General features: G+C 40.6%; 3 protein-coding genes across 7 annotated transcripts; 1 reads left to right on the top strand and 2 right to left on the bottom strand.

Moving 5' to 3' along the window:
- Nucleotides 1–34,174: 34,174 nt before the first annotated feature.
- Nucleotides 34,175–46,125, top strand: LOC127344013 (uncharacterized protein At1g27050). Of its 5 annotated transcripts, none has more exons than XR_011756017.1 (4): nucleotides 34,176–34,579; nucleotides 35,763–35,954; nucleotides 37,561–37,653; nucleotides 45,895–46,125. XR_011756017.1 is itself a non-coding variant. In XM_051370234.2 (3 exons), exons 1-2 carry the CDS (start codon nucleotides 34,235–34,237, stop codon nucleotides 35,934–35,936), a joined length of 519 nt encoding a protein of 172 aa, XP_051226194.1. In that variant the 5' UTR covers nucleotides 34,175–34,234; the 3' UTR covers nucleotides 35,937–35,954; nucleotides 45,895–46,125. The 5 variants fall into 5 exon arrangements, 2 of the variants coding, with proteins under 2 accessions (XP_051226194.1, XP_051226195.1); XR_011756018.1 differs by having other exon boundaries at nucleotides 45,786–46,125; XR_011756019.1 differs by lacking the exon at nucleotides 45,895–46,125 and adding an exon at nucleotides 42,404–42,715.
- Nucleotides 36,129–58,218, bottom strand: LOC127344011 (inositol hexakisphosphate and diphosphoinositol-pentakisphosphate kinase VIP1). Its single transcript, XM_051370232.2, has 31 exons — nucleotides 58,034–58,218; nucleotides 57,851–57,910; nucleotides 57,186–57,232; nucleotides 56,666–56,749; nucleotides 55,907–55,970; nucleotides 55,298–55,451; nucleotides 54,545–54,615; nucleotides 53,811–53,915; nucleotides 47,522–47,614; nucleotides 47,293–47,367; nucleotides 46,152–46,246; nucleotides 45,849–46,055; nucleotides 45,670–45,769; nucleotides 45,510–45,580; nucleotides 44,976–45,054; nucleotides 44,277–44,435; nucleotides 43,895–43,937; nucleotides 43,693–43,775; nucleotides 42,701–42,763; nucleotides 42,550–42,624; nucleotides 42,061–42,183; nucleotides 41,331–41,566; nucleotides 41,178–41,222; nucleotides 40,257–40,323; nucleotides 39,288–39,359; nucleotides 38,828–39,066; nucleotides 38,697–38,754; nucleotides 38,316–38,483; nucleotides 37,825–37,899; nucleotides 37,527–37,745; nucleotides 36,129–36,818 (listed from the first exon to the last, which is right to left on the bottom strand). Exons 1-31 carry the CDS (start codon nucleotides 58,088–58,090, stop codon nucleotides 36,810–36,812), a joined length of 3,096 nt encoding a protein of 1,031 aa, XP_051226192.1. The 5' UTR covers nucleotides 58,091–58,218; the 3' UTR covers nucleotides 36,129–36,809.
- Nucleotides 58,219–60,036: 1,818 nt separating this feature from the next.
- LOC127344014 (ultraviolet-B receptor UVR8) lies at nucleotides 60,037–63,804 on the bottom strand. The gene is made up of 8 exons (XM_051370237.2): nucleotides 63,528–63,804; nucleotides 62,745–62,900; nucleotides 62,321–62,479; nucleotides 61,712–61,873; nucleotides 61,499–61,630; nucleotides 61,310–61,423; nucleotides 60,612–60,710; nucleotides 60,037–60,523 (listed from the first exon to the last, which is right to left on the bottom strand). The coding sequence occupies exons 1-8, from the start codon at nucleotides 63,727–63,729 to the stop codon at nucleotides 60,345–60,347; spliced, it is 1,203 nt and encodes a 400-aa protein (XP_051226197.1). The 5' UTR covers nucleotides 63,730–63,804; the 3' UTR covers nucleotides 60,037–60,344.
- Between the last annotated feature and the right edge of the window lie 8,285 nt (nucleotides 63,805–72,089).

Raw genomic sequence — 72,089 nt, 5'->3', positions numbered from 1 at the left:
AACTCACATATGAACATATTGTAAGCATTATAAGACTTTACATCGTCTTTCTTGTTGTTCAAACACCTTAACCAGAAAATATCTAGACTCTAGAGACCAATCATGCAAACCAAAATTTAACAAGCTCTATGTAGTTCTTCATTAATAGGTGCAAAGTACATGATGCAAGAGCTTAAACATGATCTATATGAGCACAACAATTGCCAAGTATCAAATTATTCAAGACATTATACCAATTACCACATACAACATTTCCTGTTTCCAACCATATAACAATGAACGAAGCAGTTTCAACCTTCGCCATGAACATTAAGAGTGAAGCTAAGAACACATGTGTTCATATGCAACAGCGGAGCGTGTCTCTCTCCCACACAAGCATGAATTTATTCAAACAAAACAAAAACAAACAGACGCTCCAAGTAAAGTACATAAGATGTGACCGAATAAAAATATAGTTTCAAGAGAAGAAACCTGATAAATTGTTGATGAAGAAGAGGATGCCTTGGGCATCCCCAAGCTTAGATGCTTGAGTCTTCTTGAAATATGCAGGGATGAACCACCGGGGCATCCCCAAGCTTAGACTCTTCACTCTTCTTGATCATAGTATATCATCCTCCTCTCTTGACCCTTGAAAACTTCCTCCACACCAAACTCGAAACAAACTCATTAGAGGGTTAATGCATAATAAAAAATTCACATGTTCAGAGGTAACACAATCATTCTTAACACTTCTGGACATTGCCCAAAGCTACTGAAAGTTAATGGAACAAAGGAATCCATCCAACATAGCAAAAGAGGCAATGCGAAATAAAAGGCAGAATCTGTCAAAACAGAACAGTCCGTAAAGACGAATTTTAAAGTGGCACCATACTTGCTCAGATGAAAAAGCTCAAATTGAATGAAAGTTGCGTACATATCTGAGGATCACACACGTAAATTGGCAGATTTTTCTGAGTTACCTACAGAAAACCCTGCCCAAATTCGTGACAGACAGAAATCTGTTTCTGCGCAGTAATCCAAATCTATTATTAACCTTGCTATCAAAGACATTACTTGGCACAACAATGCAATAAAACAAGATAAGGAGAGGTTGCTACAGTAGTAACAACTTCCAAGACACAAATATAAAATAAAAGTACTGTAGTAAAATAAACACATGGGTTATCTCCCAAGAAGTTCTTTCTTTATAGCCATTAAGATGGGCTCAGCAATTTTAATGATGCACTCGCAAGAAATAAGAGTTGAAGCAAAAGAGAGCATCAAGAAGTAAATTCAAAACACATTTAAGCCTAACATGCTTCCTATGCATATGAATCTTGTAAATAAACAAGTTCATGAAGAGCAAAGTAACAAGCATAGGAAGATAAAACAAGTGTAACTTCAAAAATTTCAGCATATAGAGAGGTGTTTTAGTAACATGAAAATTTCTACAACCATATTTTCCTCTCTCATAATAACTTTCAGAGGCATCATGAACAAACTCAACAATATAAGTATCACATAAAGCATTCTTATTCACATGCATAAAAGTATCATTACTCTCCACATAAGCATAATCAATTTTATTAGTTGTAGTGGGAGCAAATTCAACAAAGTAGCTATCATTATTATTCTCATCAAGTGTAGGAGGCATAGTATAATCATAATAAACTTTATCCTCCATAGTAGGCGGCACCAAGACCACTATCATTATAATCATCATATATGGGAGGCATATCATAATCAACATAAACTTTCTCCTCAATACCCGGAGGACTAAAGAGATCATTTTCATCAAAACCGACCTCCCCAAGCTTAGAATTTTCTATATCATTATCAACAATGGTGTTCAAAGCGTTCATACTAATATTACTACTAGCATGCAAATAAGGTTCCATAGGTTTTTTAATTTTCGCATTAAACCATTCATGTCTTGACTCAGGAAATAGTTTAAAAAGCTCACAGATGTTTTCCATTATGCCTTACTAGTGTAAAACAAGAAACAAAAAGATGCAATTGCAGGATCTAAAGGAAATAGCTTCGAGCACACACACAACGGCAACAGAAAAGTACTTAGTTACCTGGGACCGAAGTATGAGTGCCTTTTACCTTTCCTCCCCGGCAACGGCGCCAGAAAAGTGCTTGATGTCTACGGGTGCTTCTATTCTTGTAGACAGTGTTGGGCCTCCAAGAGCAGAGGTTTGTAGAACAGCAACAAGTTTCCCTTAAGTGGATCACCCAAGGTTTATCGAACTCAGGGAGGAAGAGGTCAAAGATATCCCTCTCAAGCAACCCTGCAATCACGATACAAGAAGTCTCTTGTGTCCCCAACACACCTAATACACTTGTCACATGTAAAGGTGCAATAGTTCGGCGAAGAGATAGTGAAATACAAGTAGTATGGATGAATATGAGCGGTAGTAACGGCGCCAGAAAAGTGCTTGCTGGCGTGCAGTTGATGGTAGTAATATTGCAGGAAGTAAATATGCAGTAACACAGTAAACAAGCGATGATTGCAGTATTTGGAAACAAGGCCTAGGGATCATACTTTCACTAGTGGACACTCTCAACATTGATCACATAAATAAATAAGTTCTCTTCCTTTGTGCTACATATACTCTCGTTTGATAATGAACACCATTTGTTGTGTAGGGCTACAAGAGCACCTCAATGCCGGAGTTAACAAGCTCCACAACATTCGACATTCATATTTAAGTAACCTTAGAGCATAATAGATCTTTGCAATTAAAACCGAGTACTAACATAGCATACACACTGTCACCTTTACACTATGAAGGGGGAATAAATCACATCAATACTATCATAGTAATAATTAACTCCATAACCTACAAGAGATTATGATCATAACCTACGCCAAGTACTACACGATGCACACACTGTCACCATTACACCGTGAAGGAGGAATAGAATACTTTAATAACATCACAAGAGTAGCACATAGACTAATAGTGATACAATGCTCATCATATGGATCTCAATTATGCAAGGCAATTCATGAGATCATTGTATTGGGGTACAGAGAGAGAGATTAACCACATAGCTACCGGTACAGCCCTTAGCCTCGATGGAGAACTACTCCCTCCTCATGGGAGACAGCAGCGTTGATGAAGATGGCGGTGGTGTCGATGGAGGAGCCTTCCGGGGGCACTTCCCCGTCCCGGCGGCGTGCCGGAACAGAGACTCCTGTCCCCCAGATCTTGGCTTCGCGATGGCGGCGGCTCTGGAAGATTTCTCGTACCGTGGCTTTTCCGTATCGAGGTTTTAGGTCAGGGACCTTTAAATAGGCGAAGAGGCGGAGTCAGAGGGCTGACGAGGCGACGACACAGTAGGGGGGCGCGGCCCACCCCTGGCCGCGCCAGCCTATCATCTGGGGCCCACAGGGCCCTCCTCTGGCGGCTCTCGGGTGTTCTGGAAGCTTCGTGGAATTCTAAGATGCTGGGCGTTGATTTCGTCCAATTCCGAGAATATTTCCTTTGTAGGATTTCTGAAACCAAAAACAGCAGAAAACAGCAACTGCCCTTCGGCATCTCGTCAATAGGTTAGTTCCGGAAAACGCATAAAAACGATATAAAGTGTGAACAAAACATGTAGGTATTGTCATAAAACAAGCATAGAACATCAGAAATTATAGATACGTCGGAGACGTATCAATAAGCTTGGGGCGAGTTGATACGTCCAAAACGTATCTACTTTCCCAAACAATTTTGTTGTTGTTTGCCCTCTATCTTGTGTGTTTTGAATACAACTAACACGGACTAACGTTGTTTTCAGCAGAATTTCTCTGGTGTCTCGCTTTTGTGCAGAAATCCAACTTTCGGGAAAATTCCCGAAAAATATAGAAAAACCAATATTTCACCTGAAGACTCACAAAGCCAGAAGACGAGACGGAGGGGGGCCACGAGGGGCCCACACCCACCCTTGGCGCGGGCCAGGCCTTGGTCGCGCCAAGGGGTGGTTTGGCCGCGTCGACCACCCCTTCGACCTCTCCTTCGCACTATAAGAAGCCCCTGACCTGAAAACCGAGGGGGGTTCGATATTTTTCCAGAAAGAGTTCCGCTGCTCCACCACCACCAGAAACCCCAATTCAGGGACCAACAACTTTTGATGGATGGTTGATGTTTTGCTCCACAAAAAAGGGCAAACAAGATACTACTTTATCATATCATCTTATGAACATTGCAATCATGCAGACACTTATGTTTCATGTTGCTTATTATTGTGTTGGCATCTTTTCATAGCTTGCATAACTATTGAGTAGATTTAGTTGCATGCTTCTTATTATGAACTAGACCATAGTGGCGCGCGTTGCTGCGCCCATCCTGTTTGATATAAACAAATGAAATTTTCGCAAATATATGGGTAAATGATATTACTATTCCCAATTTTGAATAATATACTCACAAATGTGATGATTGTTTAAGTCCCGTTGTACTTGCTATTAGATTTTTTTGTTTGTTCCGTAATATAAGATGCTATTACATCGATTTTTTTTCTCATAGGTGTAGATACACTCTCTCCATAAAAATGTCTAAAAATTTTAAAATAAAATCTGTGTGTACGTCAAGACATACTATGTTCGCACACAAAGAAAAATTTCAGTGTTTCAAAATTGCTGTACAATTTTTTTTTGTCTTTTCAACATGGTCCGTTTAAATGTCTTTTTTCCCGTGCATTTTTGTGAGCAAAGATAGAGTGTCTGGATGCAGGCCCAGGTGATTTTTTTTTGGAATTTTTGACATTTTGAAATAGAATTAAAAATAATTCACATTATTACATCCAATATACGCATATATTGTTGAATGTAATAATATCTTATATTATAGTAGTAGGAGGGAGGAAGTACATGATAGTATCAAGAAAAAAGGCCTGTCAAGCTAGCATTTGAGACAGCCGAGAACGGACGAATTCATCATTCCATACCCAAGGGACTTTCTTTTCATCAAGAACACACGCATTTATCTTTAGAAAAAGGGATCAACACGAATTATGATTATTCAAGAAAAGGAATAGCTAGAGAAGAAATAAGAAGAGAAATTGTCCCATGGAACACTTTTTTTTTTGACAGAAGAACACATATTTTTTGTAAAAGAAACAGAACACATTCAAAGATGAGAAATAGTTTAGCTTCACTTAGGAACTTACCACTGCATTTAGCAGCAAACTGTGGACATAACTATGTGAGGAAGAGGGTGCGTTAATGAAACAGGACTGGATTTTTAAACTGAGAGTTCTCCGCTTTTTTTTTTTAAATCAAAATTATGTGAGAAATAGTTTAGCTTCACTTAGGAACTTACCACTGCATTTAGCAGCAAACTGTGGACATAACTATGTGAGGAAGAGGGTGCGTTAATGAAACAGGACTGGATTTTTAAACTGAGAGTTCTCCGCTTTTTTAAAAATCAAAATTATGTACGTAGTTCCGACTCAATTTATCCCAGGATGGAAATGATAAAAAGAAAATCATAAGCCTCTTATTCTCAAAATAGCCAACACTTCCCTATAAGCAACAAGAGCTTCAGCCCTTAAATTTGTACATCAACTAAATACAGAACCGAGAATTAACTTGATGCCTCACTTTAAATCCACTCTACATGCACACTACGAGTTCTATTGCAGAGCTAAAAGGGTGCAGCCACCAAAATGTTAGTTAAATCCAGCCAACTGGAATTAGGTCGGCTAGAAAATAAGCATATTCAAAGTTATAATTGGCAAACTGAGCTTACACAGTGGATGTGATTGGGATAGGTGCTTCATGTGACTTGAAGAATAAGTGTTCTGACCTGCAAACTGTTTGACTTGAAGAATCATTAAACCGGCACCACAACTTGTGGGTATCTAGGGCAGACCATCATTTGCAATTCTAGATCCATGTCTTTTTAGATGGAGAACATTGTGCTTTCACATGAAAGAAATTATCTGTACATATTGAATTTGGAGTTAGCATTTTCTGATAAACCTTCTAGTAACCAAGTGATATAAGTGGTTGTTGATAAAATCTTCAGGAAATCATTCTGCACCTGGCAATCATAAACAGTTCCAATGATATAATCTTAGCCCCTGAAATGGAAAACAATATAGAAATGCGAGATCACATCAGAAAATTTTAGTACTAATATTAACACAACAATACCGATTGAAAAGAACCTTTTGTAGTGGACACGAAATAACTGTTCTTGGACTAATGTTCATCGAATATCTTAACCGTAGTGGTAGGTTAATAGCTCACATGCATGAGAACAAGCACCTCTATATAAGAATTAGATATATTTAATTTTTCAAAAAATGCATGTGGTAAGCAACATTCTGCACAGGTGTCACTGAAGAAGAAAACCATTCATCGTTCTTGATAGACATGCCAGGAGCCCAACAAGCTTATAAGATAGTCAGATCTTTGAAAGTAGCCATACAAAAGATGTCATAGAATTATCCAAGGAACTTTTGGAACCAGCAATAGATAGAGCAAAAATTTATTCGCATAATATGAATAAGAATAAGCCTGGTGCCTTCCTTGGAATATTCTTTGAACTGAAAGCTTGGGACATTCTTATAGTTGGCCTTCTGAAGGTGAGAAGGGAAAAAGAAACAAATCAGCTCCACGGTAACTTGATGGTCTCAGTCTGTTATACTCCTGCGAAAAAACAAACCATTACAATTTGCTAGCAGAAAAAAACCATGCAGTAGGACAATTTTGTAACCATAAGAGAGGCAAATTATCGAGAGCACCAGGGCACCTGGATAAAGAAAGGTGGCATCGTGTTCACTTGCATCGGCAAGCTGCAGCTACAACTTTTCCCCCATTCCTCCTTTGCGCCTGCTGCCCGCTGCCGAAAATAAGATCAAGAGCCAGCAAGCTTCTGTACCAACGCCAGTGACTTCAGCACGGAGAGGGCCTCCCCAGGGTTAGCCTTGCCTCACCAGACTCATCATTAACAGGTGATTCTTTCATTCTTATGAGTAGTCTCTGCAATCTCTGCTTACTAAATTATAGTAAACACAATGCTCTTTAAGAAAAATATGCTTTAAATAATTTTGCCCCTATTAGCTTGTCTCTTATATCTGTCAATAATACATGAGTATCATTAACATTTTGTCGAATACTTGAAACTTAAAACTCAAGATCAAATCATAGGGAGGGAGCAAGCCCAATGAACCAATCGGATCTGCACCAACTACCAAGGCATGAGGCCTGCTACCTTGGCAAAAAGCATGGTTGCTACAGAAAGGAGAAAATAAGGTGGGTGGGGATCAAAACTCAGAATCAAACCACTGGAAGATTCGTGTTACATAACTTCTTAGTCCTTACCGAGATAGAAGATCTCATGGCCGCACTCCAGCCTCACCATCATTTATTGATTCAACGAGTGGCACACATCACTGCTTCCTTCAATGGAGATTTCAATCGCCCGGAACACATAACTCTGCAATTGCAGCGATGCTTCACCCCTCCCTAACTCCCTGTTTGCACCAGGTGTGGATTCCACATGATTACATTGACCGGCAAGGCGCAAAGTGGATCGGATAGTGGGCCACTCGGCCTGTATGGAAGAATTTTCGGCCCGGTTAACCACAAAACTCCCAGGTTGGCTTCCAGAGTAGCGGCCCATATAACGTTGGGCTAGCCTTTCACGCGAATTAACGGGGGAATTGGTTCCAGTAACGACCCTGGGATGATCTGGTGCATTGAATACGTGCATCCAATGGTCCAGAACGTCCGAGCGTTGTGGAGAGCTCCTGCTGGTTACATTATACTATTAACGTTCGAGCGCTGTGGAGAGCTCCTGCTGGTTACATTATACTGTTAACTAATTGCCTAAGTACATGATCATGTAATGAGAATATATACATCATACAAAGCAAATAGGTTCGTGAAAGTTTCTTTTGTCGCACTCAGTTGTCACTGAATTGCTTGAGGACAAGCAATAAGTTAAGCTTGGGAGAGTTGATACATCCAAAACTTATCTAATTTCCCGACCACTTTTGCTGTTGTTTGCCCTCTATTGTGTGTGTTTTGAGTGTAACTAACACGGACTGACGCTTTTTTCAGCATAATTGCTCTAGTGTCTCGTTTTTATGCAGAGATCCAACTTTCAGGAAAATTCCCGAAAAATATCGCAAAATCCATATTTCACCCGAAGACTCACGGAGTCAGAAGACGAGACGGAGGGAGCCACGAGGGGCCCACACCAGCCCTAGGCGCGGGCTAGGCTTGGCCGCGCCTAGGGGTGGTCTGGCTGCCTCGGCCACCCCTTGACCTCTCCTTCGCACTATATAAAGTCCCTGACGTGAAAATACCGGGGGGTTCGACGTTTTTCTAGAAAGATTTTCGCTGCTGCGCCGGCACCAGAAACCCTAATCCGGGACCAGAAACTCCGTTCTGGCACCCTGCCGAGATGGGGAGTTGGAGGAGATCATCGCCATCGCCATCACCGACGCCTCTCCATCAACCATCCATGATTCCCCCATCCATGTGTGAGTAATTTCCCGCTGTAGGCTGTAGGCTGTAGGAGAGCATAGCTTTATTTACATGACCAATCTCATCCAATCCCTACCATCCCCTACAGCCTACAGCAGGGAATTACTTCATCTCGTCTTCTGGCTACGGGAGTCTTCAGGTGAAATATTGGTTTTTCTATATTTTCCGGGAATTTTCCCGAAAGTTGGATTTCTGCACAAAAACAAGACACCAGAGCAATTCTGTTGAAAACAACGTTAGTCCGCGTTAGTTGTATTCAAAATACACAAGATAGAGGGCAAACAACAGCAAAAGTGTTCGGGAAAGTAGATACGTTTTAGACGTATCAATACCTTCGATTCGGATTATGGATTGTAGTATGATAAGTTTTTTTCCTAGAAGACCTAGGTTTAATCGAACCTTGGGAAGCACTACTAAAATTGTGTAAAGGAAACGTCTACAACATTTGCTAGTTAATTTGATTTTATATTTACCGGACCTATCTAGTTTACTCTTAAAGGGGTTGTGTTCAATGATGGAAATATGCAAGGTTAAGGTTTCTCCTGTAGCTATGCATACATATATAAATGAAGCGCAAATGTCTAGTAAATAAAATAGAGATACGAGATTTGTGAGCAGCACATCCGTAAATACTCTTACCCCTAAAGCCAGAGGTGACAAGAGCCTCTTGGTCTAACCACTGTTCTCACAACCGCGAGTAACAACAGTTACTAAGCATATGAATACAGACCAAAACATTAAGCTAGATGATTCCTGGATCCCAAATGAATCACTAACATGTACCATTATACTTTCCCCTTTCTGTCACTGAGGTTTCGCGGTAGCACGCCGTTCTCCACTCATCCAACCTCTCCCCTTGATTGATTCGATAGAAATGGGTACCTGCAGATCATCGAATCGAGGCAAAGAGACAAGGATACAAGATTGCAAAACTCCTATTCAATCCTTCTAAGATTAGATGTACATAAACGATGCGAGTATTCACCCCAACCCGCAACCCATGAGGACTACTGACACATAATATCAAGATCAATAACAAAGATATAAATCATTGTAGCAAATACTTGGATTGGAATCACAATATTCTTACAATGGTCATAAATTCTCAAGAAGAGATCTCTATTATAATAGTGATGGCTATGGCTATGGAGGAGATTGAAGATGGAATGGATGAACTATAGTGGTGGATCTCCTTCGGTGTGGTGTAGATGGATCTGATGGATGGCAGCTCTGTTTGACGATGAATGGCTCTCTTTTTGGCGCCGGGTCCTTCACATAACTTATAGGGTTTAATCTTAGGAATACCGCGGCAAACTGTACGGGCGGGACTTGCCCGTATCGATGTCCGTTAAACCTTCTGGAACCGTCTCTTCGAGCCTAGCCAACTTTGCTGCACTTGTGACGCGATTTTCTACAGTAATTGCAGGTCCATTTGTCATTATGACGTGATTTCCTGCACACCATTCAAATATAGAAGAGATTGCACATCTTTGCATTAGTTAGTCATTAGTAACAAACTGAGAGGTAAACTTAGTCAATGTCTTGACTTAGCTAAAGGTTTAAATGCGAGAAAAAGTGGCGTATTTCACAACCATCAATCAACGAGAGGTATGTGGATATTAATCATTTGATTTATTTTATTCCATGAACAAATTGAAGTGTCAAGAGTGTTGAGCGAAATTTGTGTGTTGATTAGTGCGTTAGCCTAGCAGAGATAGGTAGTGCAGACTCTATATCGGTGTCGTTTTGCGCCTTCACGTCGACGTGCAACATCGGTGCTTAGTTAGACATGTATGATAGCATCCGATGGAATCATGCATATCGTCTTGTTCGGTTCGAGAGATATTAAGCATGTTTGACGTGTATTGAGGGGATAAAATCCCCCCAATTCTCTCCAAACCACTCCAATTCACTTGGGAGGGGGGCTAACCGAACAAGGACTACAAGAATTCAAACCGGATAGGGCAACAACTTCTTGATTGCCAATGCAATGATGGAGTGCTCCTGGTTTCCATGGTCTGCCACTCTTTGAAACAAAAGAATAAGAAAAACATAGGACTGTAATGTCGTCTCCACTCCAATCCTACAAGATTATTTCATATGCACATTTTTTGGCTCCATCACAAAAAATGGATTCTAAAAGAGTGGTTTGAGTTGGATATTAGATTCTCTATGAAACCTACTACAAAGGATTCCAAAGGAAAAAATCACATGGGATTCAAACAACCACCGCAGGAAAAAGTCCTTAGATATAAATCCTCCAGAATTCCTACGCAAATCCTTTGAATCAAATAGGTTCAAGTCCAAATTCATGTAGTTTTCTAATCATGTACTCCATCTGTTTTGATAAATAAGATTTATATATTTTTAGGAAAGTCAAGCTTAGTAAACTTTGACCAAAATTTTAGAAAAGAACTGTGAATGACTATAATATTACATAGATACCATATAAAAATGTATTTCATGATGTAGGTAATGGTATTAAATTTGCACTGTACATGTTAATGTTTTTTTTCTAAAAACTTAACCGAAGTTTATATAGTTTGACTTAAAAAAAAGCATTATTCATTAAAATGGATTCAAGATGACATGTTACTCTAATTATGTTGTTTTCCTGCTTGTACGCTTTGAGAATCTTTCAAATCAAAGATGCAATAATTAAAGGATCTTGGTCTTCCACACATCTTTAAAATGATGCATGGTGATCCCCTATCACATCTTTAAGTAAATAGATACCGTGAAGAAGCATCTTATGGTTTCAAGGACCATGAGATGGAATCATTGAGCTCGTCCCGTAAATACCTATCAATTGCCCTCAGCACTCAATAGACTCGGCTCCGTGATACCAAAAGTGCCGCCTAAATCGGAGTCGCCATCCACCTTGGTCCCGAGCCAGGTTGGTCGGGATAAAAGGACTTGTGCAAATGTTGAACTTGCAAGGATAACGCTCTCAAAGGGGCCCTCCCAAATAAACCTTAGAACCATAAAAAATCAAATAAACTATAGCAAAATGTTTCTTTGATAATCTGACGGTATGGACTATATATTACGTGTGTGGCTAGTTCTCAGTTGAGTGAGTATGAGTACTAGCTTAGTTCTTAGTCGGGTGATACCATTCCCGCAATTTGATACTATACGATTAAAATTTTATTTTGTAAATAATTTTTGGTTCAGAAATCTAGTTGTAACATAACTTATAACAACCTGCAAGCAGAAAATCCCAATAACAACTCAACTTACAACTAAAAAGTCCCATTTACAACCTAAGTTGCAACTGAGAAATTCTAGCTTCAACTTCACTTGCAACTCATAGAATGCACAAATAACGACACTGCTGATTTTTAACTTAACTAGGAACTATGCAGCTAGTTAAGTGCATCTGTGCTTAGTTAGACATGTATGATAGCATCCGATGGAATCATGCGTACCACCTTGTTCGGTTCGAGAGATATTAAGCGGGCTTGACATGTATTGAGGGGATAAAATCCCTCCCAATTCTCTCCAAACCACTCCAATTCACTTGGGAGGGGGGCTAGCCGAACAAGGACTACATGAATTCGAACCGGATAGGGCAACAACTTCTTGATTGACAATGCAATGATGGAGTGCTCCTGGTTTCCATGGTCTGGCACTGTTTGAAACACAAGAATAAGAAAAACACAGAACTATAATGTCGTCTCCACTTCAATCCTACAAGATTGTTTCATATGCACATTTTTTGGGGCTCCAACACAAAAAAAGGATTCTAAAAGGGTGGTTTGAGTTGGATAGTAGATTCTCTATGAAACCTAGTACAAAGGATTACAAAGAAAAAAATCACATGGGATTCAAACAACCACCGCATGAAAAAGTCCTTAGATATAAATCCTCTAGAATTCGTACGCAATTCCTTTGAATCAAATCGGTTCAAGTCCAAATTCATGTGGTTTTCTAATCATGTACTCCCTCTTTTTTAATAAATAAGACTTATATATTTTTAGGAAAGTCAAGCTTAGTAAACTTTGACCAAAATTTTAGAAAAGAACCGTGAATGACTATAATATTACATAGATACCATATAAAAATATATTTCATGATGTAGGTAATGGTATTAAATTTGCACAGTACATGTTAATGATTTTTTTCTAAAAACTTAATCGAAGTTTATATAGTTTGACTTAAAAAAAGCCTTGTTCATTAAAACGGATTCAAGATGACATGTTACTCTAATGATTTAAGTCCATTTTAAACCTTGAAGTTATGTACGAAAGCTAAATCGGACCTCAAACTCTCAATCCCGGTAATCTACACACTGATCTTTGCAATCCCAGTCTAAAGAGAACCTGACAGTCGTTAGAGGGGGATTAGCTGATGTGGCATATTACCTCTGCGGGGAGGGGTGGTTGACTCAGCCGACTCGCGTGAAGGTTAGTTCAGCTAGTCGACTGGGGAAATAAATTAGAGCCAGTGGTCTCGCAGAGGAGCATTGGCGGCGAAGCTAAATTAGGAGCGGCCGGTGACAGGATCGACGATGTCGTGGTCATCGGGAGCTTAGTCCTTTCCCGCCGGTGGACGGGGAGACCGGAGACCGACGGATTCGAGGCCGGCGAGAGCGATGGAATCAAGGTCCCGGTGGAGGCCGGCGAGAGCGACGGAATCAAGGCCGCTGTTACGTCTCCAACGTATCTATAATTTCTGATGTTCCATGCTAGTTTTATGACAATACCTACATGTTTTGCTCACACTTTATAATGTTTTTATGCATTTTCTGGGACTAACCTATTAACAAGATGCCGAGGTGCCAGTTCCTGTTTTCTGCTGTTTTTGGTTCCAGAAAAGCTGTTCGGGCAATATTCTCGGAATTTGACGAAACAAAAGCCAAACCTCCTATTTCTCCGAGGGACACACAGAGCCAGAAGGGCAAGCCAGGGGGAGGCCCACGGCCTCCAGACCATAGGCCGGCGCAGCCAAGGAGGGGGGCGCGCCGCCATATGGGATGGGCCCCCCGGGCACCCCCTCGCGCCGCCCTTTCGCCTATATATTCCCTCGCGACGCAAAAACCCTACATGAACAGATCATATTCCAGAAAGACTCCAGTAGCGCCGCCGCCATCGCGAAACCTAGTTTCGGGGGTCAGAAGTTCCTGTTTCGGCACCCTGCCGGGACGGGGATTGACCCCCGAAAGCCTTCTCCATCGACGCTGATGGCGTGTAACTCACACGTTCGTTGGGAACCCCAAGAGGAAGGTATGATGCGCACAGCAGCAAGTTTTCCCTCAGAAAGAAACCAAGGTTTATCGAACCAGGAGGAGCCAAGAAGCACGTTGAAGGTTGATGGCGGCGGGATGTAGTGCGGCGCAACACCAGGGATTCCGGCGCCAACGTGGAACCTGCACAACACAACCAAAGTACTTTGCCCCAACGAAACAGTGAGGTTGTCAATCTCACCGGCTTGCTGTAACAAAGGATTAACCGTATTGTGTGGAAGATGATTGTTTGCAGAAAAACAAGAGAACAAGTATTGCATGATTGTATTTCAAGAAAGAGAATTGGACCGGGGTCCACAGTTCACTAGAGGTGTCTCTCCCATAAGACAAACAGCATGTTGGGTGAACAAATTACAGTTGGGCAATTGACAAATAAAGAGAGCATGACAATGCACATACATATCATGATGAGTATAGTGAGATTTAATTGGGCATTACGACAAAGTACATAGACCGCCATCCAACTGCATCTATGCCTAAAAAGTCCACCTTCAGGTTATCATCCGAACCCCCTCCAGTATTAAGTTGCAAAGCAACAGACAATTGCATTAAGTATGGTGCGTAATGTAATCAACAACTACATCCTTAGACATAGCATCAATGTTTTATCCCTAGTGGCAACAGCACAACACAACCTTAGAACTTTCATCCTTTGTCCCGGTGTCAATGCGAGCATGAACCCACTATCGAGCATAAGTACTCCCTCTTGGAGTTACAAGCATCTACTTGGCCAGAGCATCTACTAGTAACGGAAAGCATGCAAGATCATAAACAACACATAAGTATAACTTTGATAATCAACATAACAAGTATTCTCTATTCATCGGATCCCAACAAACGCAACATATAGAATTACAGATAGATGATCTTGATCATGTTAGGCAGCTCACAAGATCCGACAATGATAGCACAATGGGGAGAAGACAACCATCTAGCGACGGCTATGGACCCACAGTCCAGGGCTAGACTACACACACATCACGCCGCAGGCGACCACGGCGGCGTAGACTCCACCGGGAGATGCTTCCCCGCTCCGGCAGGGTGCCGGAGGCGATCTCCGGGATCCCCCGAGATGGGATCGGCGTTGGCGGCGTCTCTGGAACTTTTCTCGTATCGTGGCTCTCGGTGCGGGGTTTCGTCACGGAGGCTATTTGTAGGCGGAAGGGCAGGTCAAGAGGCGGCACGGGGCCCCACACCACAGGCCGCGCGGCCAAGGGGGCCGCGCCGCCCTAGGGTGTGGCCCCTCGTCGCCCCTCTTCGTCTCTCCTTCGGACTTCGGAAGCTTCGTGGAAAAATAGGCCCCGGGCTTTGATTTCGTCCAATTCCGAGAATATTTCCTTACTAGGATTTCTGAAACCAAAAACAGCAGAAACAAAGAATCGCACTTCGACATCTTGTTAATAGGTTAGTTCCAGAAAATGCACGAATATGACATAAAGTGTGCATAAAACATGTAGATAACATCAATAATGTGGCATGGAACATAAGAAATTATCGATACGTCGGAGACGTATCAGCATCCCCAAGCTTAGTTCGCTCGTCCCGAGCGGGTAAAACGATAACACGGATAATTTCTGGAGTGACATGCCATCATAATCTTGATCATACTATTTGTAAAGCATATGTAGTGAATGCAGCGATCAAAACAATGTATATGACATGAGTAAACAAGTGAATCATAAAGCAAAGACTTTTCATGAATAGCACTTCAAGACAAGCATCAATAAGTCTTGCATAAGAGTTAACTCATAAAGCAATAATTCAAAGTAAAGGCATTGAAGCAACACAAAAGAAGATTAAGTTTCAGCGGTTGCTTTCAACTTGTAACATGTATATCTCATGGATATTGTCAACATAGAGTAATATAATAAGTGCAATAAGCAAGTATGTAGGAATCAATGCACAGTTCACACAAGTGTTTGCTTCTTGAGGTGGAGAGAAATAGGTGAACTGACTCAACATTGAAAGTAAAAGAATGGTCCTCATAGAGGAAAAGCATCGATTGCTATATTTGTGCTAGAGCTTTGATTTTGAAAACATGAAACAATTTTGTCAACGGTAGTAATAAAGCATATGCATCATGTAAATTATATCTTATAAGTTGCAAGCCTCATGCATAGTGTACTAATAGTGCCCGCACCTTGTCCTAATTAGCTTGGACTACCGGATCATCACAATGCATTGTTTTTACCAAGTGTCACAAAGGGTACCTCTATGTCGCCCGTACAAAGGTCTAAGGAGAAAGCTCGCATTGGATTTCTCGCTATTGATTATTCTTCAACTTAGACATCCATACCGGGACAACATAGACAACAGATAATGGACTCCTCTTTTATGCATAAGCATGTAACAACAATTAATAATTTTCTCATTTGAGATTGAGGATATATGTCCAAAACTGAAACTTCCACCATGGATCATGGCTTTAGTTAGCGGCCCAATGTTCTTCTCTAACATATGCATGCTTAACCATAAGGTGGTAGATCTCTCTTACTTCAGACAAGACGGACATGCATAGCAACTCACATGAAATTCAACAATGAATAGTTGATGGCGTCCCCAGTGAACATGGTTATCGCACAACAAGCAACTTAATAAGAGATAAAGTGCATAATTACATATTCAATACCACAATAGTTTTTAAGCTATTTGTCCCATGAGCTATATATTGCAAAGGTGAATGATGGAATTTTAAAGGTAGCACTCAAGCAATTTACTTTGGAATGGCGGAAAATACCATGTAGTAGGTAGGTATGGTGGACACAAATGGCATAGTGGTTGGCTCAAGTATTTTGGATGCATGAGAAGTATTCCCTCTCGATACAAGGTTTAGGCTAGCAAGGCTTATTTGAAACAAACACAAGGATGAACCGGTGCAGCAAAACTCACATAAAAGACATATTGAAAACATTATAAGACTCTACACCGTCTTCCTTGTTGTTCAAACTCAATACTAGAAATTATCTAGACCTTAGAGAAACCAAATATGCAAACCAAATTTTAGCATGCTCTATGTATTTCTTCATTAATGGGTGCAAAGCATATGATGCAAGAGCTTAATCATGAGCACAACAATTGGCAAGTATCACATTACCCAAGACATTTATAGCAATTACTACATGTATCATTTTCCAATTCCAACCATATAACAATTTAACGAAGGAGAAACTTCGCCATGAATACTATGAGTAGAAACCAAGGACATACTTGTCCATATGCTACAGCGGAGCGTGTCTCTCTCCCATAAAGTGAATGTTAGGATCCATTTTATTCAAACAAAACAAAAAACAAAAACAAACCGACGCTCCAAGAAAAAGCACATAAGATGTGATGGAATAAAAATATAGTTTCAGGGGAGGAACCTGATAATGTTGTCGATGAAGAAGGGGATGCCTTGGGCATCCCCAAGCTTAGACGCTTGAGTCTTCTTGATATATGCAGGGGTGAACCACCGGGGCATCCCCAAGCTTAGAGCTTTCACTCTCCTTGATCATGTTGCATCATACTCCTCTCTTGATCCTTGAAAACTTCCTCCACACCAAACTCGAAACAACTCATTAGAGGGTTAGTGCACAATATAAATTGACATATTCAGAGGTGACACAATCATTCTTAACACTTCTGGACATTGCATAATGCTACTGGACATTAGTGGATCAAAGAAATTCATCCAACATAGCAAAAGAGGCAATGCGAAATAAAAGGCAGAATCTGTCAAAACAGAACAGTTTGTATTGACGAATTTTAAAATGGCACCAGACTTGCTCAAATGAAAATGCCCAAATTGAATGAAAGTTGCGTACATATCTGAGGATCATGCACGTAAATTGGCTTGATTTTCTGAGCTACCTACAGGGAGGTGGACCCAGATTCGTGACAGCAAAGAAATCTGGAACTGTGCAGTAATCCAAATCTAGTACTTACTTTTCTATCAACGGCTTAACTTGGCACAACAAAACACAAAACTAAGATAAGGAGAGGTTGCTACAGTAGTAAACAACTTCCAAGACACAAAATAAAAACAAAGTACTGTAGGTAAAAACATGGGTTGTCTCCCATAAGCGCTTTTCTTTAACGCCTTTCAGCTAGGCGCAGAAAGTGTGTATCAAGTATTATCAAGAGACGAAGTGTCAACATCATAATTTGTTCTCATAATAGAATCAAAAGGTACCTTCATTCTCTTTCTAGGGAAGTGTTCCATACCTTTCTTGAGAGGAAATTGATATTTTATATTACCTTCCTTCATATCAATAATAGCACCAACAGTTCGAAGAAAAGGTCTTCCCAATATAATGGGACAAGATGCATTGCATTCAATATCTAAGACAACAAAATCAACGGGGACAAGGTTATTGTTAACGGTAATGCGAACATTATCAACTTTCCCCAAAGGTTTCTTTGTAGAATGATCAGCAAGGTTAACATCCAAATAACAATTTTTCAGCGGTGGCAAGTCAAGCATATTATATATTTTCTTAGGCATAACAGAAATACTTGCACCAAGATCACATAAAGCATTACAATCAAAATCTTTAACCTTCATCTTAATGATGGGCTCCCAACCATCCTCTAGCTTTTTAGGAATAGAGGCTTCGCGCTCTAATTTCTCTTCTCTAGCTTTTATGAGAGCATTTGTAATATGATGCGTGAAAGCCAAATTTATAGCACTAGCATTAGGACTTTTAGCAAGTTTTTGCAAGAACTTTATAACTTCAGAGATGTGGCAATCATCAAAATTCAAACCATTATAATCTAAAGCAATGGGATCATCATCCCCAATGTTGGAAAAAATTTCAGCAGCTTTATCACAGCGCTTCAGCGATTTAGCTTGTGCAGTTTTTCGCGCTTTGCATTAGAAGTGGAAACATTGCTAACACCAATTCTTTTATTAGTAATGGTAGGAGGTGCAGCAACATGTGTAGCATTAGCATTACTAGTGGTGGTAATAGTCCAAACTTTAGCTATATTCTTCTCTTTAGCTAGTTTTTCATTTTCTTCTCTATCCCACCTAGCACGCAGTTCAGCCATTAATCTTATATTCTCATTAATTCTAACTTGAATGGCATTTGCTGTAGTAGCAATTTTATTATGATGATTTTCATTAGGCAAAACTTTTGATTTCAAAAGATCAACATCAGCAGCAAGACTATCGACTTTAGAAGCAAGTATATCAATTTTCCCAAGCTTTTCTTCAACAGATTTGTTAAAAGCGGTTTGCGTACTAATAAATTCCTTAAGCATGGCTTCAAGTCCAGGGGGTGAATTCCTATTATTGTTGTAAGAATTCCCATAAGAATTACCATAGCCGTTGCCATTATTATAAGGATATGGCCTATAGTTGTTACTAGAATTGTTCCGGTAAGCATTGTTGTTGAAATTATTATTTTTAATGAAGTTTACATCAACATGTTCTTCTTGTGCAACCAATGAAGCTAATGGAACATTATTAGGATCAATATTAGTCCTATCATTCACAAGCATAGACATAATAGCATCAATCTTATCACTCAAGGAAGAGGTTTCTTTGACAGAATTTACCTTCTTACCTTGTGGAGCTCTTTCCGTGTGCCATTCAGAGTAGTTGATCATCATATTATCAAGAAGCTTTGTTGCTTCACCAAGAGTGATGGACATAAAGGTACCTCCAGCAGCTGAATCCAATAAATTCCGTGAAGAAAAATTTAGTCCTGCATAGAAGGTTTGTATGATCATCCAAGTAGTCAGTCCATGGGTTGGGCAATTTTTAACCAAAGATTTCATTCTTTCCCAAGCTTGAGCAACATGTTCAGTATCTAATTGTTTAAAATTCATTATGCTACTCCTCAAAGATATAATTTTAGCAGGGGGATAATATCTACCAATAAAAGCATCCTTGCATTTAGTCCATGAATCAATACTATTCTTAGGCAGAGATAGCAACCAATCTTTAGCTCTTCCTCTTAATGAGAAAGGGAACACTTTTAATTTTATAATGTCACCATCTACATCTTTATATTTCTGCATTTCACATAGTTCAACAAAATTATTAAGATGGGCAGCAGCATCATCAGAACTAACACCAGAGAATTGCTCTCGCATAACAAGATTCAGTAAAGCAGGTTTAATTTCAAAGAATTCTGCTGTAGTAGCAGGTGGAGCAATAGGTGTGCATAAGAAATCATTATTATTTGTGGTTGTGAAGTCACACAACTTAGTATTTTCAGCGCTGGCCATTTTAGCAACAGTAAATAAAGCAAACTAGATAAAGTAAATGCAAGTAAACTAATTTTTTTGTGTTTTTGATATAGTAAACAAGATAACAAGTAAAGTAAAACTAGCAACTAATTTTTTTGTATTTTGATTTAGTGCAGCAAACAAAGTAGTAAATAAAACTAAGCAAGACAAAAACAAAGTAAAGAGATTGGGATGTGGACACTCCCCTTGCAGCGTGTCTTGATCTCCCCGGCAACGGCGCCAGAAAATATGCTTGATGGCGTGTAACTCACACGTTCGTTGGGAACCCCAAGAGGAAGGTATGATGCGCACAACAGCAAGTTTTCCCTCAGAAAGAAACCAAGGTTTATCGAACCAGGAGGAGCCAAGAAGCACGTTGAAGGTTGATGGCGGCGGGATGTAGTGCGGCGCAACACCAGGGATTCCGGCGCCAACGTGGAACCTGCACAACACAACCAAAGTACTTTGCCCCAACGAAACAGTGAGGTTGTCAATCTCACCGGCTTGCTGTAACAAAAGATTAACCGCATTGTGTGGAAGATGATTGTTTGCAGAAAACAGTAGAACAAGTATTGCGATGATTGTATTTCAGTAAAGAGAATTGGACCGGGTCCACAGTTCACTAGAGGTGTCTCTCCCATAAGACAAACAAAAGATGTTGGGTGAACAAATTACAGTTGGGCAATTGACAAATAAAGAGAGCATGACAATGCACATACATATCATGATGAGTATAGTGAGATTTAATTGGGCATTACGACAAAGTACATAGACCGCCATCCAACTGCATCTATGCCTAAAAAGTCCACCTTCAAAGTTATCATCCGAACCCTCCGGTATTAAGTTGCAAAGCAACAGAGACAATTGCGTTAAGTATGGTGCGTAATGTAATCAACAACTACATCCTTAGACATAGCATCAATGTTTTATCCCTAGTGGCAACAGCACAACACAACCTTAGAACTTTGTCACTGTCCCTGTGTCAATGCAGGCATGAACCCACTATCGAGCATAAGTACTCCCTCTTGGAGTTACAAGCATCTACTTGGCCAGAGCATCTACTAGTAACGGAAAGCATGCAAGATCATAAACAACACATAAGTATAACTTTGATAATCAACATAACAAGTATTCTCTATTCATCGGATCCCAACAAACGCAACATATAGAATTACAGATAGATGATCTTGATCATGTTAGGCAGCTCACAAGATCCGACAATGATAGCACAATGGGGAGAAGACAACCATCTAGCTACTGCTATGGACCCATAGTCCAGGGGTAGACTACTCACACATCACACCGGAGGCGACCATGGCGGCGTAGAGTCCTCCGGGAGATGATTCCCCTCTCCGGTAGGGTGCCGGAGGCGATCTCCTGGATCCCCCGAGATGGGATCGGCGTTGGCGGCGTCTCTGGAAGGTTTTCCGTATCGTGGCTCTCGCATCGGGGGTTTCGTCACGGAGGCTATTTGTAGGCGGAAGGGCAGGTCAAGAGGCGGCACGGGGGCCCCACACCACAGGGCCGCGCGGCCAAGGGGGGGGCCGCGCCGCCCTAGGGTGTGGCCCCCTCGTCGCCCCTCTTCGTCTCTCCTTCGGACTTCTGGAAGCTTCGTGGAAAAATAGGCCCCTGGGCTTTGATTTCGTCCAATTCCGAGAATATTTCCTTACTAGGATTTCTGAAACCAAAAACAGCAGAAAACAACAACTGGCACTTCGGCATCTTGTTAATAGGTTAGTTCCAGAAAATGCACGAATATGACATAAAGTGTGCATAAAACATGTAGATAACATCAATAATGTGGCATGGAACATAAGAAATTATCGATACGTCGGAGACGTATCAGACGCCACCGCCTCCATCATGCTCCGTGAGTAGTTCCCCCATGGACTACGGGTTCTAGCTGTAGCTAGTTGGTACTCTCTCTCCCATGTACTTCAATACAATGATCTCAGCTGCCTTGCATGATTGATATCCATCTGATGTAATCGGTGTTGTGTTTGTTGGGATCCGATGGATTGTTACCTTATGATTAGTCTATCTATATAAGTTTGTGAAGTTATTGTTGCTGCAATCTTGTTGTGTTTAATGCTTGTCACTAGTGCACGAGTGGCATGATCTTAGATTTAAGCTCTATAATTATTGCTTAGATTATATCTAAAGTTGTTTGCACATGTCTATGTCCGGAACCCGAGGCCCCAGAGTGACAAGAATCGGGATAAGCTGGAGGAAGGCTTAGATATGAGGATCACATGTTTTCACCAAGTGTTAATGCTTTGCTCCGGTGCTCTATTAAAAGGAGTACCTTAATTACCAGTAGATTCCCTTGAGGCCCGGCTGCCACCGGCTGGTAGGACAAAAGATGTTATGCAAGTTTCTCATTGCGAGCACATATGACTATATATGGAAAACATGCCTACATGATTAATAGACTTGATGTTCTGTCTTAATGCTATTTCAATCCTATCAATTGCCCAACTGTAATTTGTACACCCAACACTTGTCACTTGTTATTGGAGAGTTACCACTAGTGTAGATAGCTGGGAACCCCAGTCCATCTTTCATCATCAAATACTCACTCGGTCCTATATGTCATTAGAAGTAGTATCAACTATTTTCTGGTGCCATTGCCTCTGTATTCTTTATCGTCTATGTTATCATGTTACTATTGCTCTCATATTACTGCTGCTTTCACATCACCCTGTTACTAGTGCTTTACCAGGTGCAGCTGAATTGACAACTCAGTAGTTAAGGCTTATAAGTATTCTTTGTCTCCCCTTGTGTCGAATCAATAAATTTGGGTTTTACTTTCCTCGAAGACTGTTGCGATCCCCTATACTTGTGGGTTATCAAGACTATTTTCTGGCGCGCCATGTTCTTGGGGAGGCATAGCTCTACTCATAAGTTCACCTGGGGAGTACACTCTACCTCTCTCTCTGTTTTTATTTTTGTTTTGCTTAGTTTACTTTTATCTAGTTTATTTGTGCTTAGTTTATTTCTGTCTAGTATTATTTTGTTTAGTTTACTTTTGCCTAGTTTGTTTTTGTCTTGTTTTATTTTTCTTATATACCCAAAAATCAATAAAAATTTGAAAAACCGAAAAATTAAAAACTGTTGTTATGGGAGAATCCATAACCTGTATGGAGCTTATAGAATTATATATGAGTTATAGAGAATCAAGAAAGGGTAAAGTCATGAGTGTCGTTATAGAAAAATTGAATACAATTGCTAATATCTTGCTTAAACGCGATGATATAAACTGTTGCTCTAAATAGGATAGTAAACATCTTAAATTCCAATGTGGTTTAGTGAAGAAGTTTTAATTGTGAACTATCATTGGAATAACTATATTCATCTTGGATTTGAAGAAGTAGAACAATTTGTTTTATTTATGGGAGCTTCTGAAATAGAATCCTTCATGTCTAAAAATTATGAAACCTGTGTTGCTTGTAAGGATCTTAAAGATTATGTCTCTTCTATCCTTGATTATTGCATAGAACATTACAGCAATAATCCTTATATCATTGATTATAAAGAGAGACTTATTCATGCACAAGAATGCACTCACAATTTGCAGGAACCTGTGGAAGAAGAAATTGCTGAACCTGAAAGCTCATTGGATGAAAAAGAGGAGGAGCATGATGAACAAAAGGAGGAAGAATGGATTAGCTACCCATGCCAACCTTCTAATGAGAGTAACTCTTTATCTCTTACACTATTTGATTGTCCTCCATGCTTATCAAAGGAGGATGAACGTTATGTTCCTGTGGATTCTCTTGAAATATTCCCTATGAGTAAAACTTGTGAGAATAATTATGCTACTGTTATCTATGATAATCCATACTATTTTGATAAATCTTATGATAATGCTTTGTTTGTACCTGATATCGAAATGCATGGTACTAAAGAGTTTTGCTTAGCAAATGTTTATGATAAAGCTCTAGATGATGGTCCTATGTTACTTGATAATATTAATTGTACTACTAATGAAAATGGGATTAGAAAAGTCTTGACTTCATCTAGTAGTCCCATATCTTTTGAGATTGATCAATCATCTTGTTATATTATTGATAAAAGTGGATTTGAAAGTTTTAATCCCATTATTTTTGAGCTTGATAAAAATTATGTGTTTGTAGATCATGAAAAGCATGCTGTATGTGATAGTTATATTGTTGAGTTTGTTCATGACGCTACTGGAAATTATTATGAGAGAGGAAAATATGGTTGTAGAAATTTTCATGGTACTAAAACACCTCTCTACATGCTGAATTTTTTGAAGTTACTTGTGTTTTATCTTCCTATGCTTGTCACTTTGTTCTTCATGAATTTATTTGTGTACAAGATTCCTATGCATAGGAAGTGGGTTAGGCTTAAATGTGTTTTGAATTTGCTTCTTGATGCTCCTTTTGCTTCATTTTCTATTTTCATGTGAGCATCATTAAAATCTTCTGCGCCTAGCTGAAAGACGTTAAAGAAAAGCGCTTATGGGAGACAACCCATTATTTTATTTCTGCAATTTTTCTTTTATTTTTGAGTCAAGTTGCTGTTTACTTCTGTAGCAATGCCTTTGTGTCTTTATTTTATCGCATTGTTGTGCCAAGTAAAGTCTCTAATAGAAAGTTGATGCTAGATTTGGATTTCTACGCAGTGACAGATTTTTAGCTGTCACGAATTTGAGTTGATCTCTCTGTAGGAAACTCGTAAAATTCTGAAAAAATCATGCGTGATCCTCAGATATGTACGCAACTTTCATTAGTTTTGAGTTTTCTGATTTGAGCAACGGAAATACCTCGAAAAAGGTCATGTTTACTGGCTGTTCTGTTTTGACAGATTCTGTCTCTGTTTTTTGCATTGTCTCTTGTGGACTTTAAGTAAGGCTTTCTAGACGTGGAGAGCTGTAGCTAATGTTTTATCTAGAGTTCTTGCAATATGTCACTACAGAACTAAAGTGGATTAAAGTTTTTTTTGAGTACTAACCCCTCTAATGAAGTTTATGAGAAGTTTGGTGTGGCAGAAGTTTTCAAGGGTCAAGAGAGAAGGGTGATATAATGTGATCAAGAAGAGTGAAGAGCCTAAGCTTGGGGATGCCCCCGTGGTTCACCCAAGCATATTTCAAGAAGACTCAAGCGTCTAAGCTTGGGGATGCCCAAGGCATCCCCTTCTTCATCAACTTATCATGTCATCTCTAGTGAAACTATATTTTTATTCCGTCACATCATATGTGCTTTACTTGGAGCGTCTGTTTGTTTTTATTTTTGTTTGTGTTTGAATAAATTCGGACCCTAGCAATCCTTGTGTGGGAGAGAGACACGCTCCGCTTTTTCATATGGACACTTGTGTTCTTCATTTTACTTTAATATTCATGGAGAAAGCTGAAGCCGCAGCACTTATTGATATTTGTTTGGAAACAGAAAATGCTTCATATTGTCTTGAATAATTTGATACTTGGCAATTGTTTTGAGCTCTCAAGTATATCATGTTTAAGCTCTTGCATCATGTAGTTTAAACCTATTAGTGGAGAACTACCGTAGAGCTTGTTGAAATTTGGTTTGCGTGATTGGTCTCTCTAAGGTCTAGATATTTTCTGGTAAAAGTGTTTGAGCAACAAGGAAGACAGTGTAGAGTCTTATAATGCTTGCAATATGTTCTTATGTAAGTTTTGCTGTACCGGTTCATACTTGTGTTTGCTTCAAACAACCTTGCTAGCCAAAGCCTTGTACTGAGAGGGAATGCTTCTCGTGCAGCCAAAACCTTGAGCCAAAACCTATGCCATTTGTGTCCACCATATATACCTACTATGTGGTATTTCCCGCCATTTCAAGTAAATACTTCATGTGCTACCTTTAAACAATTCAAAAGCTATTATCTCTTATTTGTGTCAATGTTTTATAGCTCATGAGGAAGTATGTGGTGTTTATCTTTCAACCTTGTCATTTACTTCTGACAGACTTTCACCAATGGACTAGTGGCATATACATCCGCTTATCCAATAATTTTGCAAAAAAGAGCTGGCAACGGGGTGTCCAGCCCCAGTTAATTAACTTTCATTAATAATTGTCTTCACATGTTTTGCCCTGATCTATCAGTAAGCAACTTAATTTTGCAAATAGACACTCCTCCATGGTATGTGAATGTTGGAAGGCACCCGAGGATTCGGTTAGCCATGGCTTGTGTAAGTAAAAGATTGGGAGGAGTGTCAAAAAATAATGAAACTAAAATACATGTGTAAACAAAAGAGAAGAAGGATGATCTATCTTGCTGGTAGAGATAACGTCCTTCATGGGAGCCGCTCTTGAAAGTCTGGTTGATAAGGTAGCTAGAGTACCCACTACCATTCGTTGACAACAACAAACACCTGTCAAAACTTTACTTTTATGCTCTCTATATGATTTCAAAACTTGAAAAGCTCTAGCACATGATTTAATCCCTGCTTCCCTCTGCGAAGGGCCTTTCTTTTACTTTATGTTGAGTCAGTTTACCTACTTCTTTCTATCTTAGAAGCAAACACTTGTGTCAACTGTGTGCTTTGATTCTTACATGCTTACTTATTGCACTTATTATACTACTTTGTGTTGACAATTATCCATGAGATATGCATGTTGAAAGTTGAAAGCAATTGCTGAAACTTAATCATCCTTTGTGTTGCTTCAATGTCTTTTACTTTGAATCTATTGCTTTATGAGTTAACTCTTATGCAAGACTTTTTGATGCTTGTCTTGAAAGTACTATTCATGAAAAGTTTTTGCTATATGTTTAGTCATTATCTATTTGTTAGCAAACTATAGATCATTGCCTTGAGTCACTTCATTCATCTCATATGCTTTACAATAGTATGATCAAGATTATGTTGGTAGCATGTCACTTCAGAAATTATTCTTTTTATCGTTTACCTACTCGAGGGCGAGTAGGAACTAAGCTTGGGGATGCTTGATACGTCTCCAACGTATCTATAATTTCTGATGTTCCATGCTAGTTTTATGACAATACCTACATGTTTTGCTCACACTTTATAATGTTTTTATGCATTTTTCGGGACTAACCTATTAACAAGATGCCGAGGTGCCAGTTCCTGTTTTCTGCTATTTTTGGTTCCAGCAAAGCTGTTAGGGCAATATTCTCGGAATTCGACGAAACAAAAGCCAAACCTCCTATTTCTCCGAGGGACACACGAAGCCAGAAGGGCAAGCCAGGGGGAGGCCCACGGCCTCCAGACCATAGGCCGGCGCGGCCAAGGAGGGGGGCGCGCCGCCATATGGGGTGGGCCCCCCGGGCATCCCCTCGCGCCGCCCTTTCGCCTATATATTCCCTCGCGACGCGAAAACCCTACATGAACAGATCATATTCCAGAAAGACTCCAGTAGCGTCGCCGCCATCGCGAAACCTAGTTTCGGGGGTCAGAAGTTCCTGTTTCGGCACCGTGCCGGGACGGGGATTGACCCCCGAAAGCCTTCTCCATCGACGCCACCGCCTCCATCATGCTCCGTGAGTAGTTCCCCCATGGACTACGGGTTCTAGCTGTAGCTAGTTGGTACTCTCTCTCCCATGTTGAAAGGACACGGATGTCGCCTAGAGGGGGGGGGGGGGTGAATAGGCGATTTAAAACTTTTACGAGATGGGCTTAACAAATGCGGAATAAAACTAGCGTTTACTTTGTCAAGCCCAAAGCCTATATACTATTGTTCACCTATGTGCACCAACAACTTATTCTAAGCAATGGTTCACCTATGTGCAACAACAACTTATGCTAAGCAATACAAGCAATTATGTGATAGCAAGATATATATAACTTCAAGCACGATGGCTATCACAAGGTAAAGTGCATAAGAAAAGAGCTCGGGTATAGAGATAACCGAGGCACGCGGGAGACGATGATTTATCCCGGAGTTCACACTCTTGCGAGTGCTAATCTCCGGTGGAGAGGTGCGGTTGCTTAGTGCTCCCGAACGCCACAAGAGGCTCACCTTGAGGTGTGGTTGCTCGATGCACACCAACGCCACAAAGGCCTCACCCCAAGATGCGGTACTCACACCACACACCGAACGCCACGAAGGCGCCTCACCTAAATCTCCGGTGACCCTCGCCACAAAGGCCTAGGTCACGGTTCCACTAAGGGATTTCCTTCGAGGCGGAAACCGGGCCTTACACAAAGGTTGGGGCACACATCCACAACTTAATCGGAGGCTCCCAACAAATCACCACAAAGGTCTAGAATCCGTCTAGGGTTTCAAGAACCCAAGAGTAACAACCTTCTTGCTTTCACCACCACAAATCACCGCGGAGAACTCAAACCGATGCACCAACTGCAATGGCAAGAACACCACAAAGATGCTCAAGTCCTTCTCTCTCAAATTCCAACAAAGCTACAAAAGCTATTGGGGGAATAAGAGAGGAAGAACAAAAGAAGAACACAAAGTTCCCCAAGATCTAGATCCCAAAGATTCACTCACAAAGAGATGATTTGGTTTGGTCAAAGTGTGGATCTAGATCCCCTCAATCTTTCTCTCAAATAGATGCAAGAATCATGGGAAGGGGAGAGAGATCTCAAGCTCACAAAAAGTCAATCAACAATGGAGGTGAGAGGCTTGAGAGAGAGGAGGAAGAAGAAGGAGCAAGCAGTGATAAAACGAGAGAGAGAGGGGGCTTAAAAGGATACCCCAATTTCTGCCCGTTGGAGTGCTGCGCGCGGGGAAGAAGGGGACCGGTAGTACCGGCCCTTGGTGGCCGGTACTACCGGCCAGAGAAGGCAGGAGGCGGCGGGGAAGGCGAGCTGCGGGCAGGGAGGGGGAGGCCGGAGCCTCCGGCCATGGTACCGGCCGGGGTACCGCCGAACCTCCCCATAGCCCTGGAGCTTTACTGGGGCACTCGGCGCCTTAGCGGTACCGCGGGCGGTACCGAGCCCGGAGGCTCCGGCCATGGTGAGGCCGGTGGTACTGCCCGTGCCTCCGGCGGCTGCCCCTCCTCTCCTTTTCCTTTTTTCTTTAAATCAAATTGAAGACAAACTTCAAAAGACAATATCTAGAGTTTGGAAACTCGGATTAAGACGAAACCAATTTTGTTGGAAAGAGGACGACAAGAGCTACCCAACAAAAAGTGAAAATATGGAAACTAGCTGGGGGTGATTTTCTATTATTTTTAGAGGTGCAACACCTCAACATGAGAAACCGAGAAAATCACCAAACTCGAAAACGCAACAAGTGGTCTATGCGAAATCCGTTTTCGAAGAACTAGAGCTTGTCATGAGAATAAGCACAAGCTCTAAAACATCACATGGATAAGATCCAAATAACAACCAAGAAAGATGATGCAAGGATGCAAAGGTTTGAGCTCTCTCCGAATGATACGATCGAGTTACTCACCCGAGAGCCCTCTTGATAGTACGGCAACAAAACTAAGAACCGGTCTCCAACTACACCATGAGACCGGTGAGAAAGAAACCCTATCAAGAGCAAACCTTAACCTTGCGCATTCCACTTGAGCTTGATGATGATGGTCTTGACCGCAACAAGATGGAACGCCTTTCTTGATTGTGCTTGCTTGACGAAGTCTTGTAGATTGCTCCCCCATAATCCACCATGGGAGAGCTTCTTCTTCGGCGCATATTCTCAAAACCATGAACACCATATGGATGGCAAGCTTCAAGCATATGATCTCTTCGAGTTGGCTCATCTTGAACTTGCACATCATTTCTTCATTCTTCATCATGTTGATGTCTTGAGATAACTTGAGGGCTCACTTCATCTTCATCTTCAAGACATACTTGACACTTGATATCCTTCATCAATTTCTTCTTATTACAACCTTGAAGCCAACATATGGTTCAAGCATTGCCTATGGACAACTCCTACAAATATAACTCAATGCAAACATTAGTCCATAGGGATTGTCATTAATTACCAAAACCACACATGGGGGCTCCATGCACTTTCACATGTACTTCAATACAATGATCTCATGAGCTGCCTTACATGATTGAGATCCATCTGATGTAATCGGTGTTGTGTTTGTTGGGTTCCGATGAATTGTTACATTATGATCAGTCTATCTATATAAGTTTGTGAAGTTATTGTTGCTGCAATCTTGTTGTGTTTAATGCTTGTCACTAGTGCACGAGTGGCATGATCTTAGATTTAAGCTCTATAATTATTGCTTAGATTGTATCTACAAGTTGTTTGCACATGTCTATGTCCGGAACCCGAGGCCCCATAGTGACAGCAACTGGGATAACTGGAGGGGAAGGCTTAGATATGAGGATCACATGTTTTCACCAAGTGTTAATGCTTTGCTCCGGTGCTCTATTAAAAGGAGTACCTTAATTACCAGTAGATTTCCTTGAGGCCCGGCTGCCACCGGCTGGTAGGACAAAAGATGTTATGCAAGTTTCTCATTGCGAGCACGTATGACTATATATGAAAAACATGCCTACATGATTAATAGACTTGATGTTCTGTCTTAATGCTATTTCAATCCTATCAATTGCCCAACTATAATTTGTTCACCCAACACTTGTCACTTGTTATTGGAGAGTTACCACTAGTGTAGATAGCTGGGAACCCCGGTCCATCTTTCATCATCAAATACTCACTCGGTCCTATATGTCATTAGAAGTAGTATCAACTATTTTCTGGTGCCATTGCCTACGTATTCTTTATTCTTTGCTTTCGTATTCTATTACATTATTGCTCTCATATTACTGCTGCTTTCACATCACCCCTGTTACTAGTGCTTTTCCAGGTGCAGCTGAATTGACAACTCAGTTGTTAAGGCTTATAAGTATTCTTTGTCTCCCCTTGTGTCGAATCAATAAATTTGAGTTTTACTTTCCTCGAAGACTGTTGCGATCCCCTATACTTGTGGGTTATCAGCCGCCGCCAATGTGCCGCTGTAAATCCGCGGAGGAAGGCGCGCTGGATTCCATAGTCTTCGAAATCTAGCAAGAAGATACTACGCGTGCCATAGAGGCGATGGTTAGTTCGATTTGATCCACCCGTCAATTTTCTATCTGTACCAGTCTATTTCTTTTGATTCTTTTTTTTCGAAATTTTGAACAGAAGGTGGATGTGACTATATGTTGAAGTGAAGCTACCACAACTTTTCTAGGGGATTTGCTGGGTGATTTGCAGGCTATGCGCTGAAGGATGAGCAAATTGCTGTGAAGAGCAGAGAGCAAGAGATATCACAGCGAGCAAGAGATGATCCTTGTAATTGCTGGCATCAGTCCAGGAGAAGAATACAAAGATTGGTTAAATTACAAGGTGACTGCGAGGTGATTGGTTGCATTGAAAGATCAAATTGCAGAGAAGAATGCAAAGTGTAGCTAGTAAGGCTAGATTTGAGAGCAGAGAAAAATGTGCTGTTAGTGGTTCTTATCTTTCTGTCAGGTTCAGTAGCATCAAAGTGGTTAACGAATCGATGTATGCAAGGTGAATCTATGGCAATTTGTATCAAATATGTATGGAGGATTATGGTCCCGATATATGCAATATATGCTGTCATTTGGTTTGCAATTTAGTACTGAATATGTTGTATGAAAATTTGATGAAATGAAGGGGTGCACAAATGCAAATAAATTCTGTCATTTGCTGTCAAATATCACTGCAAATAAAATGGCAACAAGGCTGACATTATCATAGATTTAAACATGGAAACATAAATATCCTTGTAATTTCATAACAACAGAATGCTAACTGTTTGCAACCTTGATCTTCGCAACAACATATACTTCATTACATGTTCATCAAGAGCAGAAAAATAACATAGAAATTTAGTAGTTGCCACTGCATGTGAAGTAGGTGTAGCTAGGGATCGAAGATGCATGTGCAGCTCTCTTCCTCCCTCTTGTTGCTCCATTAGTTTTCGCAGCAGATGTTCCAGCTTGTGCACTTCCAGATCCTTCAGCTTGTGCACTCTTCTTGGGAGGTTTAAAACTAGAAGCAGGTGCAGTTTTTGGACTAGGTGGAGCATGTGCTGTTCCTGGAGCTGTTGCAGGTGCAGTTCTTGGACCAGGTGGAGCAGGTGCCGTTCTTGGAGCTACTGCAACAGGTGTAGGTGGTACTGAAGAACTTTGTCCTTGCTTCAAATATGAAGAGAAAGTAAATCAGTAAAGAACATTTGTTAAAAGAGGGTATAGGTTCACTTGTTTCGGTCAGTATCGACAACGGTGATCATCATAACTCAAAGAAAACAACTAAAATGAGCATAATTGCCAGATTCCAACTATGATCACTATAATTGACAAGAAACAACTAAGATCACTATAATTGCCAGATTCCAACTATGATCACTATAATTGACAGGTAACAACCATTATCACTATAATTGGCAGGTTAAACGCATGATCACTAAAATTACCTCAGATGTGTTCCTTTTCTTGGCAAGGTGTGCATACTTCTTCTTGCCTCTATTTGGATTATTCTTGCACGATGACTTGTTGTGTCCAGAATCGCCACACAATGAACAAACAATCACAGTTCCATGTTTGCTCATTTTCTTTGTTTTAGGCTTCTCTTGCTCTTCTCTCTTCCTATCATTTTTCTTAGGCCTCCCTGGAATTCTCACATAACCTGGAGCTTGAGGCCTAGGTTTGTCACTGATTGGCCACATCTCCTCACCTTCCACGGGCTGTAGGCAGTGCTCATATGTTTTTTTGAAGACTTCCACTTCATAGCAAGGAGCAATGAAATCTTCCACGACTTTTCCACACTTGTATATAGCCTCATCTCCACCCACGTAGTCTAGTTGGGGACCAATGCGGATGAACTCGCCTCCCAAATTAAATCTCACATTCAGTATCTCTGAAGGTTTCATGAATGAAAGAAAGAGCCTACATTGGAAATAGATAACACATAAATATTCTAATCCGGGCCACAAAGCCGAAGAAATCTCACCGAAATCCCCTAAAAATCTCACTTTCCCCTACAGGAAAACCCACAATTTTGCGTCTAAAAACCCTAACCCTAATGGTGTCAAAATGGGAAAACATACAGAGAGAAGATGAGTAGAAACCTCGTCAGAGACATTACCTGCGGAGTTGTTCTTGCTCGCTTCGTCAGGATCATCATCGGTGCAGCGATCAATCGCCGATCGCAGTTGCTGCCGCGAGAGCTCAGAAGAACCTCTCCTCGGAAGCTACGGAATGGCTGGGCCGAAAAGACTGGGCTGGCCCAAACTAAACATGGCGAAAAGGCAGTCTGGCTGCACGCCCGGCTGCTCGGTCTGGTCGATCCAGAGCCGTTTCCAGCCACACCTTATACACGTCGAGAATCCCTGTTTGCAAAGGAACCAAAGGTTCTCTTTAGACTGGGATTGCAAAGATCAGTGTGCTGATTACCGGGATTGAGAGTTTAGGGTCTGATTTAGCTTTCGTCCATAACTTCAAGGTTTAAAATGAACTTAACTCTACTCTAATTATGTTGTTTTCCTGCCTGTACGCTTTGAGAATCTTTCAAATCAAAGATGCACTAATCAAAGGATCTTGGTCTTCCACACATCTTTAAAATGATGCATGGTGATCCCCTATCACATCTTTAAGTAAATAGATACTTTGAAGAAGCATCTTGATGGTTTCAAGGACCATGAGATGGAATCATTGAGCTCGTCCCGTAAATACCTATCAATTGCCCTCAACACTCAATAGACTCTCCGCGATACCAAAAGCGCGGCCTAAACCTGTGTCGCCATCCACCCTGGTCCCGAGCCAGGTTGGTCGGGATAAAAGGACTTGCGCAAATGTTGAACTTGCAAGGATAACACTCTCGGAGGGCCCCTCCCAAATAAAACTTAGAACCATAAAAAAGAAATCAAATAAACCATAGAAAAAGGTTTCTCTGGTGGTATGGACTATATTATGCGTGTAGCTAATTCTCAGTTGAGTGAGTATAAATACTAGCTTTGATACTATTCCCGCAATTTGATACTATATGATTAAATTTTTATTTTATAAATAATTTTGGTTCAGAAATCTAGTTGTAACATAACTTGTAATTGATAAAATCTTATTTGCAACAAACCTGCAATCAGAAAATCCCAATGACAACTCAACTTACAATTAAAAACTCCCGGTTACAACCTAAGTTGCAACTGAAAAATTACAGCTTCTACTTCACTTGCAACTCATAGAATACACTAATAACGATGCTGTTGATTTTTAACTTAACTAGACACTAAGCTAATTGCAGCTAGCTGAGAACTAGAAAATCTCACATATTATCGGAGTAAAAGAAAAGACTAGTCTCATAGCCGAGATCACATAATAAACAAACACAAGTCCGAACTCTGAAGACCCCCAATCTGTACGGACCCGAGCCATGACCCGACGCTCACGCCGCAGAGGCAAGCGCGGCCGGACGAGCCCGGATCCCCCGGCGAAGCGCCGCCGCGGCCCGCTGGAGTCGGAGTACGACGACGTGGAGGCCGCTCCAGCTCCGGCGCCGGCGCCGCAGCCGTCTTCGGTGATGGTCGCTGGGCTGCCGCCCGGGTGCGGAGTGATGGAGCTCAAGTCGCGGCTGGAGGCGTACGGCCCCATCGCGCGCACCCGCATAGACGCCGCCGCGGCCACCGGGCACGTCACCTTCCGCTCCGCCGCCGCTGCCGCGGCCGCCATCGCTGCTTCCCTCGACCCCGAGTGCGGCATCACCATTGGATCCAAGAAGGTAAAGAGATCTGTTTACTGAAGCATGATGTTGCCATGTTGGAATCGCTCTGCAATTCAGTAGCAAGGGGGAGCCGAAATTTGTGCTGGATTCGGCCAATGCTAACCTGCTAAACATGTCAATTTGTGCTGCATTCAGTAGCAAGGGGGAGCCGAAATTTGTAGCTAAACAGCTAGAGTTGAAGGCAAAGTTGCAAAGCAGCTATATTTAGTGGTAAAGATGCAAACAAACTAGTATTTGATGCTTCTGATGAACCTAGTTCAGATTTAGCTGTGGCATTTCGTTTCCCCCTTTAGGTTCACATTATGCTGGTGTGTTTTAGATCAGTTTAGTTATGCGAAATACTAATCTGGCTACCCTTTACACAGAAGATGACGTTTTGTGTAAAAAAATGTCTAATTCACAAATTGTACATGTAACATAGCTTCATACATAACATTCAGCCATCATCTTTTTATTGAAAGGCAGAGTGATGTTGTTATTTTGTCATTAATCGAAAAGCACCATGCAACTGTCTTCATTTACACTGTAGTTAGATGCATTTTGAGTTCAGCTTCTTACTACGGAGAAATCAGACTTTTCTTGATTAGCCAGCTTCTGGGTGGCTTTCTCAACATTTTGTATGGTACACGGAAAAGCTTTGATTGTTGAGAGTTGCTGCCTGTGTTTGGCCCATGAGCAATATGAGAGATTTGAAGACAAAGTTGTCTGATGTAAACAGTATTTTCCTAAGTGTCGTCCGACTCAAAATCTGCAGTATTCATATTGATGATGTGGCTATACAGCTGCGGAAGCTATATGTCTGTCACTAATATCGTATTTTACATTTTCTTTCAAGCATTCTAGATTTTCTCATCTAATCACCATACATACTCGTTGAGCGCTGCAAAGTTTGATCGCACTCTGATATCTGACCGTGTAAAAATAACAATAATCTGGGGATATGCGACGCCTGTAAAATTCGATGCAGAACTAAGCAACCTTATATGTTATCAACTGCATAACATTAAGGATTGGATTCTGTTGGTCTTGGCTTCTTCCGATAAGACTGTTGCAAACTTTGTTGACCCAATTTGTGTCAAGCATTTGTAATTGTTCATTAGCTTTTTTCTCGAAGTCGCAACAAGAAGATCAAGCAGGTAACTTTGGTACTAAATTGTTGTTTTATTTTTGCTGGATACAGGTTTTAGTTGTACAAGCAAGTGAGGTGCCAAATGACCAGAAAACAGTAGTTCAATCTGACCCAACAGATGCGACAAAGAATGGTGTGGGTGATGCTTCAGCCATCCTCTCCAGATTAGGTCCAAGAGCGATCCATAAATCGCGGGAAATAGTCGCTTATGATGATTTGTTCTGATAGGCAGCTTTCGTCTAGGTAAGGGAGAAATCAGCTTGATTCTTGTACAATACTAGGATATTTAGCTAAGTAACTGTAGCCTACGGGTAGGTCTCGTAATGCTGTGTCACGGCCGGAACTGTTTCCTTTCTTCAGTATGCACTTTGTCAGGAATTCTCATTGAATTAAGTTAGTACCTAGTACAACAGTGTCTTGCTATGCAAATAAGCTGTTTTACATAATTACATTTGTACTATAACAAAGAGGAGAACACAAAGCAGCGCTACGGTAAAGCTTTCTTCATCAACTGGTCTACTGCTCTATAGCAAAACCAAAGGAATTAACTGTACTAATACAGGTAACAACTACTACATTCTGACCCAGTGGCAGAGCGTCAACTCAAAGTTGAACCCTGGTTACATTCAACGCTCTGAACATTCTTGGCCAGCATATAAACTACCAGAATTTTGCTTGTAAATTGTTCTGAATATGGGAAACAACAAATTTAAAGGGCACATCAGTTTGTCTTCCCTGTAAATCATGGAAGAAAGGGTATCCAGATACAAATCCCCTACACACCTTTAACCTACTATTTATGCATTACACTATCTGTGAAATGAGTTTTGCCAGGTTTCATTTTTAGTGTCAGCGAGATAGTTTCTGCAGCACGCTATCTTTAGACCCTGCCACTCATGTGGATCATCTCACATTATTACCGCACATTGGTGATTGTTGTTTGCTTCATCAACCTCAGTCTGTTGGTAAACCATTTACTCGACCTCTTTCATTAAGCAACATGGTGGCTTAGAACACATTGCAGCTGAACTGGACGACTATGCTCTATTCTTGAAGCTTTCCCGTCTTCCTTTTTGAGGTATCACTCAGCATGTCTGACTAATGTTGCTACAAATTTTCAACAAAGTACAAAACAGAAGGTAAGGTCTCAAGCAGTAAAGTGCATGTTGGTAAGACAGAAGAAGAAATAATTCTAGGTCAATTGTCACCACAGGTTCAATACAAGATATAGCCAGATTACACCATTTGTTGAAAGAGGAAGACAACATTGTAAGAATATCATCCTTGTAACATTATCTGATTGGTTGACAAAGATCTAATTCCATCAGCAGGGACATGCACTGACACAAGGCAGCTTCTATTTATAGTTACTTTATATAATTATAGTTTGATACACCCATAATATTACCATACATCCCATCCAAGTGTACAATTAGATTGGCTCTGACAATTAAAGAAGAACACAATAAGATTAGTTACGTTTTGGGTGAACAATTGGGTTGCATCAACACCAAGTCAACAGTGAAGCTAGCTGGTCACTCGTTCACTGTGATTCTTTCGAAACACATAAGATGCAGTATCCATGTGTTTTGTAGCCATTTTTAAAGAAAAAAATGTGGTGCATATGCTTTTCCCATTGCACTTCTGGTTGGTTTGCCAATAAATTTTCTCCGGATTATTAAGTGGCATAAATCTAGTTGAGGAATAACAGAAAAAAATGAAAGCAATGAGAATAAAAGAAAAAAAAGCACAGGAATCGAAGGTTTTATCCACTAGTAGCAGTATTTGATAATATGAGCAAGGATAGAGATTAACCAGTCTTGCTCCTTTCAATTCAATATCCCTGCAGAATCGGACTGACAAACATTGAGAAGGAGTAGCTGGAGGAAAATCTTCAGCTGGCATTGCAAACAGGCGGGTCATTTTATCAAATTCGTCTAAGGTGAGATATGAACTAGCTTCTTGTAATCTCTCCGGCTCCATTATTGGCACTGTATGGTCATCAGGTAGAAAAGAATCATTGTCATGTGCACTCTGCATGGAAAAAATTCAAGAAATGTGAGAGACTAATTCATTCACTAAGAAGTGATGTAGCTTAATCAACCAAAACTACCTCTAAGCAACTTATATCTGCACCACGACTGAATGTCATCTCTATACGGAACCTCTTTGGATCTTCCAAAGGAACCTGAAATAGTTTGCATAGTTGAGTAATTGAAAAAAAAAACAGCATTGCTTCATGTTCGATATGTCTTGTGCGTCCTAGTTTTTCCAGAAAGTTTAGTTCAGAACTGATAAGGTAGCATTTGCTTGAAAATAGCGTTTCACAGGACATTGTTTAATCTTTTTTACACAGGCCACAAAAAATGTCTATTTCCTGATAGGTTTTCATGGTTTTTCGATAAATTTGGTAGCAATTATACTGCCTCAGGTAGCATGCAAGAAATCAGACGTATATATATAACCTAATAAAACATCTTTTTCTAAAAGCAGAGAGATAGACATGAATATTTTTATTTTTGTAGTTTTCTTTAGTGAAGTTAGCAACTAACACTATCTTCGGTAAAAGGATCCAACTCATGGCTAAGAATTATTTTTTAGTACCTCTGTATTCTCGAACATGCGCAACACAATGTAACTCATGTAGTCAAGTTCCTTTGTTTTAAATAAACCGTCTAAAGAATTTTTGCAGATGAGACTCTCTTCTCCATTTAGAGACTCGTCCAAGTAGCAGTACCGAAGTACATTCATTAGAGAATGGATATGTGATTCCTGTCAATAAAAAAATCTTCAGTCATGCTAACGAGTGAGATGAAAAGGTTATCAGGGAAATTACTCCAAGATATACGTAGCATTTTGATAGAGTGAAAAATGGCATGGTTAATATTTTAAATATTGCTCTATGCTGTTACCATAACATGACGAAACAAAAATCAATAAACCTTCTTGCACAAAAGAATCAAAAGTTAAAGATCATCTACATACCGATGTAAAATAGAGCCTTGTTCGAACACGTCTTTCGGGTTCCACAACATTTGCATATCTGCAGTAAGATTATTGGATAATTGTTTGTATCATTCAAAAGTGAAAACAACTAGAGTTCATATGATGCTTACTTTGGATCTAAGCAGTATTTTGTTTCTTTATGGGAATCTAGATCAACTGACTTCTGGTCTGTGCTAGATCTTTCAAAACCCTCATTCCTAACATTACCATAGTAACACCTCTCCTTCTGTTTTATAGAAGATACCATTTTTGGATCATGGCATGTGATAGATTCAGCAGCAATAGCGGCGATCTCTCGTCTGGTGTTGTGCAGGTCAATCAGAATCTTTCCTAGTAAACGGCGTGCTATCTGCAGAAAACGACAGAAGAAATAGTTTGTGATGATCTTGACCAAAAACAAAGGGGCAAAAAAAAAACCTAGCCTCAAGTTATCAATCTCTTTATTTTCAGCATCCTTCCTATTTAAATATCTTCATCTTCCCACTTGTAAATACTGCATAATGAACAACAACTATGCAAGATACAACACATGGAACAAACCCAAGTTACAATTTAATTCACGGACAATACCTTTGAACCTATTTTGAGTTTCTGTTTTGGATTTATCCCGTACTCGTTTGGAATGACACCATCTGCTAGCAACTGATTGGAATAGTAACATAACAAAATAATTAGAAAAACAGTAAAGAAAGTGGGTCAAGAGATTAGCATTGGAATGAGGAAGGATCAAAGTCAAAAGTACATTTAGCATTGGAATGAGGAAGGATCAAAGTCAAAAGTACATTTCTTAAATCTAGACTTACTTTTGCCAAACTACGAAGGAAATGCACTTCTAATATTTTGTTTTACAAAATCACACCTTTTGTGTTACACTGTTTGCCAAAGCCTGAGGACTTGGGTGCAGACCCCATGATCATGCTGAGCCTGGACAACTCCAGTATCAACTATGGCAGCCACACCAAGGCCATGGCCAGAACCATGGTGATGGAGGCAGTCACCTACAGGCTAAGGCTGTGTCACAATGTAAAATTATCAGCCCGAACTTCTCACTTGGGACCTCCCTCAGTAAACCAACACCCTCATCACTATGACTTAATGGCTCCACTAAACTTTATTCTCCTTTTTATGAGATATTTCGGTGACAAATTGATTGAGTAAACAGCTCAGTCAACAATCGGCATAGTTTCGTCAGTGAAATTTGCGGCATGGTGGTACAATACGACTTCAAGAAAAAACATTCCCATGCCTGTGAGCGAAACCCAACTAGTCTGTCCTTTTTTTCGATACAATATCTGACGGATCTCATTTAGATTCTAAGTATTATAAATTGATGTGCTATCTGCAAGCATGGCCCACAATTTGGTTAGAATCAGTGTTATGCGTTTACATCTTGGCCATAAATAAATCTGTAGCTCGGTATAAACTCTAAAACTGCATGTTGTTAGTTGCGCAAATACTTCATCTTGAACCAATAACGATGAATAGTGGGTATTGCATCAAGTCTATTATATTTGAGGATAAGAAACATGATCGGTTTACCTTAGATACTTTGAAGAGATCATGCAAACCATTAAGGTTGAGATGTGAGTTATGCAGAAGGTCATACCTGGCATACACAATATTATTAGAAAAAATGACACATCCACATAAGGATGAAGATGATGCACCAGAATGAAGAACTTGCAGATTTTGAGAAGCATCATACAATTTTTCAGACGTTCAGGAATCTTCAAATATAAGAAAGAAAATAAGAACAGAAAAGCATGGATGCATGCAGGTGCAGACAGTTATCGGAAAGCAAACAGTACAAGAAGAAGGGGGGCAAAACAATGCTAGTAGGGTGAATTCCATTTCTTTACTTTTCTCTTAGCAATACCTCCATTTGACTTTGAAGTGATCCACCAGTGCAGCGTATGTTTTAATTTAGCTAATATATGCAGAATATATAGCCAAAAGAGGCTAAAGAGACTTGCAGGTAGCTTACATCATCTTTGGGACTTTGACAGTTAGTATGCGGATCATAAATTTATTGTTTTATGACATTTCAGCAAACTTAGTTTTGTACAAAATGATTTCTACAGCAGGAAATTAACCCACTATTCTTGTTAAAGTATGCCTATTGTTGAGTAAGGAAACACAGACAGTGCAACACAAAGATAATTAAGCTGCCAGACATCAAAACGCTGGTGGCTATGGCTTTCCTAACACGTTGACCTTTAGCAGAAAATAAGGTACCAGCTGTTTGCAAACTTTGGTTGGAGGAGGAACATTTGAAATTATGTTACAGCTAGTTTTAAGGAAAGGTGAGTACTGTTACTACGTTGGAAGCTCTATCTATGAGTGGATCAGGGGATGATATGCAGGGGTCTCATGGAATAGTATGGTACAACACATATTCAGCTCTTTTATAAAGAGAAATCCAAACAGAGCTAATAATCTGATGGGGATACCGTTACCTACTTGCAAGAGTCATATATATCAGGAATCTGCGTAGTGTCAAAGCGCCTGCATTGTAGTGGGAGTTTTGACAATGGTTACACTAGGCTGCATTTCCTTCAAAGAACCTCTAAGCAGGCAAGTACTCGTCAAGAATGTTAAAGCTGGGAAACATACTTTTTCCTTCCGTTGTAGAAATCCCTCTCAAGTTTCTTCCAACGGGCAAACATCAAAAGGAAGCTTTCGCTGCCACAAGGCAATCCAGCAGCAATGCGGTCCATGTCAATTGCTGTTCTCCATAGTGCCTTAGCTTGATCGTAAGGTTGATTAGGTGAGTCACTATCTGTTGCAACCTCATTTTCTTCATCAGAAAGCAGCTTCACTTGGGCAGTTATTTCTTTTGTTAACTTAGCCTGATCAGACAAGGAAAACCTAGTTACCATCATTATAACTGACATACTTACTTTAAGGAATATGTCTCTCCCTCCCTCACATTTTCGATGGCCTGATGAGTGATGGCCAATCACAACGCTAGTCAACACATGGGTCCAAAGTATGTTGAAGATATTGATGTATGTTTGTTGTGCAGCAAGAACAGATGAGTTAGTTTTGGCATGCTCTGGACCATCCAGTTGACTCGCTGGTGATGCACGGGGGAAATAGGGATGAAGCATTGCAACCAGTTTTCAGGATAATATGCACCAGTATTGGCAATAAGGGTGCCCAAAGCCCAGTTTGGAGTCAAAGGTTGGTTCCCGACTCAAGCGGGAGTTTTTATTTTCATGGAATATGGATCAACCCAACAAGGTCAGCATATAGTAATGATCTTTACAGAACCACGAAACTGTTAATATACAGTATAAATCTAGAATTCGAAGGAAATGAGAGAAGTAACTAATGCATTTACCAAATCTGTTAGAAGCTGAGCGGCATTTGTAGGCACTCCAGCCCCATCAACCATCCATGGATATCCTGCAGGTTTGCTACCATTTGCAACTTTCGAAGAGACGATAATATCATGCAACCGAGCCTGCAGGGTATGGGCATTTTAGAAATACTGGACCAAATCTCAACATGAAATGCCATTTAAATATATCCAAGATCATAGTGATAGTTTCACTGGTGTATATTTGTTCATGCAAAAAGAATTACACAAATGGTTCCACTTTTTTATCCAACAATCTAGTTGTTCCACTTCTTTCAGTTATGAAAATCATGTCACACTAACAATTTTCTTTCTAATATTTCAGTTGACACCATCAGATTCTTGGGTAATATGTGCTCTGTTGTATAGTTTGAGATGCAAATCATGGCTATTTGGTTCCCTTGGCAAGCCAATTTGAAGGTTCAAACCAATATTTATATACGAGCTATGTGATTGTTATCTGAAGGACACCTTTGCTTCATTTATATCAATAGTACCATCCTCTAGTCCATCAAGCATAGACGAGTCCTTGCTGACAAGTGAAACCTGGAGATAGTAAAATCCAGTGAATTGAGGTTCTGCTTTGTTTCAAACAAACATATATTATTGAAGAGAAACAGACCAGGATTGGAGTTAACTCCCCCTCCAAATCAAGAAGGCCTTTTGCAAAAGCTGCGGCAGACATCTATAATAAAACACATTGCAAATATATAATCAAACCAATCCAAAATTATAGTTGGGTTCGAAGAAACAGCTTTACCTCTATTTTTGTTAAACTCGACCAACGGGCACTAGCACCAGTGGAATTTTTAGAAGAAAGAAACTAACATTAGTACACCCGACAGAGGTCAACCTTCGAACGTAGGCTGGAGTGCTGGACAGGCACTTGCACTTCTAGCCAATTAAGTGACTCTAGTATGCTGAGTGTCACCAATGCAAGGTATCTTCATAAAACATTCTGGATACATGTGCATCCAAAATACTACCAATGAATCACACCATTACCATTTACCTTGTGGTTAATTCATTGAACAGTCTCTTGAACTCAATTACTTGCGTTGACTACTCTACCGTATGCCCCAGATACACTAAAACAATCCAATATGGACTAACTAGAAGACTTTCTAGTAAATAATGAATCATGTCCTATGGAGATACCTGTCGCCTAAATCGTACCATGTTGTAATGCAGAAATAAGTACATTTTCCACTAGTTCAACAAGAAGCCTCTTATATCCACCGAAACCTATAATAAGAGTTAGTTATTACATGACAGGGAGACTATTCGATCTATTTATTGGTATCAATTGATAAGCACTGTTGTTCAGAAAATCGCTACCGGTTCTGAACTGCTACTGGTTCATCGCTTTTACCCTTTCGAACAGATTATGCATTATTGTGAGGCAAGCGATCTTGCAAGATTAAACTCTCTACTGTACTAGAAACTGGCCAAAAAAGCTGCTCTGTCAGAACTGGCCTGCTGGTGGTTTTGGTTCCCGTTCCGAAATCGTAAAACATGGTATGCACCATGAAATAACATACAAACATAACACAGAAGTGGGAAACTGTTTTTGTCTGATAACCCAAGATTCCAAGAAGAGATACTACAACTTACCTGGACACGACCTTCATCTGAACTATATATTTTCAGATCATGCCTATATGTACTGTGCAGGCGAAGCAATCCTGGTCCCTCACCTAAATGAACCAAAGTTGCACAAATTAACAAAGCCAAATATCTCTTTGGCAGCCAACAGAGTGATCTTGCACATGGACAATTTCATGTAGCAAATGGACCAAAGTTTATGAAGACATACTTGGATACATATTATTTCTGAAATATCTTCCCAACTCTTCTGCCTGCACAATTAAAAAGAGCATATGAAAACTTCCTGGCAAGAATTTGCACAGATGAACCAACAGGTAATCAGGCATATTAAGTTTTAATTTATAGAGATAAAATACTACTAACAGCTACAATATTTATAAAATAATAAGCTGAATATCTGTAGACAGATGTGAATTTGTTGAGCTAAAAAGAGGAAAAAACAACCAACCAATGCATAACATCATTATACTCAAAAACATACATGACACATAACATCTTTTTAGTGACTTGTATCTGCAAGGTACCATTGCATTCATCAAACAGCGACTTGACCAAATAACAAGAACTTGAACATGTGAAGTATTGTCAACCTGCTTTCTTCCTGCATGGGTTAGAACACCACCATACTTAAGAATCATGAGGGCTTCGATTGGTAACTGCTCCTCCCCTTGTCCACTACTTTTAGGAATGCAGACCCAATTTGATGGTTTTAGCTGTACTTTCCTATAAATACCTGAAAAATAACCACCCTGAAGGCCACAGGGAGCTAATATTTAATGGAAGGAAAATTTGTTGCATTCTGCAAAGAAAATAATACCCGAGGACCAAAAAATGTGCATAATACATGTATATATTAGTAATAAGCAAACGATACATGAATGTCTAGTCTCTCTCTCTATATATATCTCTCTCTCTCTATATATCATATTCATATATACTTTAGCTAAGTGCGTTTCAGGACGAGAAATTTGGACAAAGAACATTTTCTTAGTAGCACTCATGCCATGTGTATGTGCCGTCAAGCATAAATTAAGATGCATAGACATCTAATGCATCACAATGAACACATTGAAACTGTGGCTAAGCATGTCATAATGAACACAAATCATAATGAACACGTTGCTTTTCGGGCAGCATTATAAGCCAGGACAAAATTTTAATACTTTCTCATCAAACAGCTTGGTTTGCACGACTTTTATGCTTGTGTTGAAAGCAACAAGATATACAAAGTGATGCCATCTAAAACATTACTCGATAAGTCCCCATAAATACTTGATAAACTGTGTTACCTCTTCTAGAACTGCTCTAACTTGACGTAGCTTCTCTGCATGCTCAACTTCAGCATCACTATCACTTTCACGGCCAGATCTGAAGTTCATAGCAATTTCTCATCTTTATTGAGATGCACAAGAGAAATAATATCAAAGAATCTGATTTATGTTCCAAACATTAGAACACTAATAAGGTAGTAATATTATGGAGATCAGATACTGAGAAACATAGCTAAGGTGCGGGGCCCTGCTTGTGACGTGACAATTTTATGTAGGCATGTTTGACATGATATTATTTGTAAGTGGTTTTTGTGAAATATGACAACAATTTTAGTAGCCAATTCAATGGCACAATGCAACATAGCATAGTAACTGTGCTACACATGATCTTAACAAGTATCCTACTTGCATTTTCCACAGAACTATATTGAGCACCATTTGGACAAAAAGCAGTAAGAATAGGAGCAAGAATAGATATGTAGTGGGGTATAATGATAGCTTAAATCTCCATAAACCATGAAGGTAGACACTCTTGAGGTTCCAGAAAGTCACCTAGCACGTGGTACAAGGATTCTTGTAGCATCTAACAGATCTTGCAGCTGCAAGGCACTTTTAAGCTTTGCCTGCATAATTATAACAACAGAAACTTTGTCAAGAGCAGAAATAAGAACACTTCGATAAAACCCAAATAAAATCAACCTAGTTTTCACACCTCCGCGTGGGCATTTCCTCCATTGTATTTCAGCATCAATTTTATAAGTTTTTCTTGAGTTACTTTCAACTTCACCTTCTGCTTTGGCGTGCGATCCCCACTTGCACAATTTGCAGTATCAGAAAGCAGTTTGATGGCTACAAGTATTTATAAGCTCAAATCTTGATGATTATCCTTACTGGCGTATAACAGCTATGACACATCTCAACTCTTCTGATTGCGCAGGTATGCGCACAGTTCCCCTTTCTCGACCTCTTACAGCATCTGGTGGTTGCACTGGCTCACTGATTTTCCATGGAAGATTAGCTGGAATGGTAGATGAAATATGTGGAGCTTTCTCATCAAGAAACATTTTCCTCAGAATGCATGCAGCGTCGTCATAGTATCTGATGTTATGAGATAAATAAGACATGCTAAGGACTTCTGGTCATACTAATGAATGAAAAAGTTACAATAGTTGCTGTAACGAAGAAGATTCTTACTTATATGAACTTTTCACAAAACTCCAGCCATTCACGTCACATACATAAGATCTTGCCTCCCCCAGGTCACACCTTAGAAGATCAAAGCCACATACCTACAGAAAAAGGAACAGGTAGCATGGAGATGCTACTTAAGTGTATGGGGGAATTCAGATAGCTTGGAGCCCGAACTCTGCTTATTTAGAGGTTGTCTCAAGCAACTACAAACATAATTTCTATTCTAAATCTTCTTCCAAATTACTAGCTAATTTCAACCCTAAAATGCCATATGAGTAACTGCACTACTCAACAAATCACTCCTGTTCTGTGGAGGCGACATGACCTTGTTCAACAGAATGGTATGTGCAAAAAAAAGAGCAAATAACTAGTTAACCTGCACCATATTAAACTTTACTGTTTGACAGAGCAAGGTCAATTGCTGAAACAAGTTATCGATAGAAACAGGCTTCACCTACACCCTACTCCCTTGTAGCCAGTTCAAGATTGACCCTGAGTTATACTCCCTCTGTTCCTAGATATATGTTGTATTTGTTTTTTTAGAAAAAAGTCCAAAATACAGGGCTTATTGCGTTGCACCACTCGCTTGAACAATATTTTTTATAAATTTAATTATGTTTCCTTATCTCATGCAAACTCCTTTATTTTCTCACGGCAATTAAACATGGGTAATCTTGCCCGAATTTTGTGTAAATATCCCTCCGTATGTGTTCTTTAATTTTTGTGCCAAAAACTATACAATCTATATATAGGAACAAATGGAGTACTAAATTTGAACTGGGGTGCACCTACTTGAGTTGAGCGTGTTTCCACATCACAATCAATGGATGTGTGTCAGAACAAAGATAATCTCTTAAGCTAAGTATATTCCTAGTTTCTAACTGTGTTATGGTCATCCAGAAAATGTTTCTCTGACTGTCATGTCATCAACTGACCACTGCAATGAATTAATACTTGACAACTAACAAATCCTACTGGCACACTGGACAAGACTAGACAATGATATCAGCAATTGTATCCACTTCTCCAGCTTTACCCAACCGCCCATAAGTTTCGAAGCAGTACACACTTCCATCACAGTAAATATAAAAAAAATGGCATATTTTCGAAATAAAAATTATAGCAAGAAAACTTTTGAATATACCGCTTGTCTGAAGGCTTGGCAAACATTCCATGCAATTTGCTTCTCAGTGGGGGTCAGTAAAACAGGATAACGCACCTTCATGCAAGATAACAAACACTTTAAAACGCTGTTACACTAAGACAAAACAGTAAATAAAGGAAACCCGCTCACCCTTTTACATAGATGGGGTTGAACTCTTTGACATGTCAAAAACACTGAAGACTAAATGATATAATAAGGTGAATCCTACCTCCTTTCCATCAGAATTCCTCATGACAACCCCATCTACAACTGGTGATTTACGAGCTTCAGCGTGTGCGTATCCTGGCCCAACTGTATAAACCTACAACAAAAAGCAACGACCTCATGTTTACCCATTTTCAGTTAACGAAAGTGAAAGTGCATCTAAGTATTTTCTTTGCTGAATTCCTTAGAAGAATAAAATGTATCCATACTGCCATACAACTACAGAAGTTCTTTAGACAATGGAAGCTTCATTACGTGCCTCTGCACCAACTAACGATGCATATAACTGTGTCTGGGTTATCCCGTAAAGCGCAAGACGTGACCTCATGAAGCATATACATAGAAACATTAACCAACCGGGACACTTTGAAGTCACCCTGCAGTAGGACTTACTGCCCATACCGGAGAGGACCTTCGTTGTTTGTTGGTGGAGTCTGTGTTAGTGTAGTAGTAGTACTCTAGTAGAGTCTAGAGTACTCTAGGGGGTTGGAGACTGTTTCAGTATAGTAGATTAGTAGTAGTGTCCTAGGAGAGTCTAGAATATTCCAGTGGAATGCTATGAAGTGTATACGCATAGTCTGAAGTATTCTAGGGGTCGGCACAGTGAAATGCACTCGGTCAATTACATTGTCTTTGGTCTTATATGCTCCATCATTTTCGGTGAGTTTGGTGTCTATGAGCTCCTTGGTTGACGACATTGATTGTCGAATAATTACCGATCGACACAATTGTATAACTAAGGAGAGAAAAACTGGAAGGAGGCTTGGGATAGGTGTGAGACATAAGGGACTGTGGTACTTGGATAACTTGGATAGACGGAAACCGATGATGCGGTGTGCACTGCTCTCACAATTCTTGCAAATGATGATGAGGCAAGGGTGATACTCCAACATTGTCGATTGGGCCATATGTCCTTTGATTCTATGAGTAAGATATTCCCCAAAGAAATAAAAAAGGTAAATAAAGACAAACTTGTGTGTGATGCATGTGAGTTTGGAAAACACACAAGGACATCATATATGAGTGGTGGACTACGGAGCACGTCGCCCTTTTTATTGATTGACTGATGTTTGGACATCCCATGTGGTCTCTATTGGTAGAATGAAGTATTTTGTCACCTTCATTGATTGCTACTCCTGCATGACTTGGGTATATCTCATGAAACATAAAAGTGAGGTGCTTACATGCTTCAAGGACTTCCATGCATATGTCCAAAATCATTTCATTGCTAGTATTCAGACTATCAGGACAAATAATGGGACGAAGTATGTGAAAAATGAATTTGGCATTTTTCTTTCAGAAAAAGGAATAGTTCATCATAATTTGTGTCCTGATACTTCTCCACAAAATGGAGTAGCTGAAAGGAAGAATCGTCATCTTCTGGAGGTAGCTCGGATGTTTACTATGAATGTGCCTAAATTCTTATGGAGGGAAGCAACTATGGCTGCTACTTATCTCATCCCGGATGCCATCAAGAGTGCTTGGGATGAAGACTCCATATGAAATAATCTATGGCAGAAATGAGTTCATCGTTCCGCCAAAGGTGTTTGGGTGTACACACTTTGTTAGAGACCATAGACCTTCCGTGGGAAACTTGGATCCACGTGCTGTGAAGTGCATCTTCATTGGATACCCATCTGGAAAAAAGGCTATATATGTCGGAGTCCTAGTGAACGAGCACATTTGTGAGCATGGATATGACATTGGGAGAGTCCAAGCCATTCTATGGAGAGAAGAAGAATCTCAACTCGTTTTTTGACTTTGACTCTCCTAGAATGAGTGAGGCTAGTCGAGAGGGGGAGAGTGAAGTGTTGAGCACAAAGGTAAATGAACCTTTGAGAGTCGTGGTTGATTCAATCCCATGTTCTGTGAGTGAAGAGAGGTGGAGAAAGCCGAATGAGGAAGAAGATTTTAAGGTGTATACACGGAGACGACCTATGGATGATGAGAGATGAAGAAAGCCGAATGAGGAAGAAAATTTGAAGGTGTATAGAAGGAGACAATCGCAACACATGAGCAGCAAGCTTCATCAACGAGCGACACACATGTGCAAATGAGAGCAACATGCTTCGAGTCGAGTGGTGACACACAAATGCAAGGGGAGCAACATGCTTCGAGAGGTGTTGAACTTATTGATTTGACTGATGGCGAGACATACACCACACCAACTCCAGCAGATACAAGAGATTCAATGGACTTGCCCATTGCCTTGAGGAAAGGAATTCGAGTTGCAGCTGGAAAGCCTCCAAAAAGGTATAGTGATGAACATGGCATAGCTAATTATCTATCATACACATCTTTGTCTCCAAGCTACAAGGCCTTCGTTGCATAATTGCAATCTATGGTGATCGCAAGAGATTGGAAAGCAACAAAACAAGACTCAAAGTGGTATGAGGCTATGTTGGAGGAAATGAAAGCTCTTGAGAGGAAAAATACATGAGATCTTGTTTCTCTTCCAGCTGGAAAACGTCTATTTACTTGCAAATGAGTATATACCGTGAAGCAATCCCCACAAGGGAAAATAGAATGATACGAAGCGAGGTTGGTGGCAAGGGGTTACAGTCAAACATACGAGATTGATTATGATGAGACCTTTGCGCCCATTGTAAAGATGAGTACTATAATAACTCTTATTTCTCGTGCTGCTAACTTTGGTTGGCTCTCGCATCAGTTGGATGTCAAGAATACATTATTGCATGGAGATCTTCACGAAGAGGTTTATATGTACATTCCACCAGGCTTTAGTAACTCTAACACCCTAGGGAAGGTGTGCAAATTGAAGAAGTCTCTATATGGTCTCAAGCCGTCACCAAGGGCATGGTTTGATATGTTCCGGCGAGCCATGTGCAATATGGGTTACTAATAATGTAACGGGGATCATACCGTGTTCTATAAGCATTCAGGGCGCCATATTACCATCCCCGCAGTTCATGTGGATGATATTGTTATCACAGGAGACGATAATGATGAGATAAGTCGGCTGAAGGTGAGATTGAGCAAAGAATTTGAGGTTAAGGATCTAGGTCAACTTAGGTATTTCCTGGGCATTGAGATTGCAAGATCTCCTAAAGGAATAGTTATCTCTCAACGAAAATATGTACTATATGCTTGGGTGTTGAGCTGCTTCAACCTCTATTGAGCAAAATAACCACCTATGTGCTCAATCAGGAGATCCAGTTGATAGAGAGTGCTACCAATGATCCAGTTGATAGAGAGTGCTACCAATGGCTTGTTGGTCGACTTATCTATTTATGCCACACGAGACCTAACATATCCTATGTTGTGAGTATGGTGAGCCGCTACATGCATGACCCAAGAAGTGGACATCTAGAGGTAGCTTATAAAATTTTGCGCTATCTAAAAGGACATCCTGGAAGAGGTATATGGTTTAAGACCAATGGGCACTTGAATGTAGAGGGATATTGTGACGTTGATGGGGCTAGTTGTGTCTTTGTAGGAGGAACTTGGTATCCTAGAGGAGCAAGAAGAAAGGTCAATATCAGGCTTTTGTGTCTTTGTAGGAGGAACTTGGTATCCTAGAGGAGCAAGAAGCAACAGGTGGTCTCCAGATCAACCGCAGAAGCGGAGTATAGAGCAATGTCGGTGTGTTTGAGTTAGATGTTATGGATGAAAGGCCTCCTATAGGAATTGAAGCTACTACGGAGAAGGCCATTGAATCTTTGGTGTGACAACAAGGCGTCAATTAACATAGCTAACAATCCCGTTCAACATGACCGAACAAAGCATGTGGAAATAGATAACGAAGGAACCTTGAAGTTAAAATCATGCAACCTCTAGAGAACAAATAGCACTGACCAAAGGATTAGGTAATACAGAATGTTTGTTGGCATGTAACAAGATGGGAATGGTATATATATCTATAGCCTATCTTGAGGGGGAGTGTTGGAGTCTGTGTTAGTGTAGTAGTACTCTAGTAGAGTATAGGTCTTGTAGTACACAGTGTAGGTCTTATCCATCACATAGTGTAGGTCTTGTCCATTACATAGTGTAGCTCTTGTTCATTACACAATGGAGGGTTTCCAATGCACAATGTAGTACACAGTGTAATGGTTTGGCCCATTACACGGTGTATGTCTTGTCCATTATGTTGAGATATATATGTGGATTGCCTAGCCCTTGCCATCAGTTCGGACTTTTGGTTGCGTTGGCTAGTGCATGAAGCTTAACATGGTATCAGAGCCCAGGGTCTCGAGTTCGAGTCCTGGTTCTCGCAATTAGTTCGGACTTTTGGTTGCGTTGGCTAGTGCATGAAGCTTAACACATTACATATTATATCTCTTGTTCATTACACAGTGGAGGTCTTTTCCAATGCACAATGTAGTACGCAATGTAATGATTTGGCCCATTACACGGTGTAGGTCTTGTCCAATACAGTGTAGTACGCAGTATAATGATTTGGTCACTTAGCTAATTGTATAATAATACTTGTGTGTGCGTATTTTGTACTGCCTGTGTATTGATGCTTGTGTGTATGTATTTGGTACTGCCATTGTATAGATACCGTATAAATTCATATTCTGGAAAAAAGATAATGGCAGCAGGCAGTAGAGGCATGCATGCAGTAGTGTAGGTAGTGGTAGCACGCCGGCGGGCACATGACCACAGGTAATGGTAGCGTGCGCCTCCGGCATGCGACTGGTATGTGGACTACTAGTCGCGTGCTTCTAGGGCTCGCGAATAGTACCTAATACCACTGGCGAGGTAAGCCGCGGGTGACAGTCAAATTACACACGCGAGCCGGAGGCTTTTCCCTACTAGTGATACTAGTGATATGCATCATGGCTAGGGAGACTACGGTACTATTCCACTCCCTTGCTCACCATCGCATGTCTATGTGATATTGATATAAATAGAGATAATGGTTGTGATGTGGTTGATGAGGAACAAGAACATATATTAAAGTTTTTGGCATCTCGTCATGGTGATTCATGCAAGATCATGGTAGGTGTTGTGGAATCTTTCTTCGAGAGTAATGATCGCATAGAAAGATCCCAAGCACTTGTCATTGTGGAGAAAGAGAATGTTAAATCTCTTGAACACCGTTTCCATGAAGAGAAATCCAAAAGTGCCATTCCTCATGAAGAAATTTCAAACGAAAAGAGTTCCTTAGGAAAGCTTGAACTTACTCACACCGTCTCCATGAAGAGAAATCTAAAAATGCCATTCCTCATGAAGAAATTTCAAACGAAAAGAGTTCCTTGGGAAAGCTTGAACTTACTCATGCTAAACTTCAAGAGAATTTTAAGCACCTTGACAATGGCTCTAAGGTCGTCAAGTGAGAGCTTATTGAAAGGTCATTTCCCTCCCTAAGTGGTTTTGATGTTAATGATAACATGATTAGCAGAGTAACCATGTGCTTGAACTATTTAACAGTGCCTAGGCACATCGGGGGGAAAGCATAGATGGTTGGAGACCCCTCCGAAGCAAAAGGACAAAAGAAACGGCTGTCAGTCGCTAGGAAATCTGCACTATAAAGAGTGTGTCCACTTTACTTTGGAAGATATGGGTGGAATCAAAACACATACACAAAACTCATATTTGCACCCACATAACCTATCCATCGTAGGAGAGCATCTCCCTTGAGTCAATCTTTAAACCTCCAGGTCCCAGAAGTCCTGGCCTGCCTCCGGGCGGCAAGAGAAGGTTTCCACCGCTCTTCGTTGAGTTGGGAAACTCTCTGTTGCCCCCTGGGGTCTGGAACTTCCGGCCCTCCTATTGTGGTATCCAGGCTCCAATGGCAGTCTGCCAGTGGTGGGAATCTCTCTGTTGGGCCTTGGAGGTAGCTCGGAATCTATAGACCCCAGAAGCTCCGGGGTACACCTGGTACCTCCGAGTCTCGTAGAACAGGAACGGTTGGATTTTAGGGCTGAGCTATTCAAGTCCCCGTTCCCCATGAGAAAGGGGACGAGTTTTTCCTCTCTTCTCCATTGTTGCAAGAGCTAAAACCTTCGAAATCTCCCTCCCCAGTGCTTAGATCTTGTTGATCTTTTAGGCCTTCTTGCCCTCAACAACCCCCTTCTATAGGACCAAAACTACCACTACATCTGTCTTAAAAGAATCATGATGCAGATAAATTTCCTTCCATAATTTTGAACCCCTTTTGTTTTTTCTAGGTTCCTTCTCATGATGACATGAGTTGCTTGCACACTTTAATGCTCAGACATGTTGATAAATGTATATTTTTATTAAGTGTAAGCTACAAGCCTCATTTTCACATAATAGGCAAGGGAGCAACATTATAGAAAAAGAGTAATAAATGTAAAGTTTATCACCTTCACATCTGTTCCTCCTGTAGGCATGAACTCCTCGTAAATGTAAGATCCATCTCGCCTCACCTTCCTAACATCTGGATAAAATTCACTGGATCTGTTCCCAACCTATGCATGAATATTTGGAGGGATTTAACATCTGGTCAGTGCATTTTCAGGGCCTCTACAGGTAGACATGGAGTTGAAGAACGTGCTACTACTATTTGATGAAGAAAAGACATTGACTCAGTCATACATATGTGTAGCCTATGGAATAAGAGACCTTGAGCAAAAACACCCATATGAAGAAAACTATACAGCATTTATCCATTTTGTACTTCATCACACAAATAGTAAATAAAATACTTCATTGTAGTGCTCCTGAACTATGCAAGATTGGTAGCAAGGAAGATCAACAACAGTTAAGAAACAAAACAGATAGGTAAAGTGTAAGATCAAAAGCAGATCATATGCTAGAAAATTATAACAAATACTGTGTTAGAGTAGGCTTACTTTTAGTGCGTTTTGGCTGTAGCCTGTTTCAGGTCTGTACATAACAATTTTTCTCTTATGAATAAAACGTGGCACGATGATTTGTGCTTTTTCTTGACAAATAAGAAAAAAAATACTGTACTAAATGCTGTGGTATCAAGTCGGATTTTCTTGAACATGAAGAACCTAATTGGAAATTATAGCAAGATATATGTGTAAATGTAAGACTTTTTTTTGCGGGAAATGTAACTTAAGGCCAGCAATACCTTACGGAACAGTTCTTTCATTCCTCCACCGGCATAGCTAGGATAGTATATCATTATATTATGGTCGTCTCCTTCATAAAACAAAATTTATTTAGTAGCACAACATGTTTATTCTAATACTTCTTCACACGATAGAAGTAAGAAAAAAATGACAGCTAAGATAAACAATTTGACAATGAAATTGCAGTAACTTCGGAATATGAAAAGTCTAATGAGAGTTTACCAAATGAATTTTCTTAGCAATCCTAACTCCTATGGAGACATTTACGAGTTGGTATAGGTTATCCCTAGGCGTATATTTGAATGCTTAGTTGCAATCGAATTCTTAGTTGCAATCCATGCAAGGTTTTTGCAGCGTGAGTTACACTCTGCTTTCCCGGATGGATTTTGCCTTTCTTTAGTTAGTTTACCTGAAGCATTCTCCTGTAAACTCAATATTTCGTCTTCTAAGGCCTCATACCAATGTTCTAGTTCTTTTGGCATAGAGATTCCCTACTCTCGGATATAGAAACATTGAAGCTATTCCATAGTACATGCCAGTTGAAGGATGTAGACCTTTCGTAAATGATTAGGCTGAGGAGAAGAGTTCAGCCGTGACAGATAGAGCTGGGGTTGGATAGAGAAAGGGAAAGGAAGAAGTAACTGGAGTGAAACATGTATTGGGATGAAGGAGTTCTTAGTGCAAGGCAATGAAGAACAAACACCAAATAGTGGACGAACAGAGTATAAAACTTATTAATCAAGAGCTCTTACCATCGATGGGTTTCTCCACAAAAGGTTTCCAAAAGCGTTTTCCATGAATCTCAATAAAATCATCATGCTCGTCAAAGTAATTTAAATCTTCATAAGGATGCAGTCTTCTGACAACAGCATAAGTAGGAACAGGAACTCCAAACAATTTGAGGTGCTAAAACAGCAAAACAAAAATATTATCAAGAGGGCTTTATTTTTCAATAAGAATAAAGACCATTTGTTCTCTAGACTATCATAGAATGTTTTATGGGTGACTGGTGATGTTGTATCAGGAAGTAAAAGAATCTAACATAGTCATGAACAGGCTGCCGGAAAAAAGAACCGAAGTCATAATTTCAAAGTAAATTTTGGACTTTTAAGGTTCACCAACACTTGTTCAGAGATGATATCGTCATATTGATACTATATTTTAGTGCATATTCACTTCATGAAAACATCATCTTATGAAAGAGTTTAAACTGCCATCCCCATGGAAGTAACAAGAAGCAATACAGTTTTAAAGCATCTCCTATATAAAAAAGTAATTCATTTGAGCTCCAAAGAAAAATAAGCGATTGAAATAAATATAGATCTGTAATGTATGGAGACAGTTTTTTATGATATCAATACCTCATATACTTTGCTGCGGTCATGAAGCAGGTATTGTGGGTCCAACTCATTGACTATAAAAGGCCTAAATAAAAAATATAAAAATATGACTAAATTAAATCGCAGAACACCTTTAAGGTAAAATATGTACCACAATTTGAAATGTATCCCCGAAAATAAAAATACAGTTTGGTTTCATCTTGTGCTTTCAAATAGAAATAAATAAAACTAGATAAAGAAATTAAGTTCATGTATGCAGCTTTGCAGCATAGATAAGAGGAGAAATTATATATGTTTGTCCAAGAACTTTTCATTTATTCAATTACAAGAAAAGGACATAGAAGAGCTTACATCTAGGAATGCGAATGGAATGGAGATAGAAAATATAAGAAATGTTTTTGTGGATAGAATTAGTTCAGATAGTTGAATTAGACTTGGAAAAAAATTCAAGGGCAAACCTTGAAATGATGTATTTGGACGAGGACTAAGAATCCATACAGATGCCACACACACAAAAAAAAAACTAGTTTGATGTAGGGAGGAACTCCCGTCGATTTTAATTAAGCGAGCGTGACTCTCGAATTTGGGCTGACTAGCACACCATCACATGGGCTAGCCAGTAAGACCCCAAGCCTTTCTCCAGAAGCCACATATAGATGTTCAGAGTCACATAAAGCATACTGCATAACTATAAATTTTGAGAGACGCAATATTGCCATCATCTGATGTAATATTTGCAGAAAGTTCTTTGAAATTCACGAGAAAGAGAAAGCGTTTAACCTGCGTAAAACAGCATATCTCTCCGCCTTTTCTAGTGGATAACCAGCTGAATAGAAGGCGATTAGACAGTCACATAAAGGCCAACTGCATAAAAAAAAGTAACAGCGGTTACTATAATATTACCACAACTTGCACTCTGGATGGTGTCACAAAACAAAATGCTGAGTCTTGTAATAAGAATCTTATATCTTCTATTAAGAGTTTCGATAATTGATATTTAGTAACAAAAATATAAAAAAATTATACTAATATTTTATAATACACAGACAGATATCTCTGGTCACCCCATTAGGAATAAATATATATGGATGCTCTAGAGCAATAGTTAGTTAACTGATAATATTTATCTTAAACCCCGTGCTTCAAGTAGGGTATCATAATCCACTAGTCATGTTTGTAAATCTGTGCAAATAACATGTGGCCTGTGTATACTCACTTTCCTTCGTCCTAAATATTCAGAAAATTAATACTGAAGAAATTTAAATTCCAAGAAAACTTTCCTTCACATGTTAGGTATTACCTTTCGACGGGATCTTCTAGAATTACCTTGTCACCAAAAATTATAATCTGTATACAAAAGACATGCAAATTATTTCCAGTCTTGATGACCAGGACAACAGTTTGAGTAACTCAGCTAAAGAACTAATTTCAAACATTAGAACAGAAACAGGGGAAAAAGGATACACATCAAGACCTTGGGTTAAGGGCTTAAAATGCATATCTGATATACCAGCAGCAACATGAACTAAATGGTCCACCTTCTTTAGAGAAATGGGGTTATGAGATTGAATAATTCCATCCACCAAAGTTATTTATATGCTCACTTCAATGCACTTTTGTTGCTGATACCTGAAGGATTGAAGCACTGGGGGTCTAAGCTACACAGTTAACCCCTGCATATAGAGAGACAAGAACATAACTTCTCCCCCAACTAACCCCTATGACAATGGCATAAACTTTCATAAACCAAACCAATACTCCATGTAGTACCCCCTGCAATCATCATGAAGATCCTTCGCGAATCTCTGAATCCTTCTCATCATTTACGTAACTTTTTTTTCCTCTTGTCATCGTACCAAATTTGCTCTTCTTTTTTTCAGGAACACCAAATTAACTAACAGTGTAAAACAGACAACAAAAAAAATCGCGTGAGGACCAGCAGAACGGCCGATTTCCGAGCCATACCTCGAACTCGCCAAACGCGTGCAGCCGTTCAAGAATCTGCTCCATGGGAGAGCACGACACCTGTAAAATTCCAATGGGAGGAAAGAACGGCAGAAGCTCTCAGATAATCTGCGCGAGGCAGGCGACCACCCTCGCATTGCGGCCAACCCGAGAAACTCGAAATTTCTGTCCCAAAGCGCGCACCTTTTTCTCCATGACGCAGACGCCAACCTTGATCTTGCCATCGTTCTTCCGCTCCATCCGCTCGCTCCCCTCCCGTTGGAAGAAGAGGAGGTTACAGCACGAAAGGGGACTGGAATCTGGGCCTCTATGCTTTACGGAGAAAGGGAGGAAGTGAACAGAACTGACGAAGAGGGGCTGTGGGCAGCGGGCACTGTGTAATGACTGAGACTGAGACTCTGAGAGGCCATGTTTGTTTATGCTTTTTTTAATCTGCGAGTTAACCCCTTTTGAAAAATTCAAGATGATAGGTAGTTGTTTTGAGAAAATGCATAAATTTATCGTTTATATCATGCAGAAGAAAAATGACAAATTATTATACTAATTTCTTATAATACGTCACTTTCATTTGTGTTTTTTTTGTTTATGACACATTTTTATATGTTTGCGTTGTTGACTATAGTTCACCTTTATGTATCACGGTCAATGTTCTGGATATTTTGAAAACCCGCAGGTCCGAAAACTGAAGGGGTCAAAGTGAGGGTATGTGCATCACAAATTCACAATAAGTGCTCCTTTGTTCTCAACTTGGATTTTTAACCCTCCATCAGTATCTATCTAGTATTTAAACTGTGCGCCTATTCCATTTCTCTAGTCACACTATTCTTTTTACAGAGTTTTTCATAGCTATGAATAATGATAAAGATTCTTAATAAAACTGTATTTTGTACACAAAATGTATACGTGCTAATAATATCCAGTTCTCTAATGTGTCGATCAGTTTCACCCTAAAAAGAATTGTCTACCTGGTTTTTCTGATGAAGCATATAGTTATATTTTGAAACTAAATTACAATATTACGCTACATGATGATGCATTTTCATACAAAAAATAGATTTTCCGCAACCTTTCCTTTTTAATGTGTATTTTGAAAAGCGGGAACATGCACCTAACTGATAAAATGCGGTTATTTTTGTTACACCTTTGCACAAACTTGTCTCAACACTTCCCTTCGCCATGCGTTTGAGGTACACCATTCTTCTCCGTTTTGTGACCCATAAGAAAAGAAAAACTCCTTTATAATCCCGGTACTTGGAACTATAATTTGTGCGTACTCAAGTATAAACATGGTTGGAGAGTCATATAGTACAGGGCAATATGTTTTCAGAGCAAAGCAGAGCAATATGCTGTCCATGAAACCATGATAAGAAAGCATCGGATACCTATCTCAAGAAATGGCTACGAGCAACCCGGGGCTATGAGCACGGCAAACATTCTCTAATGATATCAGGACCTTTCCTGCGGCAGCTAGTCACCCTTATGTCTTCTAAAATTGCTAGTGTATAAGGGCCTCCACATCAGTCATCAGTATTAGGTGAGTCAAGCAGACGCCAAGTAAAGAAAGACCAAGTGGGAATATTTTAGAGAACATTCATCTAGACAACCCGGAATACCGAATATCCAAGCAAGCAAATGCGTATCCCCATGGGGAGAGAGCGTTCAAAATTAGGCGAAACTGGCCCGCGTACATACGTATCCCTAATCCAGTGTCGCCGTCGATGTCGACGGACGACGTCCAGATCGTAGCGGCCGCACCCAACTGGAATATCCCAAACGTCGGTCCGGGAAGAAGGCGTGCCAACCAAAAATGGTACTGCTACGGATACGGACACCATGCAGTCCAGGGACTTCTTGTAGTCTTCCCTTTCACGTTCCAGTGACGGGTCTACTTTTTTATGGAAATGATGAGCCAAATTGTGGGTAGACAATGTTGGGTTTTGTTGAACTGGACCTTTGGTTCACTTAGAGAGTCGCGTAGACAAAAGATCGACCACCACAGTCCACACCTTTGTATATGGTTGGATTCGTATGAATAGAAAGGTCTTACTTTCTGGCGTCATCCTTCCTTTGTTAATTTGACGATTAGATCCCAGCTTATTGTTTTCTTTTCTGTTCTTCCACGAACCAGATGCGACACTACTATTTATATCCTCAATCCAGAATATATGGCCCTATGCAACCAGGAGTAGCCACTGAACAGTACAACCTCGTATTTATTTCCCAACTTCATCCATACTTGACAGCAAGTCCAAGTCGCCATATAAGAAAAAAGACAAGTCCAAATCGTAAAATGAAAAATCTATTGCGCCCCCAAGCCGGACTATTATACTAGACAGCAACAAGTGATCTTCATACACACTGACCCGATCCTGTTGTGCTCCTTGTTCGCTCACAATCAGCATGTCAGGAGAAAGTATCATCTAGTGTTCATCTCTGTCGCACACCGAGTGGAAACGGAATGAAAACACATGGTACAACAGTAACAAATCTGCCACTAAGCCAGGCTCACGGCGACGGTAAATCCACTCCCACAATACACGCCGAGTGAAGAAGCAGAAGAGCGTGAGCTCCTGTTGCCTAGATTTACTCTCTGAGGAACCACCTGATCACAAGTATCTCCCAAGCCCAGTTGGCCGTGCTCTCCCCAGCCCCAAGTGAACAATGCCCCACTATCTGAGAAAAAATGCAAGAGCAATTTAGCCCAGTTCACTGAGGATCTTATGTATGGGGCCACTTTCGGGTTCTGGAATAGCTTCTTTACCTGTTACCAGAGCTGAATGTTCAGTGCCGGCTGCTATCTGGGCCACCTGCTCTCCCTCAATAGAGGGCATCTTCTCTAAGTTTGATATTGAAGACGACTCTGCACATCAGGAAGATGATATCAGACAGCGTGAGAGGTGCAAATGCAGCATGGTCGCCAGATGGAACAAACATGAACCTAATTTAAGGAGAAAAACAGTACCACAAGTTAAATGGATATAGTTCTCTACATGCCGGGACATGTATCGACAATGGACTACTAAGTATCTATGCTGACATGCATAACATGTTCTCATGATTTGCTATTGCAGTGCACACTGCTATATTTGCACAATGTTTTTTGTACAATTCATACAGTTATATTTTTTCATGACTTGTAAGTTCACATGTTGTACACCTATGATTATTTTCTCTTTTTCTTCAAATACAGAGAGTGCATTCATGCCATGGGGTGCGGAGGTGACTAGTCACGGTCGTGCAGATATGACTTTCCGGGTAAAGGTACCTTTTTATGCAAATGCTTAGCGTATTCCCAATATAATTTTGTTTCAAAGGATACTCAACCGCTTGGCAGTATTTACCAGATGCATGTCTCTATTCCCAATATAATTCTGTTTCGAACTTCTAGCTACTGCAATCCTCCACCCCCAAAAAACATAATTCAAATATGATGTGATAAATCAAGATTGTAAGGAGTACCATGATGAGTACTACTTGTTGTAGTAAGATTTAGTTGCTGTACTACTGCATTATCTGACAAAGTGGGGTTATGCTTCTGATGGCGGTAAGCACCAATGGTGTACAATTCACCTCCTGGAATGAAAGATGTCAAACTTCTGAGAGCAGTTCTGCAAACCGTAGTTCAATCAATATGAAACAATTGTGTACCAGATAAAACTAATGCATGATGCCATCCTAATGCCACTTGAGAAATACTCAGAGAGGGAAAGGCTGCCCGAGGTTGGTCGTCATCACGCTCACCAACTAATGCTCTTCCCCAGAGGTACAGCTGGCCAGATTCTGTTACATCCAATGGGAAAGGGGAATTATGCCAAGTACCAAATAGAAGAGGGTTGGTAACTACAGATTTAAAATGCATACCATCCAACGCAGCACTATGATCTCCATTGGCATATAAACCCAATATCTCACAATTTGGAAAACCATCAATTAATCTTGGAATGTTATAGAACTTTTGGTTCTTAGAAGCAGATTTGCCAACTTGTCCCCGTCTAGCTGAACCAAATCCATAGACGGAATTATCTGGAAGAAATAAGATTAATGTGTTCGTAACACAGATGAGTCAAATTTGATTGTGTCTCACATGAAGCAGAGATGGTTCAGTCCATAAACCCTCAGCTGCCTGGTAAAAATATCCTAAAATTGTCATGATCTAACTTTCCTTTTTTTTTCCCACTTTGCTAGCTTCATTTACAGATTTTTTCTTTTCATAGTTTTCAGCCAGTTGCTGCCCTGTTTTCCCATCAAAACACAGAATACTGGAATACTGGTAAATATTCCCTTGAGGACATTGCAACCTAAGGAAATGTATAAATGATTTTTTATAGATCTTGGGTGTTTCCTACGACTTGAAAGATTACTAACCAAGTTGTTTCAGAAAAGGAAACCAGGTAAATTGTGTTGTCTCATGAACATGCAGTTTCCTAAAAATTAACAAGTCAATATAACTGTGTGTCATAATTTACTTGCCTTTCAAAAGGACAAGAGAATGGCGCATCCCAAGTGCAAGCTTCTCAACATGCTTTGAGGTAAAGAAAGGCACTTCAAATGGCAAGTTCCTTGACAGATTATCACCAGTGCCAATCTGTCCAAATGAGCCATCTCCGCACATGAAGAGTTGTCCAGAATCTGAAATTATCAACTAGAAACATCACAGCAAAGCTCATCAGTAAGAATACACCTTCCAAAGAAAAATAGTGTCTACATACATCCAAATTTTGACAAACTTTCGACATGTTTCATGGGACGGAGGGAGTAATATCAATAGCTCAATAGCAAAACAAAAAATGCAATGGCCTGGCGCATGAAATGTAATAAAGGAATAGAATACGTCAAATATGAGACGTGAAGAACTAAATGGAAGTAAAAAAATATGGTTTCAGAATTTGGAGACCTGTAGCAAATCCAGAATGGTTCCATCCAGTAGACACGCAGGTTATTGTAGAGTTTTCAAAGAACTTAACAGACTTTGGATGAGGGATGTTCTCCAAATTCCCGTGGCCAAGTTGACCATGTGTACCTCTGCCCCAAGTAAAGACTTCACCATCACCTGAAATGTTGAGGAACGATTTAAGAAACTGATGCATATTGGTCTGCTCAGCCATCAACAAGCAGAAAATGGCCTCTAATGCATAGAAAATTTTCTTGAGTTGCTGATAAAAACTGCACAACAAGGTTGCCAACAACATACATTTGACTCCAAGTAAACAGATAACGTCAACAAACAAAGTCTCTTGACAATTAGAATTGCACGACCCTAAGAAGTGATCGGGTTGAGATGAGCACGTCTAAATTCTTTATCATTCATACTCAACAAGATGGAAAGTATAACCTGAACTGAAGAGTTAATTGTTCACTGAGGCATAGCAGTGTATGAACCTGTGGTTAAGGTATCCTCTCTGTCTCTTGCATACCAAGTTCATATTCAGGATGAGAAGACAGTTTGAAAACACTGCAGTACAACTCTATTCCTACCGAACAGCATATGGTGTATACGTCCAGAAGGAATATATAAGCAGATTCAGCTCAAGAAACCGAGTTGAGGATGCCCAGACAAGCCACACAAAAAAAAAAAACGAGTTCAGCTTCTACCGATGTGAGAGCCATATGTAGATTCAGTGGGGTTTTCGGACGAAGACAGACTAATTCGCATTTTCTTCCGACAGAGGAAACTTACACGTGAGGGCGATGGCGTGGGCGCCGCCGCCAGCGACGAAGGAAACGCGATCACGGCAGGGAGGCGGGAGGAGGAGCGGCTGCGGGAGGTGGTGGTCTTGGAAACCGCCGTCCCCGAGCTGGCCGTCCGTGCCCGCGCCCCAGGTCCATGCCCACGTCTCCTCATGCTCCTCTTCCGCCGCCGCCGCCGCCGCCTTCTCCATCGCTACACTCAGAGGAGAGATCGTGTCCGTGTCGGCTTGATTGCCCCGTGAAGCCTTCAAGTATTGTCTGTAGCCGTCCGATTGGGAAACGAATGCTCGCGATTTCACCACGTTGCTTACGAAACAAGGGAATCAATGTAGCTTTCCTCAACGGAGGTGATTGGAGATTATTATATGCAAAAAAAAAAAGGAAAATGATCCAATCCCCCCCTCCCCCCGCGGATAAGACGCTCTGCAACCTCCGGCTCCGTAGCCGTCGGATGAAAGCCATTGCACGCGCACGCACTGTTGTCCCAGCAAGACACGTTATCGGTGGGCCCCCCACCACGACCTTATCCCCTCGTCTCTCTCCCGGCGGTCGCTCCTCACTTCTCCCTCCCATCCCGTGCTGTGAGCCACCTCAGATCCGGCGACCACCAATCCCCGCGCCCTCGGCGGACTCGACGGCGACGGAGGCGCGCCGTGAGCCTCCTCAGGTCCGGCGACCACCAATCCCCGCGCCCTCGACGGTCTCCACGCCGACGGAGGCGCGCACGCACTGGCTACGGCGCGAGGAGGAGGCTACGGGGGAGCGGCGACGCGAGGCCGGGAGCGGGGAGCGGAGGCCGCGGCCGGCGAGGGAGCTGAGGCGGACCCCCAGGCGAGGGAGCTGAGACCGGAGCTCGCCCACTGATGTCTACGTTCCCCCTCCTTTCCTGTAGAGAGTGTTGGGCCTCCAAGAGCAGAGGTTTGTAGAACAGCAGCAAGTTTTCCCTTAAGTGGATCACCCAAGGTTTATCGAACTCAGGGAGGAAGAGGTCAAAGATATCCCTCTCATGCAACCCTGCAACCACAAAGCAAGAAGTCTCTTGTGTCCCCAACACACCTAATAGGTGCACTAGTTCGGCGAAGAGATAGTGAAATACAGGTGGTATGAATATATATGAGCAGTAGCAACGGTGCCGAGAAAATAGCTTCTTTGGCGTGTAGTTGATGGTGGTGGTATTGCAGCAGTAGTAACGCAAGAAACGATAAACAAGCGATAGTAACGCAGTAGTAAACAAGTAGCGATAGCAGTATTTAGGAGCAAGGCCTAGGGATTACACTTTCACTAGTGGACACTCTCAACATTGATCACATAACAGAATAGATAAATGCATACTCTACACTTTTGTTGGATGATGAACAGATTGCGTAGGATTACACGAACCCTCAATGCCGGAGTTAACAAGCTCCACAATAATGCTCATGTTTTAGTAACCTTATAGTGTAAGATAGATCAACACAACTAAACCAAGTACTAACATAGCATGCACACTGTCACCTTCATGCATATGTAGGAGGAATAGATCACATCAATATTATCATAGCAATAGTTAACTTCGCAATCTACAAGAGATCATGATCATAGCATAAACCAAGTACTAACACGGTGCACACACTGTCACCTTTACACACGTGCAGGAGGAATAGAACTACTTTAATAACATTGCTAGAGTAGCACATAGATAAATTGTGATACAAACTCATATGAATCTCAATCATGTAAAGCAGCTCATGAGATTATTGTATTGAGGTACATGGGAGAGATGAACCACATAGCTACCGGTACAGCCCCGAGCCTCGATGGAGAACTACTCCCTCCTCATGGGAGCAGCAGCGGTGATGAAGATGGCGGTGGAGATGGCAGCGGTGTCGATGGAGAAGCCTTCCGGGGGCACTTCCCCGCTCCGGCAGCGTGCCGGAACAGAGACTCCTGTCCCCCAGATCTTGGCGTCGCGATGGCGGCGGCTCTGGAAGGTTTCTGTGGTTTTCGTCGAACGTCTCAGGGTTTTCGATCCAGGGGCTTTAAATAGGCGAAGAGGCGGCGCCAGAGGGTCGAAGGGGTGCCCACACCATAGGGTGGCGCGGCCCCCCCCCCTGGCCGCGCCGGCCTAGGGTTTGGGTGGCCTGTGCCCCCTCCCTGGTGGCTCTCGGGTGTTCTGGATGCTTCCGATGAAAATAGGAACCTGGGCGTTGATTTCGTCCGATTCCGAGAATATTTCGTTACTAGGATTTCTGAAACCAAAAACAGCAGAAAACAGGAACTGGCACTTCGGCATCTTGCTAATAGGTTAGTTCCAGAAAATGCACGAATATGACATAAAGTGTGCATAAAACATGTAGATAACATCAATAATGTGGCATGGAACATAAGAAATTATCGATACGTCGGAGACGTATCAGCATCCCCAAGCTTAGTTCTGCTCGTCCCGAGCAGGTAAAACGATAACACAGATAATTTCTGGAGTGACATGCCATCATAACCTTGATCATACTATTTGTAAAGCATATGTAGTGAATGCAGCAATCCAAGACAATGGTAATGACATGAGTAAACAAGTGAATCATATAGCAAAGACTTTTCATTAATAGCACTTCAAGACAAGCATCAATTAAGTCTTGCATAAGAGTTAACTCATAAAGCAATAATTCAAAGTAAAGGCATTGAAGCAACGCAAAGGAAGATTAAGTTTCAGCGGTTGCTTTCAACTTGTAACATGTATATCTCATGGATAGTTGTCAATGCAAAGCAATATAACAAATGCAATATGCAAGTATGTAAGAATCAATGCACAGTTCACACAAGTGTTTGCTTCTTGAGGTGGAGAGAAATAGGTGAACTGACTCAACATAAAAGTAAAAGAATGGTCCTTCAAAGAGGAAATCATCGATTGTTATATTTGTGCTAGAGCTTTGATTTTGAAAACATGAAACAATTTTGTCAACGGTAGTAATAAAGCATATGTATCATGTAAATTATATCTTATAAGTTGCAAGCCTCATGCATAGTGTACTAATAGTGCCCGCACCTTGTCCTAATTAGCTTGGACTACCGGATCATCACAATGCACATGTTTTGACCAAGTGTCACAAAGGGGTACCTCTATGCCGCCTGTACAAAGGTCTAAGGAGAAAGCTCGCATTGGATTTCTCGCTATTGATTATTCTCAACTTAGACATCCATACCGGGACAACATAGACAACAGATAATGGACTCCTCTTTTATGCATAAGCATGTAACAACAATTAATAATTTTCTCATTTGAGATTGAGGATATATGTCCAAAACTGAAACTTCCACCATGGATCATGGCTTTAGTTAGCGGCCCAATGTTCTTCTCTAACAATATGCATGCTTAACCATAAGGTGGTAGATCACTCTTACTTTAGACAAGACGAACATGCATAGCAACTCACATGAAATTCAACAAAGAGTAGTTGATGGCGTCCCCAGTGAACATGGTTATCGCACAACAAGCAACTTAATAAGAGATAAAGTGCATAATTACATATTCAATACCACAATAGTTTTTAAGCTATTTGTCCCATGAGCTATATATTGCAAAGGTGAATGATGGAATTTTAAAGGTAGCACTCAAGCAATTTACTTTGGAATGGCGGAAAATACCATGTAGTAGGTAGGTATGGTGGACACAAATGGCATAGTGGTTGGCTCAAGTATTTTGGATGCATGAGAAGTATTCCCTCTCGATACAAGGTTTAGGCTAGCAAGGCTTATTTGAAACAAACACAAGGATGAACTGGTGCAGCAAAACTCACATAAAAGACATATTGAAAACATTATAAGACTCTACACCGTCTTCCTTGTTGTTCAAACTCAATACTAGAAATTATCTAGACCTTAGAGAGACCAAATATGCAAACCAAATTTTAGCATGCTCTATGTATTTCTTCATTAATGGGTGCAAAGCATATGATGCAAGAGCTTAAACATGAGCACAACAATTGCCAAGTATCACATTACCCAAGACATTTATAGCAATTACTACATGTATCATTTTCCAATTCCAACCATATAACAATTTAACGAAGAAGAAACTTCGCCATGAATATTAAAAGCTAAGAACACATGTGTTCATATGCAAAGGAGCGTGTCTCTCTCCCACACAAGCATGATGTAATCCAATTTATTCAAACACAAACAAAAATAAAAGCATACAGACGCTCCAAGTAAAGCACATAAGATGTGACCGAATAAAAATATAGTTTCAAGAGAAGGAACCTGATAATTTGTCGATGAAGAAGGGGATGCCTTGGGCATCCCCAAGCTTAGACGCTTGAGTCTTCTTGATATATGCAGGGGTGAACCACCGGGGCATCCCCAAGCTTAGAGCTTTCACTCTTCTTGATCATAGTATATCATCCTCCTCTCTTGACCCTTGAAAACTTCCTTCACACCAAACTTCTCATAAACTTCATTAGAGGGGTTAGTACATAATCAAAAACTCACATGTTCAGAGGTGACACAATCATTCTTAACACTTCTGGACATTGCTCAAAGCTACTGGAAGGTAATGGAACAAAGAAATCCACCCAACACAGCGAAAGAAGCAATGCGAAATAAAAGGCAGAATCTGTCAAAACAGAACAGTCCGTAAAGACGAATTTTTAATAAATACTTCCGTTGCTCAGATCAGAAAACTCAAAACTAATGAAAGTTGCGTACATATCTGAGGAACACGTACGTAAATTGGCATATTTTCCTGATTTTTCTACAGAGAAAACAGCCCAGATTCGTGACAGATAGAAATCTGTTTCTGCGCAGAAATCCAAATCTAGTATCAACCTTCGATTAGAGGCTTCACTTGGAACAACCAAACACAAAACTAAGATAAGGAGAGGTTGCTACAGTAGTAAACAACTTCCAAGACACAAATATAAAACAAAATACTGTAGCAAAATAACACATGGGTTATCTCCCAAGAAGTTCTTTCTTTATAGCCATTAAGATGGGCTCAGCAGTTTTAATGATGCACTCGCAAGAAATAATATTTGAAGCAAAATAGAGCATCAAGAGGCAAATTCAAAACACATTTAAGTCTAACATGCTTCCTATGCATAGGAATCTTGTAAATAAACAAGTTCATGAAGAGCAAAGTAACAAGCATAGGAAGATAAAACAAGTATAGCTTCAAAAATTTCAGCACATAGAGAGGCATTTTAGTAACATGAAAATTTCTACAACCATATTTTCCTCTCTCATAATAACTTTCAGTAGCAACATGAGCAAACTCAACAATATAACTATCACATAAAGCATTCTTATCATGAGTCTCATGCATAAAATTATTACTCTCCACATAGGCATAATCAATTTTATTAGTAATAGTGGGAGCAAATTCAACAAAGTAGCTATCATTATTATTCTCATCAAGTGTAGGAGGCATAGTATAATCACAACAAAATTTACTCTCCATAGTAGGTGGCACCAAAAGACCACTATCATTATAATCATCATAAATAGGAGGCAAAGTATCATCAAAGAAAATTTTCTCCTCAATGCTTGGGGGACTAAAAAGATCATGAAAACCAGCTTCCCCAAGCTTAGAACTTTCTATATTATTATCAACAATGGTGTTCAAAGCGTTCATACCAATATTACTACCAGCATGCAAATAAGATTCCATAGGTTTTTTAATTTTCGCATCAAACAATCCATGTTTTAAATCAGGAAATAGAATAAGAAGATCATTCTTGTTCATTATGCCAAACTAGTGTAAACAAGAAACAAAAAGTTGCAATTGCAGGATCTAAAGGAAATAGCTTCGAGTACTTACAAGGCGCCGGAAAATAGCTTGGTAGCCGAGGTCCGGAGTGTGAGTACCTTTTACCTTTCCTCCCCGGCAACGGCGCCAGAAAATAGCTTGATGTCTACGTTCCCCCTCCTTTCCTGTAGACAGTGTTGGGCCTCCAAGAGCAGAGGTTTGTAGAACAGCAGCAAGTTTTCCCTTAAGTGGATCACCCAAGGTTTATCGAACTCAGGGAGGAAGAGGTCAAAGATATCCCTCTCATGCAACCCTGCAACCACAAAGCAAGAAGTCTCTTGTGTCCCCAACACACCTAATAGGTGCACTAGTTCGGCGAAGAGATAGTGAAATACAGGTGGTATGAATATATATGAGCAGTAGCAACGGTGCCAGAAAATAGCTTGCTGGCGTGTAGTTGATGGTGGTGGTATTGCAGCAGTAGTAACGCAGTAAAACAGTAAACAAGCAGTAGTAACGCAGCAGTAGTAAACAAGTAGCGATAGCAGTATTTAGGAGCAAGGCCTAGGGATTACACTTTCACTAGTGGACACTCTCAACATTGATCACATAACAGAATAGATAAATGCATACTCTACACTTTTGTTGGATGATGAACAGATTGCGTAGGATTACACGAACCCTCAATGCCGGAGTTAACAAGCTCCACAATAATGCTCATGTTTTAGTAACCTTATAGTGTAAGATAGATCAACACAACTAAACCAAGTACTAACATAGCATGCACACTGTCACCTTCATGCATATGTAGGAGGAATAGATCACATCAATATTGTCATAGCAATAGTTAACTTCGCAATCTACAAGAGATCATGATCATAGCATAAACCAAGTACTAACACGGTGCACACACTGTCACCTTTACACACGTGCAGGAGGAATAGAACTACTTTAATAACATTGCTAGAGTAGCACATAGATAAATTGTGATACAAACTCATATGAATCTCAATCATGTAAAGCAGCTCATGAGATTATTGTATTGAGGTACATGGGAGAGATGAACCACATAGCTACCGGTACAGCCCCGAGCCTCGATGGAGAACTACTCCCTCCTCATGGGAGCAGCAGCGGTGATGAAGATGGCGGTGGAGATGGCAGCGGTGTCGATGGAGAAGCCTTCCGGGGGCACTTCCCCGCTCCGGCAGCGTGCCGGAACAGAGACTCCTGTCCCCCAGATCTTGGCGTCGCGATGGCGGCGGCTCTGGAAGGTTTCTGTGGTTTTCGTCGAACGTCTCAGGGTTTTCGATCCAGGGGCTTTAAATAGGCGAAGAGGCGGCGCCAGAGGGTCGAAGGGGTGCCCACACCATAGGGTGGCGCGGGCCCCCCCTGGCCGCGCCGGCCTAGGGTTTGGGTGGCCTGTGCCCCCTCCCTGGTGGCTCTCGGGTGTTCTGGATGCTTCCGATGAAAATAGGAACCTGGGCGTTGATTTCGTCCGATTCCGAGAATATTTCGTTACTAGGATTTCTGAAACCAAAAACAGCAGAAAACAGGAACTGGCACTTCGGCATCTTGTTAATAGGTTAGTTCCAGAAAATGCACGAATATGACATAAAGTGTGCATAAAACATGTAGATAACATCAATAATGTGGCATGGAACATAAGAAATTATCGATACGTCGGAGACGTATCACCCACCTCGCCGCGTGGAAGTCGCCGCCCTTCTCCGCGTCCATGCCGTGGGGAGGTCCGACCTCACCGCGCAGCTTCGGCCGTCCCCGACTCCGTCCGATGTCGGTGACACCTAGCGGCGTGATAACGCGTGAAGCACACGTCCATTGGGAACCCCAAGAGGAAGGTGTGATGCGTACAGCAGCAAGTTTTCCCTCAGTAAGAAACCAAGGTTATCGAACCAGTAGGAGATGAAGGCCACGTGAAGGTTGTTGGTGAAGGAGTGTAGTGTGGCGCAACACCAGGGATTCCGGCGCCAACGTGGAACCTGCACAACACAATCAAAATACTTTGCCCCAACTTAACAGTGAGGTTGTCAATCTCACCGGCTTGCTGTAAACAAAGAATTAAACGTATGGTGTGGAGAATGATGTTTGTTTGCAAAGAACAGCAGAGAACAATGATTGCAGTAGATTGTATTTCAGATGTAAACGAATGGACCGGGGTCCACAGTTCACTAGTGGTGTCTCTCCAATAATAATAAGATAAATAGCATGTTGGATGAACAAATTACAGTTGGGCAATTGACAAATAGAGAGAGCATAGCAATGCACATACATATCATGATGACTAATATGAGATTTACTTAGGGTATTACGACAAAAAACATAGACCGCTATCCAGCATGCATCTATGCCTAAAAAGTCCACCTTCGGGTTAGCATCCGCACCCCTTCCAGTATTAAGTTGCAAACAACAGACAATTGCATTAAGTACTGTGCGTAATGTAAACAATACAAATATCGTTAGACAAAGCATTGTTGTTTTATCCCTAATGGCAACAGCACATCCATAACCTTAGAACTTTCTGTCACTGTCCCAGATTCAATGGAGGCATGAACCCACTATCGAGCATAAATACTCCCTCTTGGAGTCACAAGTATCAACTTGGCCAGAGCCTCTACTAGTAACGGAGAGCATGCAAGATCATAAACAACACATATATGATAGATCAATAATCAACTTGACATAGTATTCCATATTCATCGGATCCCAACAAACACAACATGTAGCATTACAAATAGATAATCTTGATCATGATAGGCAGCTCACAAGATCTAAACATGATAGCACAAGAGGAGAAGACAACCATCTAGCTAC

The sequence above is a fragment of the Lolium perenne genome, chromosome 3 (assembly GCF_019359855.2).
Source record: "Lolium perenne isolate Kyuss_39 chromosome 3, Kyuss_2.0, whole genome shotgun sequence".
Classification (NCBI taxonomy): Eukaryota; Viridiplantae; Streptophyta; class Magnoliopsida; order Poales; family Poaceae; genus Lolium; species Lolium perenne.
The sequence above is the reverse complement of the archived record's forward strand: the minus strand, read 5'-3'. Positions and strand labels throughout refer to the sequence as shown.

Bases quoted from the DNA above. Each gene is read 5' to 3' on its own strand.
- LOC127344013 (XM_051370234.2), top strand. From the start codon at position 34,235: ATGACCCGACGCTCACGCCGCAGAGGCAAGCGCGGCCGGACGAGCCCG. The intron at 34,580-35,762 runs GTAAAGAGATCT...TGCTGGATACAG, and splicing joins TCACCATTGGATCCAAGAAG to GTTTTAGTTGTACAAGCAAG.
- LOC127344011 (XM_051370232.2), bottom strand. From the start codon at position 58,090: ATGGAGCGGAAGAACGATGGCAAGATCAAGGTTGGCGTCTGCGTCATG. The intron at 55,971-56,665 runs GTTAAACGCTTT...TTTTTTATTTAG, and splicing joins AGATATGCTGTTTTACGCAG to GCCTTTTATAGTCAATGAGT. The intron at 43,938-44,276 runs GTTGACAATACT...TTAATTGTGCAG, and splicing joins CCCATGCAGGAAGAAAGCAG to GCAGAAGAGTTGGGAAGATA.
- LOC127344014 (XM_051370237.2), bottom strand. From the start codon at position 63,729: ATGGAGAAGGCGGCGGCGGCGGCGGCGGAAGAGGAGCATGAGGAGACG. The intron at 61,631-61,711 runs GTATGCATTTTA...TGGATGTAACAG, and splicing joins TCATAGTGCTGCGTTGGATG to AATCTGGCCAGCTGTACCTC. The intron at 60,524-60,611 runs GTAAAGAAGCTA...ATTTTTTCTCAG, and splicing joins ACATTCAGCTCTGGTAACAG to ATAGTGGGGCATTGTTCACT.